We start from the raw sequence: 72,089 nt of genomic DNA on the forward strand, positions 1-72,089 counted from the left end.
AAGCATCATTTACCTTTGGTGGAGGTCGGGCCAGCTTGAAGGCGTGCTCGATGTCATTCAGCCTGACATAATTGGGATCAGCCAGGTTGAATAGCTCCCCAATCTTGGCCTTGATTTCTGTCTTGTCGAGCGCCTCTTTCCTGGTCCTTGTTGGATCTGCGCTCCCCTGGTACTCGAAGCCAGGATGAACCCTCTTCTGGCAGGGCTGGATCCTTCGGCTGATGAAGTTCCCGACCACACTTGGGCCATCTAGCTTTCCCCATGGGATCATCCCGAGCAGTTCGGCGATCTGCTCCAGGTTCTCGGGCTTCTCTGTCCAGCTATTCTTCTTCTCCAGAATCAGCCCCACATCACACAGGGTGATGGTGTTCGGCTCTTCACGGATGTAGAACCATTTCTTATACCACTCGTCCAGTGAGGTGTTCTAGGGGCAGTGCAAGTATTGGGCTTTCATACCATCACGTAGATTTAGGTAGACGCCTCTGGCTATCTTCGAGCCGCCGCTCCCTTTCTTCCGAAGACAAAATAGGTGGCGAAAGAGGTCGAAATGGGGCTGGAAGCCACCATAAGCCTCACAGAGATGGATGAAGGTGGAGACAAGAAGAATTGAGTTGGGATGCAGATTGCAAATCCCAATCTCGTAATACAAGCAGAGACCCTGAAGGAAAGGGTGCACTGGAATCCCAAAACCCCGTTTGAAGAAGTCTTCGAAAACCACAATCTCACCTGGTTGTGGATCGGGGAAGCTTTCTCCTTCCGGCGCATGCCATCCCGTGAGTGCCTTGTTGTGGAGCACTCCCATGGCAACGAGGTCTTCGATGGTCTGCTCATTGCTCCACGACTTCCACCACTCCTTCGCCATGACTCCGCCTTTCTTCTAGGCATCTCTCTTTGCCATTAGTCTATCCTTACTAAGGGGGTGGATGCGGTGGCGAGGGGATTGGCGATGATTTTTGGAGGAATAGGGTTCGATGAGAGGAAGAAGAAGGTTGCGGCGGCGAATGACAATGGGGAACGGTGTGAGTAACTTACCATATCTACATTATAAATAACAAAGAGCTCCGTCGTTTCATCCGCCCGAGATTATTAGGAGACGTGCGCACGCACCGCAGACGGTTGTTCACACAACCTCGAGATCTACGCCAATAAATGCGCCACTTCATTACTAGTGTACGCGCCTCTTCGTTGATAGTGAAAGAGGGCCCACACTGACGCACCTCTATACAGGTGCCAAGCGACTGTTTGCCAGAAAGGAGTAAGAAGACAGAATGACGTACTATACCCATCTGCTTTTTTGACCAGGCGTTGTCAGACTGGACTTGGCAGAGAAAGGAGTTAAATAAATACACCAAATAAATACATCAATGGTGTTCGTATTTTTTATGCTTGTTTTGTGCTCAAGGACAGATCAGACTCCTATAATGCTCGGGGACCGCCCAGACCACTGCTGTGCTCGGGGACTGCCCAGACCACTCCCGTGCTCGGAGACTGCCCAGACCACTCCCGTGCTCGGGGACTGCCCAGACCACTGACGTGCTCGGGGACTGCTCCGACCACTACCATGTTCGGGGATTGCTCCGACCATTGACGTGCTCGGGGACTGATCTGACCACCACCGTGCTCGGGGACTATCCCGACCACTACTCGGAGAATGGTTCTCCTCGACTACATGTGATTTGTACTCACATACAGTTGAGAGACATTTATTTAGACCTTGCTACAAGGCTTATATTTCGCCTTTCAGCAAGCTCGGGGACTATGTCGGTACGATGCACCTGCTGGTGCATCTTATATCGCCTGTACAACGATTGGATTTTTGACTTAGGTGGAAATTCTTTTTTAGACCCTGGCACCACGTGCCTGTGTCACCTACTACCAGGCTCGGGGACTAAGTGGGCATACTTCACCTTGCGGTGAATGTGTCTTAATTGACCCCTGTGCTTTGAATGATTGTAAGGATTATCAACGTGCTCGGGGACTGTCCCGACCACTGCTCGGAGAGTGGTTCTCCTTGGCTACATGTGAGTTGTACTCACGTACAGTTGAGAGACATTTATTTAGACCTTGCTACAAGGTTCATACATTGCCTTCCAGCAAGCTCGGGGACTACGTCGGTACGATGCACCTGCAGACGCATCTTGTTTTTGTTTGTACGACAATTGGGTTCTCAACTAAACTAGGAATTCTTTTTAGACCCTGGCACCACGTGCCTACGTCACCTACTACCAGGCTCGGGGACTAAGTGGGCACACTTCACCTTGCGGTGAATGTGTTTGTTTTTTTGACCCCTACGCCTCTGATGTTCAAGGACGCTATGTTTCAAGACCACTTACATTTCTTTTTAGAAATACAAGTGGGCACACTCCTCAGGACAGAAATCTTTTTCTTTTTTCTTAAGAGCACCATACATTCTTTGGACAACCTACTTCTCCGGTGATGATGGTGGTCAGAGACGTCAAGGACTCAAGCTCTACTTGTTGGAGAAGGTTAAAATGGCATGTCGCAGCATAATGCATGATGCTCGGGGACTAGCTGTGGGGGTATTAACCCCTATACCCTTACGGCTAGGCTTGGGCCAGCCCGGATCAATGGGTCCGGTCCACCTGAAAGACGACGTGCGGCCCGGCCAACCTGATCGGAGTCCCGCACAAGGAGTCAAGGCGGATTTGGCGATCAAGTAGGATCCTGGTCGGTTAGAATAGGAATCCTTATCCGGCCATATATGGCAATTATAACGGACTAGGATTGGTTTCCAGATCTATAAGCCTGCCCCCCTGGACTATATAAGGTGGGCAGGGGATCCCTCTAAAAATCATCTCTCATTGACATACAACAATACAAATCAGACGCAGGACGTAGGTATTACGCCTTCTCGGCGGCCAAACCTGGATAAAACCTCGTGTCTGTCTTGCGTCACCGTCTTGTTTGTGGCTTGCGCACCTGTCTGCCGACAATCTACTACCTTGGGCATACCCCTAGGTAGACTGCCAATCATATTTCATCGACAGTTAGTCTTCCTTCTTCCACTTGTCTTTGTCTTGTGGGGGCATTTGTGAAGAATGTAGAGTATTCACTCTTTGGATTACAAGGTCCTTGTTTCTGTTCAAGGATAGCTAACATTAGTTCTCTTGTAGACACATTCTCAGACAGTCAAACTGACTAGCTGCTCTATAGTTGAGTCAATTGCAGTTATTTGTGAACGAATTTTGTGATATCATACGAGGAGTGTCATGACCTTGTGATGATTTATCTCATGCAGGAGCCTATTATTCCTGGTTCGTTCCTCTCCGAGGAAGAGCAATTGGCCTTATGCCCATGATTGACCAGGTATTTTACGTTAGACACTATTTGAGGTAGAGGGAAAAGAACAACCCTGCTTTTACTTATTTTCTAAATATGGGTATCTGTTGGGCGTTGTTAGGGTGAAAAAGATGATAAGATAATAGTAGACTGCTGATGATCCTGAATACCGTCACTACAACTATATCAATGAGCTGTCTCCTCACCGCCTACAAGAGATCAAGCGCTTTTTTGAAGACTGTATCCTGCTTAATTCATCTACTGTCGTCTTACTACACATGCTCAATTATATTTGGGACAATCATATCTACAGGTATAAGCTTCCTTAGCGATATATCCTAGACAACAAAAATGAGAACAAAGAGGTTGTTGTCGATGCATTCTTGCCTACGACCACAGCTCGAGAGGCAATTTAGTACTCCATGTAAGCTCAGCACTTTCCCTACTAATTTTCCATTAGTACTTAGGGAATCCTCACGACTTATTGATTTGTACTAATTAAACTATGGTCTTTTCAATGGTGATGTGATCATTCTTAGGGCCCACATTGATAAGCAGGTTGGATTAGTGGTGTAGATGTCGTCCAAGCTATTTAGTTACCTAGTGATTTATTGAGGTGGATTATGTATTTATATACATATACAGTATAATTGCAATAATAATATGTAGTATTTGCACTATTTGAAATGTGTAATTTTTGCATTCTTGTTTTGTAATATTTGAAGATGATATTCATTGTGCATTTTTTCACCGAGAACATCTCATTATGTGTGAGTAAATATTTTGTGTCAGTAGTAATTTCATCAATATAATGTAGTACACTTAATTTGCATATAAGATTGTGCAAAATCTAGCAGCATCTAAAATAGTAATTGGGTGCTCTGAGTTAATTTTGATTTGTGGCAGAGTTTCTTTCTGCAGTGGCAGAGTTGTTATTTTGTCAATAAGCTTGTAAGTGTGTTTACTAGGCCAATAGTTCAATTCTAGCCCAAATGAGCAAAATTTCAGTTAGTGGGTATCGGTTTGTCTGCCCGTTAAGCTTTGGCGAGCCCGGTAAGGTTTGACGGGTTTGATTCGCGGACCCGTTAACACTGCCTGCGTACAAAAAAAACAACTGAAACAGAATTTGGGCGTTGGATCCAGATCTGATGGTCCACAGAATCTATGTGCTAGCTTTTGGTAAAACACATGTTTTTTATCTGTTACAACTCGTGTGTTCTGTAGCCAGTAAATATCCATGTGCTAGCTTTTGCTAAAACACATGGTTCTTCACCACTACTAGAAAACAGACCTTTCATCCTGCCTCTATTTTTACTTTTAGTCCCAGTATTTTTGTGTTCGGGACTAAAGGGACTATTACTCCCAGTTGTATCCTCAAATAAAGATACAAAGTTCCTGCCCCAAGTGTGTGGCGATGGCAGGCAACAATTAGTCCCGGTTATAGCCCAGAGCCGGGACTAAAGGTTATCCTTTAGTCCCGGCTGGACCCTCCAACCAGGAATAAATCTTTACTCCCAGCTTGAGGCTCTAGCCGGGACTAAAGGATGACCTTTAGTCCCGGCTCTGGGCTATAACTGGGATAAAATCTTTCTTGATAAAATAATATAGTTGCGTTGGACAAAAAAATAGGGCAGCCAGGCATTGAACCCACGACCTCATAGCCAAGGTCCAAACCGCAGCGCACTAGCTAGCCATTTGAACTAAGTCACTTTCTTGACAAGAAAGCACCCAAATATTTATTTAATAAGAGAAAAGACCATTTAATTGATTATATTCTTTTGTTAACAATACTTTAAATTTTCTGGTCCATGTGCTTTCTAGTGCCTGATTGATCTCATAATTTTTATCAGGGTTTCAAATGCCCAGTGTGAAGCCACCACCAAGTTTAAGATTTTTCTGAATTGGTTTGGTAATTTTTTCACTTTAATTGAATTTACACGCGACTTCACCGATTAATTATACGTTGAACTGAGTCCACCCCCGAAAAGATCCAGAATGGTGCCAAACTTTGCAACATGGTCTCTTGTGCCATAGGAGACAAATATTTGTGGAGGTTGATGCAAAATTATATTGTTTTGAATATGTAATTCGCCGTATTTCGTCTCACGCGGCACAAAGAAAAATGTAATAATAAAAATAATTATCAGAAAAATCTAAGATCTTGTGTGGGGCCATATTTTGGGTGTAAATGACTGCCAAAAAAATTTCAAACCATTTCGACATAGGTGGAGTCGACGTGCTTCACAGAGGTATATAGAACCTTTCGTCGAACCCTATCTATACACCTATGTTCTTAGGAACTCTGAAATCCATTTGCTTTCCAGTGCCGGATTGGTCTCAAACTTTTTCTCAAGACTACAAATGCCCTATGTGTAGCCACCACCAAGTTTGAGATTTTTCTGAGGTGGTTTGGTACTTTTTTAACTTTAATTGAATTTCCGCCCGAACTCACTGATTAATTATACAATGATTAATGAAGAACCTAAAGATTTACGTTACAATTACGTGAAAACTATTTTCCTGTCGAAAACCAATAAATTTAATAATTTCAATTAAATCTACATTTTTGCATTAACGAAAATAGTGAGTATTAGTTGCATTATGTTCAACATTTATAATAAAAAACACAATAGTTTAGGTCACATATTTTTTGTGTGCAGTAAATGAAAATAAAGTTTATTACTTTTTCTAAAAAAATTATGCCTAGTATTGAATTTACTGTGCAAATAATAAGACTTAAATATTTAAATACAAAACATATATAAAATAAACTGATCTGCTTAAAAGTTGACGGGGAATGAAAATGTAGCCCACCTTTAGTCCCGGCTCCTGCCACCAGCTAGGACTAAAGGTGGGCTGCATTTGGCGGCCTGCCAAAAAATCCTTTAGTCCCAGCTCCTTTCAACAGCCGGGACTAAAGGTCCCCCCTTTAGTCCCGGCTGGTGACAGGAGCCGGGACTAAAGGTGCTTTAGTCTCGGGCGGTGGATGGAGCCGGGACTAAAGGTCCCTCTCCTATATACCGCCGCCTCCCTTCTCTCTTCCTCCTCATCGATCGTCTTAGTCTTCAGTGCGTCCCTAGAGCTCCGCCGCTGCCGATTCGCCTCCCCGGCCACCCCCGACGCCGCCTTCCCCACCGGAGGGCACCCCGAGGCTCGTCCACCTCGCCGGAGTAGCCCCGACGCCACGCCCCTTAGCGAGGAGCCCCCGGCCGCCCCCGACGCCGCGCGCACCACGCCGCCACCGATTTTGCCTTCCTGGCCACCCCCGACGCCACCTTCCTCACAGGAGGGCACCCCGACGCCCGCCCACCTCGTCAGAGTAGCCCCGACGCCGCGCCCCTCAAGGAGGAGCCCCTGGCTGCCCCCGACGCCACGCGCGCGCCACGCCGCCGCCGATATATATATATATTATATTTATGAATTATATTGACGAAATGTGTATTAATGTATATATGTATGAAATTATATATGTATGAAATGTGTATATATATATCAATTAATGTATATATGTATGAAATTATGTATGTATGAAATGTGTATATATATATTAATTAATGTATATATGTATGAAATTAATGTGTGTGTGTATATATATATATATATATATATATATATATATATATATATATATATATATCAATTAATGTATACATGTATAATTTTTCCTTAGGAAAAAAATCAATTGTGTTATATTCTGATACCATGTGGCCTATACCCTAAATCCTAAACCACCCTAAACCCTAAACCCTAAACCACCCTAAACCCTCCCCGGCCACCGACGCTGGCCGGTCGCCCCGCGCAGGCACCACCGCCCCGAAATGTGTATGAAATGTCTATGAAACCCTAATTGCATAATTATTGTTTTATAATTGTTTAGGCTCTCTATGGCCGACCCGAGAGACGATGACCTGGAGGCGGAAATGATGGATATTATCAATGCCGGCACTGAACATTGTGCTGATGTTGATAATGACCAGCAGGAAGACGACGGGAGTCAATACTTGAATCTCGATCATATTGTTGAGGAAGTTGTTCATGAAGATAATTCCAGCGAGGTATATATTTCTCAATATCTAGCTCTCATTTATTTATTATGCATACATGTAGCCCACTGGATCGACCTTCATTTTATAATACTTTTTGTGTTTCTATGCGTACATAGCCGTCTGGATCGACGACGACGACGGAGAACACAAAGAATGTTCGAGGGGCCAAAAAGCTGTTGGAAGGCCGCTACATTATCTCAGAATTCAACGTGGCTATAGGCGAACCACTAGGACAATATGCATAGAAATTCGTGTACCACTGTGGGTACCTTGTAAGGGACAAGCTCCCGATCAATGCCCATGAATGGAAAAAAATAACAATGCTCCTCATATTAGTTATGTCTCTGATAAGGACAAGGAGCTGATTTGGCAAGATGTTCTTGCACATTTCACACTCCAAACAGATGATTATCATGAAGACATCACCCATGAAAGGTTGATGGAGCGAGTTAGGCACTGGACAATGAAGAAGATGGCCACCCAATTCCAATCTTGGAAGAAGCAGCTGTACAAATCATACGTCAAGAAGAACATGACTCCAAATTGGAATGATAAGGGCCCAATCGTGAAGGTAAGGCCCTACTGGGAGGAATTTGTACAGTACAAGACATTAGAAGAGGGTGCGGAACAGGCGAGAAAGAACCAAGAGAATTCCAGACAAAAGCAATACCACCATAACATGGGATCAGGTGGCTACGCGACTTCCGTTCCCAAGTGGCAAAAAATGGAAGCAGACCTTATTGCCAAGGGGGTCGTACCTGAATCAGCACCGTGGCCTGAACGCACAAAGCATTGGTTTTTAGGTCATGGGGGAGGATTGGACCCAGTCACCGGGAAGCTCATCCATGGCACAAAACTCAAAAGAGCAACAGAAAGGTTGATTCAAATTCTAAAAGCTAGAGATAGTGGACTATTCCGGCCCAACAGAGAGAAAGATGAACTAACATATTCCATCGGGACTGCTGAGCATTGTGGACGAACTAGAGGCAAATGGGCCATTCCGTGGGTGCAAGGTTTCCCTGAATGGATCGATTCGTACAGAAGCCGCTAGAGATGGAAGGATGAGGAGGTAGAGAGGATCCGCATCTTGCAGCAATATGTTATTGAGTCACAGGAAGCGGTGCTTGAATCACAAAGGCGAGAAAAAGAAATGCAAGCAAAAATGCAAGAGGAAGTCGCAAGGCAAGTGCAAATACAATTGAGTGCCCATGGGATTACAACAGCTCCGGGAATCAACATTAGCCCCCCCGATCAGTTGAGAAGTAGTTGTGCTTCTATGGAGCTGCCTGATGCCATAAAAGATGCAGAGCTACGCTTCCCCGTGGATGACATCACTGAACCTTTTACATCATGTGAGCTACACATTCCAAAAGATAATGGCACATTGAAGGTGGCTATTGGTGTTGTAAACCCTATCGATCGTACCAAGACACCAAGAATCCATGGGGCAGTAGTACTAGCTGGATATGCTACCATCTCGGTGGATAAAGCTATTGAAGGTTTTAGCGATGTGCCTCTTGACATTCATGGAGGTGATGGGGAGAAGACCGTGGGAGAAGCAGAGAAGTCATTCATTTCATGGCGCAAGCGCTACATCAATATTCCCAGGAAGCCGTTGCCGCATAATAGGTACGGATGAAAGTGAACGAAACAATTTTTTATTAATTTTATATTGCCTCTTAAATAACAATTGACTCATTGTCTTCTGTACGCACACAGCAGGGCCTCCCCCAACCTAAGTCCAATAGTACAATCACCAGACTAGCATAGTGCTCCGAGCGGCGGTTATGATGGGGTAGAAGACACGGCTGCATCCCCACCATCTCCAGGACGGTCTCCACCGCCGCCGCCACCGCCTCCAAGGCGTTCCCCAACGCCGTCTCGAAGGTCTCCAACGCCTGTTCCCCCACCTCCTCCCATGAACCAGGGAAGACGGCTGCAAATAAATAAGCCATCTGCCCCACTAACGAAGACGACCAAGAAGGCCCCCGTGAAACCAAGGCCAATTCCACGGAAATTGCCTGGTGAAATGAGTAAAGAGGAGTTAGATGATGTGGTTAAAAAAACCATCGAAGCATTCTTCTTAGGCACAGGGAAGAGGAAGGAGCAGGAGCAGAAGCACTTCCACCTACCTCCAGCTAAACTAAGGTGGATGGTGGAAGCTGAGCAGAAAAAGAGGCGGCAAGCTCGTAAGCCCTCGCCACCATCAGACTTTGACCACACTCTTAGCAAGATAATCAAGAAAGCTGCTAAAGCAGGGAAAACTGTTGCACAACTCGAAGAACAAGAATTTCAATCAGTCCCTCCTCTAGTTATTGCTAATGAATATGGTTCAAACATAGATATGCTGGATATGATGGAAATACCTACTGATAAAGAAGTGGATATGGCGGAACTTGCTAACTTTTATGCTATGAGAAGTATCAACCTTGGTGATTTCCTCTTCGAAAGTGCGCCGGTAGCGGATGAATGGCAGAAATATGAGCATGGCAGGAGTCTATGGAATCCTAAGACCATCAATGAACTGGGTACACAATTGTTCAAGCTAAACACCTTGTACATTGACGCGTGTCACCGGAAAGAGTTCTATATTTCTGTCAGAATCAAAGACGACCATTGGTTCCGTGGCGATGACGTTATGTACATTGAGTTTGCTGAATTACACCAACTAGTCCACCAGAACTCTCTCGACAAGACTCTCATCAGCTGCTATTGTCTGTAAGTGATTCTTTCTACTAATTAATAATAAGTCGCTACGTACGTACATGTCTGTGTTTATTATCCTCACTCTATATATATGATGCAGGTTTGAGATGGGAGAGTGTAAAAAGAGAGGGTGTACTGATATTGGTTTCATTGATCCACATATCGTATTCAAAAACCCTAAACCCCAACCAATATGGAAAGCAGAAACGGAGGCCAATATCAAGATGTTCTTAGAGAAGCAACGTGACAAGAAATGTATACTCTTCCCCTACAACTTCAGGCAAGTGTTCATAATGTCAACGATCGTGTATCCATATATATATGTTCACTATACCTGTTAGCTAATTAATGAGTGTTAATGGACATGGCAGTGAACACTGGATATTGATGGAACTCGATCTGGAGAAATGTCTTCTAGGCATCTGGGACTGGATGAGAAAAGAGCAAAAAGAGTTCCAAGAGATGATAGATATTATTCAGAGGTAATTGCAGTCTCACTAGCAAAACTATTCCAGTCTCTCTGCATGCAAATTAATGGTCCAAATATTTTTTATGTTATTTGGTAGTTGTTGGGAAAAGGTCTGTCAGGAACACCATATGAAACGTAAAGTGCCACCGAAAGTAGTGCTATACAAAGTAAGTACTATATACCTACCTTAGTTCAATTTCCCTATGCTCGGATGATGACGAATCTTTTTTTTTCGTAAAGTGGGTTCTGCTGCAGCCCTAGGGGACCAATCTCTGTGGATACTATGTTTGTGAGTTCATGAGAGTGTGCTAAAAAAGAACTAGTCTTGAGCAAAAAAGGGTAAATGTACATATATATATATATATATATATATATATATATATATATATATATTCGTGATAGATACAATTTATTTATCATTATTCTTGATATATATATGTACTAATATACTTTTTCTTTATCTCATATCTTAAATTGAAGACTCATTGGTTGAAGGAAAAAATCCTGGACACACACTATCTCAAAGCAATCCAAGAGACAATAGGTGGATTTCTGAATGATCAGGTCTTAACTCCCGACGGCGAGTTTTACTATGACCCAAATATGTGATGATGAAAGCCAAATTTCATATTGATCCAAAGAACATGTGATGATGAAATGTACAATTAATGCAAACTTTACATGTGACGATGAAATGTAATATTATATTTTAGTTTACTTTTACTTGTGTTGCTTGCGTGCATTGATCGAGCGAAAACTTTACCGTACGCGCGCGTATACGTATATTACTTTGCAGCGAATAATGCGTATTCGAAAACTAAATTAAAACAAAAAAGAATCATCAATTGAAATAAGCAGGAAAAGAAAAAAAACCCTTTAGTCCCGGTTGGTAATACCAACCGGGAATAAAGGGGCCAGCCCAGGCGCTGGCGTGGCTACCTTTTTAGTCCCGGCTGGTATGACCAACCAGGACTAAGGTCTACTTCTATTCCCGGCTACTAACCCTTTATTCTCGAACTCCTGTTCCCAGCTGCGTAACCGGGAATAAAGGGGGTTGGCAGCCGAAAATAGAAACCCTTTTTTTACTACTGGACAGACTCTAGATTTATTTAGATTCATACTCATGACTCGTTTTCTACTCTCGTGTCTTCCGGCGGCGGCCGCGGCCGGCCGGTATGCCAGCCCTGTGCTTGCAAGCTCTCCCGAACCAAGTCGCTGTCGCAGTAGTCGTCACGGAAGCTCTCCGTGGCATCGTGCAGTCTTGCAACGGACGAGCACAGGAGCTCCTTCTTCCAGTCCGGCAGGCGCGGGAAGCCGCAGCGCTTGGCCCCAAACTCGTCGCAGTAGTCCATGTCGAAGAAGATGGAGTGCGAGAGGCGCCTGGGCACGCCGGCCGCCTCCCTGGCGCGGTGGTACTCCTCGGCGGAGCGCAGCATCTCCTCCTCCGGCGGCAGCGGACTCCGGCCCGACAGCACCTGCGCCACCCACCTCGCCTGCGCCTCGTAGAACCGCGGCACCACCACCAGCCTGGGCACGCCCACGAAGGACAGCGACGGCGCCAGCGCCGGCGGGAAGGTGTGCTCGAACAGCGGGCCGACGCGGTTGTCGTCGACGGTGACCAGCCCTCCCGTGTCTAGGAACGGGAACGAGAAGTCGTACCCAGTGCAGTAGATGATGGAGTCGGCGACGACACACGAGCCGTCGGCGAACGTTACCTGCCCATCCTCGCACAAGCACTCGACCTGGAGGTGCAGGTGCAGGTTGTGGTGCCTGGACACAGCTTTCCTCATGCCGGGGACAACGGCGCCGTCGTCCATGGACTTGACGCTGATGTGCACCTCTCTCGCCACCTCGCGGAGCTCCAGCGCGATGTCGGTGCCGCTCGGGTGGCATCCGACCACCACCACCACTTGGTCCTCGAACGCGTCCGGGGCCTGGTACGAGTGCGAATGCAGCTGCCTCCTGCTCCACTTGTCCATGCCTGATCGATGTGTTCAGGGTGACCAAGAACAAGAACACAAATTCAGTTCGACAGGGAGGAGAGAAAAAAATTCTGAGATCAACGACTTAATCGATCGGAACCTACCGTTGATGGTAGGGAGCCTTGGCTGGGAGTTTTGGCCGACCGCTACGACGACGGCGTCGAACACCTCCTCTGCGGTGACCACCTCGCCCTCACATGTCACCATGTCTCGAGGACCATCTCACAGTCCACCGCTTCACTGCCAGCCGTCAGTCAGCGGCGCGCGGCGCCAACGGGCCGACGTGTAGGACCTTGGTGTTGAGCCTGACGGCGTCCATGAGCCCGAACGCGTCGCACAAGTCCCTGATGTACCTCAGGAACTCGGCAGTGCACCGGGTACCGCCGGGCGTCGCCGGTGCCGTCGTTGCTGGGGAAGAAAGGGGAAGTCGGAGAAGGCCGTAGTCTCCCTGGGCAGTGTTGAGCCGGAGAGAGGCGTAGATGCTGCTCTGCGCGCCGGCCACGCCGAGAGGGTCGGTGGCGTCGGTCCTCGGGTCGTACAGCCACTGCCCGCCGACGCCGCCGCTCTGCTCCATGACCGTCACGTCGTGGCCCTCCCGGCGCAGCTCGCGGGCGGACACTAGTCCCGCGACGCCGGCGCCGACCACGCACACCTTCTTGGACGACGACGACATCCTCACCTCGCCGCCGGTGGACGTGCAGGCAGGTTGCAAGTCCTAGTCACGGGTGGTCATCTCTGTTTTCATTTTCCTACTCACTTCAACTGCTCCTACTATTATTGTATGATTCATCTCTGCTCCCAGTCTACAGGCTCGCCAATATACAATAGTGTCGACATGTCGTTAAGACGTGTGCTGATTTGCATTGGTGTCTACTATACCATTGGCGATGTAGTACTTATCTTCTGCCGGGCATGTGCAAACAAAAGCAGACAGATGGACCATAGAGCTCAGGAAGAGTTCACAATGTCAGCGAAGTTTCACCAAAATTTCACGAATTTCGGTAATTTCGGGGGTTGTCGAAAGAAAAATCTGAAATTTTGTACTACACTAATATATGTGCTATATGATTTTGGACTCATATTTTATTTTGTTTATGTTGCATATTCTTCTACTCAATAGATGTGTAGTCATAAATCATGCAATATTTGTTTAGATCTAATTTTTTTAGAAAAAAACGTACTTCGTGTGCAAGTCTCTAAAAAAATTCCAGTGAAATTTCTGTCAAATCTCGCGAATTTCGGTAATTTCGAGGGTGGCCGAATTTTTTTTACTACCGAAATTGAAAATCTTGTCTGGATGACTGTTGCACAAATGCCGGGATATTAAGGGCATGTTTGGATTCACAAAGATTGTAGAAGCTGGCTTCTAGAATATAGGGAGGGATCCAAATAGCCATAACTTATAGCTTAGCTTTTAGAATTCAGTGATCCCTAGATTCCATAGTCTGGTAAGCTGAGGAACCTAGCTTTTTCTAGCTTCTAGTCATCAAAAGATTGTTCTGCCCCTCTCTCTTTCTTCCATAGCTACAACATAAAATAAAATACTGAGGGTATTAATATAATTTTACTCTAAAAAGTGGTCCACCGCAGCTTTTATAATCTATGGGTCCAATCAACCTCACAACTCCGATACTATAATCAAGCTTTCAAAATCCAGCTTCCACAATCTAGATGTATCCAAACAAGGCCTAAACTCCGCTAGCTCTCAATTGAATGCCTACAAACCCTCTCTCGTAGGGATGAAAGCCCAAATGGAATAAATCGGTTGTTGTCGCTCGTTTATGAGATTTTATCGTGTTTTGGGAGCAAACGGAAATAGAAACTGTAAATTTGGAAATGATATCTGTTTCTACCGGACTGTTTTAGTGATTTGTCATTTCTGAGCCAGGAAATCCTGACGATATTATACAGTTTTTACCTATATATATCCCACACTTCAATAGTCTTGTGTGTTGTATGGGTAGTAAATCATGTTTGTTAGTTAAAAATAAGTAAAGCATGTTTGAAGACCTGGCTTATCATTCCTACATATGGTGTTGTATAACATTATTTTTAGTTTACATTATCGATTATTGACCTATATTGACATGTCGCAATACGGGTGTCATATTCATTTTGGGCAATATCGTTATCGATTTCGTTTCTATGAGAAAGATATGAAAATGCAAATTATGTAGGCCTAGTTTGCTCGTTTATGATCATTTTCATCCTAGAGGCACACAAGAAAACCGAAGATCAATAACAAATTGGGAAGTTCATACACCACCACACACAACTATAGTTAGTAGGACTTAACTGAACCAGCGGTTGAACCAGTAGAAGTCCAAACCAAAGACTATACTAGCTCGGTTCACTTGAAAGATCATGCATACAATGGAAGCAGCAAAATCCATACAAAATGGCTGTTTTTTATGGAACAGGTATGTTCTATCACCATAGAGGATGATAGGACCCAGAATCCAAAAAGCAACAAACGGTTTGCCAAACTTGAAACTAGCGACAACTTTCCTTTTGTGAAAAAAATTATTTACATAATTTTCTAGTTTTAGGAAAGCTATAGAGTTTTCACAACATTTATGCATAATATTTTGTGGGACATAATTGATGACAATAGCCTCTAATCATAATTTTTTACAGTTTTGACCAAATTGTATACACAACTTATCTTACAACTTTTAGCATGACCTTATATCTGATTCGACAAGTCTGTTCTGTTTCTCACTCTTTCTGCCCTTTCATTTTTTTCTTTCCTTCCTTTTTTCCTTTTTTAGATTTTATATTAGCCATTTTCTACTATATAATATGAACATATTTTTTAGGTTCGGAAGTTATTTATTCGAACAAATTATGTAAAAAATGTGCTTGATAAGTTGTGTATAAATTTTGAAAGATGTTGAACAACAAAAAAAGTTATGTGGATAAGTTGCGTTATTTGTAAAATCGATTATACTAAAAGTATAGCTAGAAAATTTATGTTAAAAAATTGTCATGATATGTTTGTCCCCTGATAGTTATAAATAGGCCACAAAGATCATGTAGAAACTATATTGAAAAAGTTATGTGAAAAAGTTGTGGCGATAAGTTTTGTGGCCCAAAATGTTATCCACAAAAGTTATAAATATAACTTTATGACTTTTTAGAAATAGAAAGCTACAAAGATACTTTTTTTCTAAGAAAAGAAAAGTCATGGAGATTTATCGGATGGTTGGTGATTTTGAATCAAGCAAATGTCCGTGTATTAGTGAAGTTGAGGAAGCATAGCGGCTGCTGCTTACGGGACAAGGACAGACATGTGGCTTGTGCCAGGATGGGCCCATGGTCAATGAAGATGGGAGGTGCGGTTAGCCTGACCTTGGCCCAACCTAGAGGAAGGAAAGAGGCTGGCTAGTGAGCTGCAAATCAACAAAGCATGCAGGCTTGTGCTCGGTTTTGTCTTGTCGAGGATTATTGGGAAGCAAAAGGGAGAAGGGTAGGGAAAAGAAGTAAAAAAGAAACAAGTCCTCCCAACCCTCCTTAACTATATATCGTCGAATTTTGATTTATCTCCTCCGTCTAAAAATTTGGATGTTTACACCACTTTAACTCTCAAAACCGACTGTTTTCCCCCGAAGCGGTTTCATATTGGTTTCGTTGGATGAGGTGCCACGCATCTGAAAGCCCTAGCTTTGTTTTGGTAATTGAGTGACAACTAGTGAACTAATGCTTTCATGACTGATGATTAGGCTAGGGCCCACAAGGATACAGAGTTGAGCAAGGCTAGAAACATGGTGGAGATTATGCTAACCATGAAGCAAGTGCTCAACATGGATGAAGGAGATGATGGAGAATGAAGCAAAGGTTTGAAGGCAAAGGTATGCATAGGTGTCTTTGCTTTTACTGACCAAGGTGCAATAGTGTGCTGTGTGCACGGTTGGGTTTAAGGTAGATAGCCAAAATCTAAAGCAAATGCGGTTATCTAGTACCACTAGTAAGGATTAGCATTGCAAATGCATTAGACCTAGTGCTATAATGAAATAAAGGTAAAATACTTTGAAAATATTTTTAAAATGCTAACTCTATGCTTAGATTTGTTGTCTCGTGGGACACTTTGGGAGTTATCACATTTGAAAAACGGTTTGAAAAAGGTGCTTAGTGTAGGGTTTCTACACTCAGTGGATTTCTTTGAAGCCCTCTGTGGGGGGGAGCAATGGAGCTTAGGGCTCCATTCAATAAACTAGGGGCTTTCTAGATCTCTGGGGACTTAACTTTGCTAGTTGATGAACTAACCAGATAGTGATAGCCGAGAATAACATTGTAGGGTTGTGCTTTGAACTATCATTATCGGGTCACCAAACCGACAGTGATAGGCCGCCCCATCACTACCGAGTATCCTCTGTCGTCGTGAATTCCCGCAGTGAAGGGGGTTCTGACCCGACAGTGATTATCAGTTCTGGCATAGTCATAGTGGATTGATTGACCATGTCGTCCATTATTTTTCTCCGCAAGAGGTTTCACATAAATTATTGTGTCTACTTGTGATTTAGTATTCCTCTTGATATATGAGTTGATTGGTTGCCATCTTGCTTTCTATATGGGTGTCATCTATAGAAGATTGAATGAGTATGCTCATTTTAGATGGCATATTGTTGTGTTGACATATGAGGTATATGTGTTCTTTGATATGTTGAGTATTTAGTGATGGGGATTGAATGATTGGCTAGATAGTCATTACATTAGAAGCAACTTGTGTTGAGACCACACGAGAAGTTGTGCTCAAAAGGTTGAGAAACATCCCCGGATCTTTGTTTTTCGTGTTCGTGGCTTGTGTTGATTCAAACTTCCAAACCAAACTTCTGAACATTCGGGACTTCTAAAGAAATATCTTAAAGTTCCAGACTTCGCACATAAAATGTGTTCGCATGCTTTCCTTCTAGATAACGTTTGACATTTCCACTGCCCCTATTTGTTCACATTTTGTTTCTTGTTTTCTTCCAACTCTTGTAGTCCAGCCGAGCACCACAAGACACAAACTGTTTTAATGTTGCCAACACGACAAAAGCCAACTATGGCTCCATCCCTAGCTGCCCGACCTGATAGAACCACATATTTGCCGCCTCTACAATCACATCCCCCTACCCATGCTCCCCGTAGTAGCCATGAGTGCTTGAGCCCCTACCGTACGTGGAGGCTCCGTGTCGCTATGTGGCGACCACTGTGCCCTTCCTCCTTTTCCTCTAGGCACTAGCCGCCTCCACAAGCTCCAAGTTCTTCCTCCTCTCTTGCCCTGTTATTCACCTTGTCTCCTTCCTGCCCTATCGACCTCTATCTTCTGGCTCGTTTTGCAGTTGTGTTGCACCTAGGATGAACAATGAACATGTGGTGAAGCATAGCATGGCCTGCAATCACGACCGCGCCTGCCTGGCCCAGCTAAATTAGGACATGCTTTACCGGACCGTGCAAGCACATGGCCCATTTGGCCATTTATATCTGGCCCAATAAGACTTTGTGGGATGGCTTGGTTGGAAAAGTTTGCCAGCCACACTTTATATGTGCCGTATATATAGTTTCTTTATTATGTATTTATTTTCACACGGCCGTGCCTTGCCAAACTTTCATAGCCATGTGCATGTCTCATATGTGGTTGACTCACTTTCTTACATAAGTATGCTAAAAAGTGTGTGACAACCATTTTGTAACCACACCTTTTGTTGCAGCCATATTTTACCAAACATTTTTTTTACAGCAAATTATGCGCCAGCTAAATAGGCCCTTGAATTGACAGAAATTATTCCATGAAAAAAACTAGCTTCATTCATGTTGATATATGATGATTAGGAAGCTAGAAATTATGTGCGTCACTACTGGATTTAGGCGCTTTGCCGAGTGCCTAATGTACTCGACAAAGGCTACTTTGTCCTCGGCAAAACCTTTGCCGAGGACAGTACTCGGCAAAGAGCCTCCGGTAAAAAATCCGTCGGCAAAGAATTCTTTGCCGAGCGCCTTTTATCGGGCACTCGGCAAAGTCTTTTATATGTGATCACATGTAGAGATATCTGGCTTTTAGGCATCCAACGTCACAACTTGCTCCAAACTTTCTCAATTTTTTACCACGGCCTCCACATGTGATAACAAGACACCTCGACAAGTTTCGTGATTTTTGAACTTCGTTTGGATTTTATATAATTTAAATACACTTTTCCCGCAAGTACATCGTCATGTTACGACAACAAGATGCTCGTAATTTCATGCGAGTTCCTGGATACGGCCTCAACATACGCCAAACATCATGAATACCATTTTTTGAATGACCAAATTTCATTATTTCATGTACATGCAGTTCAAATTTGAAATAGTCGAAAAAAATCAACGAAACCAAAATAATTAAGGAAATATAGTAAAAAAACTCTAAATTGTCCCAAATTTTGAAATGGAGTTTTAATTACTGTAGCAAGGCCCTAGAAAAAAAAGTAGGGTGAAAAAAAATAAAAAATAATAATTTACTGAGTGTCAACCTTGGCACTCGGCAAAGAAGCCTTTGCCGAGTGCCAGGTCACAGGGCATTCGGCAAAGAATTTTAAAAAATAAAAAACCCTTTGCCGAGTGCCTAACGGCGGGGCACTCGGCAAAGGCTGACGGCAGGTGGCCGCCGTCACGCCGGCCACCTTTGCCGACGGCCAAATTTTGCCGAGTGTCCAGCACTCGGCAAAGATTTTTTTACCGATGGCTAAAGTTTGTCGAATGTCCGGCTCTCGGCAAAGGCAGATTTGCCGACGGCCTATCTTTGTCGAGTGTCGCTGGGTCCGGCTCTCGACAAAAATTGTCTTTGCCGAGTGCCCGACAGAAAGCACTCGACAAAGCTTTTTGCACTCGGCAAATCAGTCGTGTCCGGTAGTGCGTCAATGCTGGCCGGTGTGGATACATGCATGCATGCATCGCAGCTACAGATTAAAAGTCCAGAAGATCGAGTCCGATCATTGGATCGACCCAACCGTAGCCAATATGGACCGGACTCGATTTTACGCTGCATGTGCTATTTAAACTGCAGATACCACGTAGTATCACTACGGGAGAGACAAAATTCCCCGAGTGTCGCTGGCTTTCCCGAGTGCCAAAAATCGGACACTCGGGAAAGAGAATCTTCCCCGAGTGTTGCACTCGGGAAAGAATTGCACTTGGAAAAGAGAGGCTTTCCTGAGTGCCGCAGAGATCCTGGCACTCGGTAAAGAGCAGCACTCGGCAAAGGCCCTCTTCCCCGAGTGCAACACTCGGAGAAGATCGGCACTCGGCGAAGAAACATGTTACTTGACGGTCCACCCCGCCCACGCCGTTAAAACTTAAAAAAAAAATCTTCCCCGAGTGCCTTCTTTGGCACTCAGGGAAGAGGCCCTTTTCCGAGTGCCAGAACAGGGCACTCGGGGAAGAGGCTGCCTTCCCCGAGTGCTAGAGAAGACACTTGGGGAAGAATTTTTGTTTTTTTTTGTTTTTTTTTTGCCTCATTTTTTTGTGAGGCCTTCCCACATTATTTAAAACTCCCTGTTTAAATTTGGGACAATTTTGACTTTTTTTTGTTATATTTCGTTAGTTTTTTTTCATTTCGTTGAATTTTTTTGCATACTTCGAATTTGAACTGCAGGTGCATGAAATAATGGAATTTGATGATTCAAAAAATTATATTAATGATATTTGGTTTATGTTGAGGCCTTATCCAGGAACTCGCATGAAATGTCGAGCATCTTGTTGACGTAACATGACAAATAACTTGCGGGAAAAGTGTTTTTAAATCATATAAAATCCGAACGAAGTCTGAAAATCATGAAACTTGTCTGGGCGTCGTGTTATCGCATGTAGATGCTATGATAAAAAATCGAGAAGGTTTCGAGCAAGTTGCGACGTCGGATGCCTAAAACCCAGACATCTACCTGGCCTTTTCTTGCTTTTGATAATAACCTGACCGGCCATATCTATATTATTTGGCCCTTTCAGAAACTAAAGCTCAGCTAAAAAAAACTCACTCTGTTTCCCTCTCATTGATCTTGAAAGTGGCGAGAAATGGATCGTGATGATGTGGCTGGCTTTTATTAGTGGAGGTTAATTGCAAACATATATTCCTGACCTTGATCTGAGACTTCTAATTAACCCAGTACAATACGCAGAGGGATCTGTTCTTTTCATCTTTGGTATTAATATGTTTCTTAATTCGAATGGGCAGGGCCTACCTAAACCTTGGATCTGGTGGTATTAATATTAACTCCTTGAACGATTCTTGACATTGGAGCATGTACAGATCAGCGAGTAGTAGAGTATAAAGGTACTTCCATTGGCACACTACTGCCACATGCCATGCATGTTGTGCATGCTCTCTATTAATTTGTCAAGTTAGCACGACATATAGCTTGTATAGACAGCGAATCGATCGATGTTTATTTGCAGGTGTCCGAACTCCTGAGCTGACCCGGCCCGGTTGATGAATGGCAGGTGATTCACCATTTTCCTGTTGGGTTGGGACCAACCGACAGGGTATTTTTTGTTTCCAGTAGTGGCGCCCCCTGGCTCTTTTAAATATGGTTGATGATAGCCATCGCCACAGCATTACATATTCTTTTTCACGACCGCGTGCGTCCTTATGACATGTTTTATTAAGAGAAGCAGAGTACAGGTTAGTTAAAACAAGTTACACAGCAGTAATCCTAGGATTACCGCCTCACTCAAAGGCCAGGAAAACAAAGCAGGTAGGGTCCTCCATTTTCATACTGAGGATCCGTGCCCGATAGACCATGTGTTAGCCTTTGTTGTCGGGGTGGTCTGGATTCAATTCATGCTTTGATTATTTTGGATCAGATTCCCTGCTTTTTCTCGTGGTCTTTCTATACATTACCATTTCACCACTTGACGTTTCGTCTAGACAGAGACACCATAATATAGTGCAAGGGTCACCAATGGTGGCATGCCACTGATCCTCCGCTGATCCTCCGTGGCTCCGTGCGTGCAGCAACCTTGCAGTATCAGGCTATCAGCTCCGACAGGAATATTTGAGTTTGCAGTAGTATACCATGTCAGCAAAACTTCAAGGTGACGCACATCTTCAGGTCTCACCTCATGTTAGATTCCTGTGAAATTGAGCCGTAGGAAAGTAATCCTATGGAATTCTTCCTTCCTTTTTCCTGTGAACCAAAGGACGTACTGTGTAGGAAATAATCCTTAGGAAGTTGAATCCTACAAAAAATCCTATGCCAATCCTCCAATGCAAAGGAGGCCTTAGGGACCAAAATAAAGTTATGTTGTAGAGCTGTTGGCTGACACAGTAACACTTGACATGTTATGGTCACTGCACCACAACACCGCATCAGCGTCAGACATCTGACGCTAAAACTTTTTTTTTATCGATGAATGATCTGACGTTAAAGATAACTTACTGATCATCTGATGGTAATTGTACTTTTTCGATGAATTGTCTGTCGCTATAAGTACTTACAATTACCGTTTGATTCTCTGACGCTAAAAAAAAAACCTATATCGTTGAATGATCTGACGGTAAAAGATGGACCCACCTTGCACGCCCCCATCTCTGCCCCGCTTCCTCGCAAATTTTGGCCCAGCCCATCGACTCATGGTGGCAAACGTACTGTTGTCCCCAAATCCTGCCGCCGCATGACTTCCAAATCGGAAAACCCTAGCTACGGGGAATCGGCTGGCGGACGAGGGCGTCGCAGCCTCCATCAGTGGCGGCAGCTTTGGCCAGGCGGGCGACGCTCCTTGTCCTTCCTATCGAAGGGATCGCGGGCTTCGGAGCCGGGTGGGCGACCATGCCCCATATCCTTCGTCTCGAAGGGGTTGCGGGAGGGCGGGTTGCTCTCCCGTGGACCACGAGCTCGAGCACTTCATCTCGTGCAGCTCCACTGCGCTATTGCGGCCGCCGCCGCTTCGCCGCAGGGGTGCCCATGGCGGAGCTCAAGTTCGTAGGGACCCAGATCCAGATCTCCGAGCTTTGGCGCCGGTACGCATCGCAGGAGCGGGAGCTCGGCCACATGGTGCTCGAGGGGTTGGCTGTGCAACGACCTCTCTAGGATCACCACCATGCATTGGTAGGAACCCAATCCCTAATCTCTGCCTGTTTAGCTAATAATTTCCTTTTCTTGCCGGTTACAGTTTGCGATTCAATAGCAAAAAAAGCAAATTTATCAAAGAGCCATCGATGCAACTGTGAGTCATGCAAATTTGTCAGTTTTTTAAGCATACACATTCCTCATAGAAGATTTGAATAATAGGACACAAAATAGACATTGCATCATATCGGATTCCACATATATATTGCCTAAAATGTGATACGTCCAGATTGAAATTTCTTGTTAGTTCTTTATCCCAGTCGAGTTCACCTGAACTGAACGAAGAGTCAGCAACTTTCAGAATTTCCATGTTGAATCTTTAAACAGGGAGTGCTGCCAGCTCAATGTATCAAATTTTAGCAAATCGTTTTCAGACTTCAGAGTGAACCATCAGAGCAGGCAAGTTGAAACTTGAGATACATTTATATTTTCAAAACTTGAGCATTTGAGTAAGTAGGGGCTAGCTCACAGTTGAAACTTCAGGTTAATTTCTTACTGCTTTAGCTACATTAGAATGCTTGTCACTCAATTAGAATGCACAGTAGGGGCACCACCACTACAGATCAGGTTTGGGTTACATTAATTTACTATTAAACTTCATCAAATTTGTTCTGAAGTTTAGTCCCATAGAACATACATTTTTTCTGATTTTGATGTTTTACCAAATGAGATAGGTGCAGATTTCAGTTTAATCTCAACTCTTGTCCAATGCACCTGATTTGTTGCTTTGTGAACTGCAGGGGCACATTATGTCTACGTCAAGTAATGGCTGCTGTTATTCACATGCTTTTATTTATTTATTTATTTATTATTAATATATCCTGGTTTAAATCATTTTGTAATTACTCTTAGTCCTTGTGACAGCCATGCTGTGACTGAAAAATTTAGACCTTTTTACTATTGTGCAGTTCTATTTTCCCAACCCATTGAATTTGGGTTTCTGACAAGTATCATATCTCTTTTTGATCATTGAGCAGGATGACTATGAAGTTGTCAGGAAAGTCTTTGGGGGCATCACTAAAATCAAGCCTGTGAAGAAAAGAAGGTAGACTATGAATCATATCTCCTTCCCTGTTGCAGCTTTTTTATGTTCTATCTCTTTATATAATTCTATCACTGTGCAGCACATGCTCTTCATTCCAGCCCTATAGCTGCTCGGGATCATGGTTCTTCATGAAAAGGTTGCATAGTTCGATCAGTCAAACATACATTGATAGTTGTACAGTTGTAACTGGTGGCAAGATGGCAAGATGGTTCAGGTCTAATTCTAGCGGGCTTAAATGAAAAGTTCACAGCAGTCTGATGCAGGCTTAGTGTACAGTTGTAACTGGTTTCATTTAGCAGTCTGATGCAACCTTAAATACATTGATAGTTGTTAAATTTTCTATTTGTATATATTTATATTTTATAACTTAGCTTACTCTGAATGAAATACACAATGCCTTCAATCTGCCTCCTCTAATGAAATACACAATGCCTTCAATCTGTGAGCTTAGAATTTGACAGGTACTTTTTCTCTACCGTCTGCAGTGCTAAAAGTTGCTAGATATTTTATGTGGTGATGCTTTTCAAGATGTTTAAAGTGTGCTACTTCATTCCTTTTCTTTTACTGATCTTTTCTTTCTGAAAATATCTTTTAGACAGGTCAACTTGGGCAGCAACAACTTGGGCAGCGGGAGATCCCAGCACAGCTGCTTGCACCACCACCACCACCACCACCACCACATCGTCGAGAGTCTACTCCGGTGAGTATGAGTACGGATGTTTTACTTTCTTTGCTCATGCTTAGTGTCAAACCTAGTGATGGCCTTCGTGCCGGATTTGTTGATGTGTCGGCATTCGTGCCGGATTTGTTGATGTGTTGGCCTTCGTGCCGGAAATGTGGTTGTCGGCCTTCGTGCCGACGTTTTTCTTGCAGGTTTTGGAAACCTCCCCGTGCAAGGGAGGTGCTACCGAAATTTTTAACTTTTCTTTACACCTTACATTTTTATCTTGTCACTCACGTGCAATCTCCTCTCTTTTTTGCAGCATCAATCGGGGGCGGCGTCGAACCATGTCGAAGGGTCGCCGGCATCGCACGTCGGGCCATCCCCACCTGGACTGTTGCCGGGATCGCACGCTGGGGCGTCCCACCCCTCATAGTTGCCGTGAGCCGCCTTCGGAGTCGTTTTTATGTATTGAACTTGTGAACTTGGAATAGTGTGTACTTTTGAACGTGTGGTTTGTAATATATTGTGGATTTCGGACAAATTTGGTCGTTTGTGATATATAAATGTGGTTTGTGACATATTGGTGTTGATTTGTGGTTTGTGATATATATATATATATATATATATATATATATATATATATATATATATATATATAGAGGGAGAGGCTATTCAGTAGCCGGCTACAAAATAAGTTATTCTGTAGCCACCTCTATTTACTATAATTTTATATACTAATTTACCATAATGTCAATACATATTTACGATAGTTGGGTCACTATAACACATGGGGATATTTACCATAATGTTATATTAAACCACTTAGTAAGGAGTTACTATAATCTCGTAAATTAACATAGTAATTATCATAACTTAAAGTGGCTACAGAATAAGTTATTCTGTAGCCAGCTACAGGATAGTAGTTTTATATATATATATATATATATATATATATATATATATATATATATATATATATATATATATATATATATATATGCTTTGTTGTTTACATGGAAAAGCAAAAAACACAAAAAAAAGAATTTTAGAGGTGGCTTTCCCGAGTGCCTGTGCTGTGGCACTCGGGAAAGAGGGATTTAAAAAAAACAAAAACAAATTTCTTTGCCGAGTGTCTGAGCTGTGGCACTCGGCAAAGAGTAAGAAAATAAAAAAAATTGGCGCCGGCCGTCGGCAAACGGCGTCAAGTCTTCCCCGAGTGCACGATTTTCAACACTCGGGGAAGGCGCCTTTCCCGTGGGAGGATTAGCTGGAGGCTCTTCCGGCTTCCCCGAGTGTAACTGGGCCTTCCCCGAGTGCAACTGGCACTCGGGGAAGCCAGCAGTTCCTGTAGTGTATCACGCTGCCATCAAATCTTTGTGTTCTCGTCACACATGCTTCGCAAAGATGTCGCCCTCGTCGTTAGGGCTTTCATATGGCTTCTCGCGCTTGTTACAGCGCTCGGCAAGGCAGGCGCGCTACTGGACCACGACTGGCCTCCCGATAAGGCGACGTACCCGCCGGGGCGAGTGGTCGCCATCGACCTGGGCAACACTAACTCCTGCGTCGCCGGCTACGAGAATGGCGAGACGGCCCAGGCCATGTTCCACCACTGCATCTCCTCCTGGGTCGCCTTCGCCGACGACGGCGCCGTCCTTGTCGGCGAGGACGCCATGAACCACGCCGCCGTCAACCCCGGGGCCGCTATCTCCGGCTTCAAGCGCCTCCTCGGCAAAAGGTTCACTCGCGTTTTCGAGCGGGAGTTCGCTCAGAGCGTCAAAGACAATCTGCCATACAAGGTCGTCGAGAAGAACGCACAGCTTCACGTCGAGGTGAAGACCAAGGACGGTGCAATCAGGAACGTCGGCGTCGACCAGCTCACGGCCACGGTGCTGGCCAAGCTCAAGGAGACGGCGGAGGCGCACCTTGGCCACCGGGTGGAGGCAGCCATCCTCACGCTCCTGCTGGAGTTCTTCGACTACGCGTCCAGGTCCGCGGCAGTGTTCGCCGGCAGGCTTGCCGGCCTCAAGGCCGTGAGAGCGGTGCTCAGCGAGCCTGTCGCGGCCGCCATAGCCTATGGCCTCAGCAGGAACCTGCGCGACGAGGGCAATGTCGTCGTACTGCACGTCGGCGGCGGCATTGCCGAGGCGAGCGTCATGACGTTCGTGGACGGCGTGTATGAAGCCTTGAGCACGCAGTATGACCCTTTCTTTGGAGGACAGGACTTCGACCGGAGGATCGTGGACCACTTCGTCCAACTGGTTAGGGGCAAGCATGGCAAGGACATTGCCGCAGACGGCGCTGCTCTCGACAAGCTGAGGACGGCGTGTGAGCATGCCAAGAAGACGTTGAGCCACCAGGAACATGCGCAAGTGAGCATCGAATCACTCATCGACGGCGTGGATTTGTCGGAGCTGCTGACACGTGCCGAGTTTGAGGAACTGAACCATGATCTGTTCCTCAAAGTTGTAGAGATGGTGAATAGGGTGGTGACAGAAGCTGAAGTGGACACCGTTGATGAGGTGCTTCTTGTTGGTGGAAGCACCGTGATCCCAAAGGTTAGGGAACTCATGAGCACCTGCAGTGTATCGAACCGGCCCTATTCCTAAAGTATGATGTGACTCCATCTAGTAAATAAGCTACAATGTATCGTACCCACACCCTGGATCTATAGGAGTAGCAATGGCAAGAGAGAGACAAGAGAGAGTGCATGATTTCTTTATTCCAAGGAGCCGGGTTCGATAGATGGGAGCAGGTTCTCCATCGACTCGAGCTCACAGTGTATAGAAGCCGGTACTATCGTTGCATTTATTGTATAGAACCGGCTACGATCCGCCCACTGCTTCGGTGGGACCAAGGCGGTGCTCCATACAAGGCTGAAACCAGATGAAGTGGTCACCATTGGAGCCGCAGAGTACAGCAAACGACGAGTGTAGCCTTGTGTAGCAGCTGATGAGTTGACTAACGCTGTCAAAATGTAGATGTGTGCCTTTTATTTTGGCCTATGTTCATCCGACTTTATAGCCTATATGTTTAGCACAATCCACAATTGTGTGTTTAGATTTATCCTTTTTTTCTCTTTCTCTATTTGTTCCATGATATTTTTATTGATTTGTTCCATTCTTACAAGGTAATGTTTTGCTAATATTATTTACTTGTGTATTTTTTAAAATGTTCTATGAATTCCATTATTTTTATTGTGCAAATGTTTTGTTTCTCCTGTACAAATTTTTGTTCCACATGGATATTTATTCGAGTTAAATGATTGCTGTTAAGCACTCTAGGGGTACACACTTTTCCACAGTTGTTTGTATGATTTATTATTTCAAATGTTCACAAACTTTTATTTCACATGAATAAAATTTGTTCAAGTTAATTAATTATTGTCAAACAAGCCAAATACCAAATACAAATATGATTTAACCATTATCCGTCACATATTCAATATTCAACAATATAATTTAACCATATATATATTCGAAGTGCTAGCTGAGGATCTCAGTGTCATTATATTGGTAGTAGCAGTAGATAAAGTTAAAAATATAAATTAATCATAGGTTATATTAATGTATGGATTCATTCATACCGCTGCACTGTTCTTTTTGGGTGCATAGAATGGTTTGAATTGGTCTCAAGTAAAATTGTTTGTTTTTGTGTTACATGAAAATCCTGCCAGAAAGAAGAAAAAAAGGGTTTGTTCTGCAACAAAGTCCTTTCAGCCCAAGCTTCTCTTCAAACGGACTAATTAAGCCCAGCTCGTGGGTCCTTCCCCTTCTTAGTCCTGTAACCATGTCATTGTGTGGGCCGGCCCATCAAGAAAATTCAGCCACAGACGCATCGCCTTCTGACGAGGACACACTCCCTTCGTCCAAAAAAAAAAAAAAAAAAAAAACACAACCCTAGCTTTGAACCTTTTGGGACGGAGGAAGTACCTCGTGATACTCTAGTCAACGTTGAACAACATCGTGGTCCTCGTGAACAAGACAACGCAATTTACAAGGGGTCAATGACTTGGACAAAAGTACAGCGACTATACATGAGGTGAATCTACTCCTTGATGATTGTGAGCATGCCTTTATTAAGAATCAAGTACTATCTAACGTGGGTGCATTACTTGTCCTTAGGCTTGAAGCACAAGTCATGGACAGGTAGGCTGCTCGGAAGGAGCAAGTTGGAGACAACGTGTTGATGTGTGCAGATTCTGACTTCTAAGTTCATGATTAATTTTGTACCACTTTTGATGGTTCTAGCACAAGTGTTATATATAGATGGAAAGTTTTTGAAGTCTACATTCACATGCAATCGATGGCACGTCCATCGGAGCTTTGTGCAAAGAGTTATGGATATTTAGGTGAAGTTAGCTCTAGGGCCACGAGTTTTGGGCTTTGCCAAGTTGAAGGGACACCAAGCCCAACTACGAGGGATGTACCTAGTATAAATAACACTTGCACACCTGTTGGAAACCCTAACCATAAATATCAGAAAAATAGAGAAGTCAAGTGCTTTTGTCTATAGGGTTGTGCCATATATAGCTATGCCTAAGTTCTGTCATCTCATATCTGCATACATGAAAATAGTGAATATATATTGTGAATATATAATAAAGAAATTATGAATATAGTAGAAAATAATCACACTTATAGACAATAGCAGCTAACGAGACTTTTGTCGAGAAAGTCCAGGTGGCATAGTTGGTGTAATTCTGGAAGCTCGACATAGATAATGTCATTACCACGGAAGTAATGGTGGTTTCTAATTCTGACAGAAATATAGATTTGTTCCGCAGCAGACGCCGACATGTACCACTCGTTTAGCAGGTACATTTGTGTACCTAGTTCATCTAATTTCTCTGGGTTGTATAGACTCCGGCCTGCTACAAACTTCTTGTAAGGATCCACTTCTGGAGCAGATGGTCCTTCAGCGAGCACTTGGGCAAGGTTCAAACCAGTGTCGTGATAAAACTGAAGCAACGACTCATAGCCGCCTACCTCCTCCATTAAGTTTAAGTTTGAACCATATTCGTTAGGAACGACAAGGGGGGGGATTGATTGTTGCGATTGTTGTCCGAGTTGTGCAACACCTTTCCTACTGTCTTCTTTTTTTGCGCCGCCTCATATGACTTGGTGAGAGAGCGGTCATAGTCCGATATCGGTTGTTTCGCGGCGCTCTTAAGAGAATCCCGTTTTTTTTGTTCCACCTTCTTTCTTAGCTGATTCGGAGGTAGGTAGAAGTATGATTTCTCCGGGTTGTCCCTCGCTCGTTGTGCCTGTTTTACACCTTCAAAGAAATCATGCACATCTTTTTGTACTGCATCCTTTAATTCCTGATCACTTTTCTCATAAGATAGTTTTTGGGGAACTGGATGAGTACTTGCTTTCTGCTTCTTTGCCGACGGGTGGGGCAACGGCTTCGTTTGCGGGGCGGACCTCTTAGGGGCTGGCTTCCTTGGAGGCGGGGGAGGCGTTGGAGACCGCCTTGGAGGCAGTGCAGACTTTGGAGGCGGCGGAGGCATTGGAGACCTCGGCGGAGGAGTTGTGGACTTCCTTGGAGGCGGCGGAGGAGTTGGAGATGGTGGGGATGCAGCAGTGCCTTTGAAGGCGTCATCATTGCCCTGAGCACTATGATGGTCGGGAGAAGCAACAACTGGACTTAGGTTGGCGGAGGCCCTGCTTTGTGAGTACAAAAAATAATGAGATATAAGTAAATGCTTATTATTAGTCATGCCCATAGAAAAATATCAAAAAAATGTTTTGTTAACTTTTGTCCGCACCTAATGTCTGCTGGCGGTGGAGCAGATGCCCCAGGGATAATGATGTAGCGCTTACGCCATAGTATATATATGCCTTCTCTGCTTCTCCTAGAGTCTTCTCTCCATCACCTCCAGGAATGTCAAGAACTAGATCCTCATAACCTTTGCTCACTTGGTCCGCTGCAACCCTAGCATATCCAGGTTGTATTGGTGCCCCATGGATTCTTGGTGTCTTGGTAGGGTCTGGAGGAGTAAAAACACCGACAACGACCTTGATTGTGTCATTCCCCCTTGGAACATGTAGCTCAATTGATGTCATTGGAATAGTGACATCATCCACAGGGAAGCGCAGCGCTGCGTCATCTTGCTTTGGCATCTCAGTGGAAGCGCAGCTGCTTTTCAACTGACCAGGAGGGCTAATATTAACATTCATTCCTAGCTCTGATGCCTGCCTCTGAGCACTCATTGCTATCTGCACTTGCTTTCTGATTTCTTCCTGCATTCTTGCTTCCATTGCTTTTTCTCGCTCCTTTGCTTCAAGCACCATTTCCTCCAACACTGCCACCCGTGCTGCTTGCTCCTCCTTGCTTCTCTGGCGGCTTCGGTAGGTTTCCCTGTCATCAGGAAAACCATGAACCCATGGAGTGTTGCGTCCTAAGCCTCTGGTTCGGCCAGTGTGTTCAGCAGTCCCGATGGCATACGTCAGCTCATCCTTCTCTCTATTGGGCTTGAACGCACCAATCTCTTTGGCTTCTATAGCAAAAGCCAATCGGCGTGCTGCTGTTTTGAGTTTTGGCCCATACACTGCTCGACCGGTCTGTGGGTCGAGTCTTCCCCCATTACCGAAAAACCAATTCTTCGAGCGTAGGGGCCACTTGGCTGATTCTGGTTCGATCCCCTTGGCAATAATGTCCGCTTCCATTTTTTGCCACTTCGAAATGGCAGTATCGTAGCCACCTGATCCCATGTCATGGTGGTATACCTTTTTTCGGGCATTCTCTTGGTTCCTTCTCACCCGTGCCTCACCCTCTTCTGATGTCTTGTACTGTACGAAAGCATTCCAATAGGCCCTCTGTTTCGAGATCGGGCCCTTAGCAGTAACCCAATTCGGTGTTTCGTTCTTCTTGATGTATGTGTTGTATAGGTATTTCTTCCAAGTCTGGAATTGTGTGGCCATCTTCTTCATAGCCCACGATCGAACTAGCTCCTTCAATTCATCATCGTTGATATCATCATAATCATCCGCTTGCAATGTGAAATGGGCAAGGATATCATTCCAGAGCAAATTCTTGTCAACATCAGGGACAAAACTAACATCAGGCTCGTTGATCTTTTTCTTCCATTCACGGATACTAGTCGGAATTCTGTCCCTTACAAGGTACCCACAGTGTTCCACGAATTTCCTTTTATGTGGACCAAGTGGTTCGCCAGTCTCGATCTTGAATTCCGATATTATGTACCGGCCCTCCAGTGGTTTCTTCGGTCCACGAACATTTTTGCTCTTCGCCGTTGTGGTCACCGATCCAGAGGGCTACATATAAAAAAATAATAAATAAATATCTTTTGTACACAGAAATATATACAATATTCCACATATAATATATATTTAGTATATATACCTCGCCTGTATTTTCTTGCAAAACATTTTCTTGCTTATTTTCAAGAGCTAGATATTGACTTCCGTCATCAACATCCTGTGCATCACCTCCAGCAATAATATTCATCATTTCTTCATCCATGTTGTCTCCCGGGGCAGCCATATCTAACAAATTTAACAAAATCTAAGTCACATATATAAACAAGTCATATATATAAACAATTCATATATGTAAACAAGTCATATATGTACAATTCGCCCTAGCGAGAACGACAATTCGCCCTAGCGGGAACGACGATTCGCCATAGCTAGAATGACAATTCGCCCTAGCGAGAAGGAAAAATCGCCCTAGCGAGAACGACGAATTCGCCCTAGCGAGAACGACGATTCGCCCTAGCGAGAAGGGCAAATCGTCGTTCTCGCTGGGCGAATTCATTGTTCTCGCTAGGGTGAATTCGCCCTTCTCGCTAGGGCGAATCGTCGTTCTCGCTAGGGCGAATCATCGTTCTCGCTAGGACAAATCATGGCGTACGTTGCTACGCATATACAACACAACGGGGCGGCGTTGCTCCGCATATACAACAACAGGGCGGCGTTGCTCCGCATATACAACAACGGGGCGGTGTTGCTCCGCATATACAACAACGGGGCGGCGTTGCTCCACAGTTACAACATACACTGCATACACACAAGTCATATACCATACACACAATGCAAGTCATATACCGTGTGCTCGGCGGTGAGCTTCGATGGGCGTCGGGGCGGTGATGGCCGGCGTCGAGGGTCGGCATAGGGTCGGTGTAGGGCCGTCGATCCAGGGCGGCGTGTCAGTGTGGCGTAGGGTCGGGGCACCGGTGGGCCGAACCGGTGGGGGTCGGGGGCCGGCGCGAGGTGGAGGTGGGGCACCGGTGGGCGTGAGGTCGAGGAGGGGCACCGGGGCACCGATGGCCAAGCGGTGGGGGTCGGGGGCCGGCATCGGGGTGCCGGTGGGCCGAGCCGGTGGGGGTCGGGGGCCGGCGTGAGGTGGAGGAGGGGCGCCGATGGGCGCGAGGTCGAGGAGGGGCGCCGATGGCCGAGCGGTGGGGGTCGGGGGCCGGCGTCGGGGCGCCGGTGGGCCGAGCCGGAGGGTGTCGGGGGCCGGTGCGAGGTCGAGGAGGGGCGCCGGTGTCGTCGAGGTGGGCCGCGTTGGCGAGGTGGCGTGCGGGCGAGGTGCGGTGTCGGCGTCGGCGGCGGTAGACTTAGGGCAGTGGGGGAGGAGGGAAAAGAGGGGCCGGGCGGGCGCTTATATTGTGGAGAACCTTTAGTCCCGGGCTCAACCACCAGCCGGGACTAAAGGTCCTTTAGTCCTGGGCGTTCACAGGGCGTGGGACTAAAGGTGGAGAACCTTTAGTCCCGGGCTCAACCACCAGCCGGGACTAAAGGTCCTTTTGTCCCGGGCGTTAATAGGGCCCGGGACTAAAGGTGTTTTGGCGGGCAACAAACATGCAGTTTCACTGCCCGCCAATTCATTAGGATTTTATTTTGCTTTATTAAATACAATTGATAAAATGTTTGTTAAATGCACAGAAAATTAAATACAAGGCATAAAAATGTTTTAAAAAAAATATAGATTCTATTTTGCTTTATTGTACACAGCAAAATTCTGTGACCTAAAGTTTTAATTTTTTTTAACAAGTTTTAAAACATAATATTGTGTTTAAATTACTATTTCGATAATGCAAAAATATAATGTTTAATTAAATTCAGAAAAACTCTTGTGTTTTGACTGGAAATTTGTTTTCACATCATTTGAACGTGACATTATCCCACCATCAAACATAAATTTGTTTTCACATCATTTCAACGCGACATAATCCCAACATCAAACATAAATTTATTTTCACATCGTTTCAACGTGACATAACCCCACATTCAAACATAAATTCACAATTATTACATAATATCTCAAATACACACTATTGAACATCAATATATATATATCAAGTGGGCACAGTAGTGAACTTCTTTTTGACGTATGTCCCTTGGTTATGATCGCGCCGTAACCATAGAGTGTCCTCATCGTTTAGCTGGATGCTAGGGTCTTTGTTCACTGTGAAGGGTGAAATTCGGTCATCCTTTTCATAATCTTCTGACATGTCTGACTTGTCTTCGATTCCGACGATGTTTCTTTTTCCTGAAAGAACTATGTGGCGCTTTGGCTCATCATTGATTGGGTGGTTGTCGTTTTTCCCTCTCTTCGGTTTTGTAGACATATCCTTGACATAGAACACCTGAGTCACATCCTTCGCAAGGACAAACGGTTCGCCTTTGTACCCAATATTGTTGAGGTCCACTGTTGTCATTCCATACTGGTTGTCGACTACTACGCCGCCTCCAGTCGTCTTTACCCACTGGCACTTGAACAAATGTACCTTAAAATGAGATGCATAGTCCAGTTCCCATATCTCCTCTATGCGGCCATAATATATTTGCTTGTTCCCACTAGGGTCGGTGGCATCTATGTGGACACCACTGTTCTGGTTGGTGCTCCTTTTATCTTGTGCTACTGTGTAAAATGTATTCCCATTTATCTCATACCCTTTGTATGTGAGGATATGCCACGATGGCTGTCTAGCCAACAAATACAACTCCTCATCAATACTCTCATCACCCTGACATTCTTTTCGCAACCAGTCGCTGAAAGTTTCCATGTGCTGATGCGTAATCCATGCTTTAGACTTCCCTGAGAACTCAGATCGGAGGAGGTTCTTGTGTGTCTCGATATACGGATCTACCAAGGCAGAGTTCTATAGAACTGTGTAGTGTGCTTTATTGAAATAATCATCACCCTTACCAATATATGTTTTCTTCCCTAGTGTCCCCTTTTCACTTAGTCTCCCCTCATGTCGCGATTCAGGAACACCAATCGGGTTAATATCGGGAGTGAAGTCAACACAGAACTCAATGACCTCCTCTGTTCCGTAGCCCTTGACGATGCTTCCTTCTGGCCGAGCATGGTTATGAACATATTTTTTCAGGACTCCCATAAACCTCTCAAAGGGGAACATGTTGTGTAGGAACACAGGACCGAGAATAGTAATCTCCTTGACCAGATGAACTAGGAGGTGTGTCATGATATCAAAGAAGGAAGGAGGGAACACCAACTCAAAGCTGACAAGACATTGAACCACATCATTCTGTAGTTTCGCTAGATTCGTTGGATTGATTGCCTTCTAAGAAATTGCATTGAGGAATGCACATAGCTTCACGGTGGCTAGACGTACATTTGGCGGTAGAATTCCTCTTAATGCAACTGAAAGCAATTGAGTCATGAGCACGTGGCAGTCATGGGACTTTAAGTGTCCAAATTTCTTCTCTGGCACATTTATTATACCCTTTATATTCGAGGAGAATCCAGATGGTACCTTAATGCTATCTAGGCATTCAAACAAGCTGTCCTTCTCTTCTTTGCTAAGAGTGTAGCTGGCAGGACTTAAGTACTGGCGTCCATCATCTGTCTTCTCTGGATGTAGGTTGTCTTGTTCTTTCAAACACCGCAGGTCCTGTCGTGCTTCAATTGTGTCCTTAGGCTTCCCATACACGCCCATGAAGCCTAGCAGGTTCACACAAAGATTCTTCGTCAGGTGCATCACGTCGATCGCGCTACGGACCTCTAGGACTTGCCAATAGGGTAGCTCTCAAAATATGGACTTCTTCTTCCACATGGGTGCGTGACCGTTGGCGTCCTTCGAAACAGGTTGGCTGCCAGGTCCCTTTCCAAATATTACTTTCACATCATTGACCATATCGAGGACGTCCTCACCAGTTCGGTTGCGAGGCTTGGTCTGGTGGTCTGCCTTACCTTTAAAATGCTTGCCTTTCTTTCTTACGGGGTGATTTGCAGGAAGAAATCATCGATGCCCAAGGTACACGACCTTGCGACACTTTTTTAAGAATATACCTTTCATGTCACCAAAACAGTGCATGCATGCATTATATCCCTTGTTTGATTGTCCTGAAAGATTACTTAGAGCTGGCCAATCATTGATTGTTACGAACAACAATGCTCGCAGGTCAAAGTGCTCCTGCTTGTGCTCATCCCACACGCGTACACCTAGCTTGTTCCACAAAAGTAGAAGTTCTTCAACTAGTGGCCTCAGGTACACATCGATGTCGTTGCCAGGTTGCTTTGGGCCTTGGATGAGCACCGGCATCATAATAAACTTACGCTTCATGCATAACCAGGGAGGAAGGTTGTAGATACATAGAGTAACAGGCCAAGTGCTGTGACTACTGCTCTGCTCCCCGAAAGGATTCATACCATCCGTACTTAAAGCAAACCTTAAGTTTCTTGTGTCACTTGCAAACTCGGGGAATTCTCTATCGATTGCTCTCCACTAGGACCCATCAGCAGGGTGTCTCAACATATTGTCTACCTTACGGTCTTCTTTGTGCCATCGCAACAACTTTGCATGGTCTCTGTTTCTAAAAAGATGTTTCAAGCGTGGTATTATAGGAGCATACCACATAACCTTGGCAGGGATTTTCTTCTTGGGACGTTCGCCCTCAACATCACCAGGGTCATCTCGCCTGATCTTATACCGCGACGCGTGACATACAGGGCATGCATCCAACTTCTCATACTCTGTGCCACGGTAGAGGATGCAGTGATTAGGGCATGCATGTATCTTCTGGATTTCTAATCCTAAAGGGCAGACTACCTGTTTTGCTTCGTACATAGTGATGGGCAATTCGTTATCCTTCGGAAGCATCTTCTTTTGGATTTTTAGCAACTCCGCGAATCTCTTGTCAGATACACCATTCTTTGCCTTCCATTGTAGCAATTCCAATGTGGTACCTAACTTTTTCAGCCCCGCATCACAAGTTGGGTGTAGCAATTTCTTGTGATCCTCTAGCATGCGGTCGAACTTGATCTTCTCCTTTTCACTTTCGCATTCTCTTTGTGCGTCACGAATGGCCTGACCAAGATCATCAGCGGGCTCCTCCTCTGCCCCCGCCTCTTCTTCAGCGGGTTTCTCCTTTGCCCCCACCTCTTCTTCAGCTTCCCCCATTGCAGTATCATTGAAGGCACCATATTTTGCAAAAATGTCATCATCGCCCCATTGTTCTTCTTCACCTTCTTCCATTAAAACTCCGGTTTCTCCGTGCTTCGTCCAACAAATATAGTTTGCCATGAAACCCGACTTGAACAAGTGTGAATGAAGAGTCTTTGAGTTAGCATATTCCATCGTATTCTTACATACGGCACATGGGCAGCACATGAAACCATTGCGTTTGTTTGCCTCGGCCGCACGTAACAAAGAATGCACGTCGTCCATGAACTCTTGTGAGCGACGATCAGCATTGTACATCCAATGCCGACTCATCTGCATTACATGACATAAATACCGTATTAAAACCTAGAACATAATTAGTTAACTATACAACATGCATACCACCACAAAAGCTATAAATTTAAGAAAGCCTCGCTACAATGTAGACAATCCCAACTACCACTATAAACACTAAAGCTAAAATGCACTTCAGCAGAACAAGGATTTTGCGACCAATCTCAACTAAAACAAACAGATCTCCCATTTGTTCAACATCTTTGGGCTTCTTTGGCTGGATCACTGCATCATTAGCCACCATATCTGCCTATTGTGCAAGATATTTTTGCACAAGTTCAACATATTCTTCCTCCCAGTAGAAGCCTGAACATCCAGTGCCATCCCACTGAAATTAAAACATAAATTAGAACTTTAATCACAACCATCATGAAAATAGGTATAAACTAACCATAGTCATTAAATACGATAAAATAACTCACATTGCGATCCGAACACTTGTAGAAAATGCGACCCTTGTTCGGACCCTCCTTCTTCACTCGGTACTCCATCACAATCTTCGTCTCATCACAACACTTGCCGCATGCAATGAGTGGGAGGCCCGGCCTAAGTCGCTTTGGGAACCCATGAGAGGCCGAGGACCCGAAAGCAGTTGCCATCTACTCTCTATACTTATTTTTTAATACACTATAAATTTCTCATTTTATAATCAAATAAAATTAAAAAAAACTCTAAAATTCTCTATATCTCTAAACAATGAAGTGTGCTATGCATGCTACAAATGAACGGTGAATACTAGTTTTTAATAGCTACTTTAACCTTCCTTAATGTAAATATGCAAACTTTAAGTGATTTTGAGCTCAAATTGCTTACAAATGAAAAAAACCACAATAAAGAACCATATATATATAATTATATATAGTGAACAAAATGAGATAAAACAATGATGAAACATGAGAGTTTGAAGTTGGTAACCTTTAGAATCGAAGAATCGACGGAGGAATCGAAGAAATCGATGGAGAATCGAAGAAGAATGGATGGAAGAGCGAGAACACTGAGCTCTCGGGCGGGCTCGGGGAGGAAGAAGCCGGCCGGTATATATAGGGTGGACTTTTAGTCCCGGTTGGTGGACCCGACTGGGACTAAAGGTATGTTTTCAGCCACGGGCCACGCCACCAGCCAAGACAAGAGATTTACTCCCGGTTGGATCCACCAACCGGGAGTAAAGGTCGACCTTTAGTCCCGGTTGGTGTATCCAACCGGGACTAAAGGTCCCCTGCCACAACGACCTGGCACAGGAGCCGTTGGGCAGGGACCTTTAGTCCCGGTTGGATCCACCAACCGGGACTAAAGGTCTCTCTAGTCCCGGGCGCAAAAAATGCCGAGACTAGAGCCTGATTTGGCCCTTGGATCAAAGGTCTATTCTCTACTAGTGAAGGTTCCAGAGCGGCGAATATACGACCGGACGCGTTCGATGGCATGTGACCAAACGTTGGCAGCGTTCGATCAGTTGATCGCGGCTCTAACGGTTGGGACGACCAGACGCGTCCGGTCAGGATGTGATCAGCGTCCGGTCAGTAGCAGAAAAGTGGGATTTCATCCCCAACGGCTACTTTCTCAGTGTGGCTTACAAATACAACCCCAACCAGCCAAATGAGTAGAGTGGAGCTGAGGAAACATATCAAGGGTGTTGATATACCATTTTAGTGATCTCCACTTGTATAGTGCTTAGTGTTTCATTAGGTGATTAGCGTAGGTGCTTTGTGAAGTGCTTAGGTTGATTAGACCACCGCTTATGCGCTTGCTCTAGGTTTAGGCCTAGTGTTTAGTGAGGTTTGCATACCTCTTACCACTCGATGCTTGCGCGCACCATTATTGTACATTAGAGGGGCTTGTAGTCTTGTGAGATCACACCAGCCGCGTTTGTGGTGTGGCCGCCACCGTGTACCGGAGGGAACAAGGCCCGCGGCGTTTCGACCAGAAGCTTGTGAAGACGGTGGGGAGCATCCAGGAGAGGCTTGCCGGAAGGCACGTCGGAGACCCACTTGCGCATGGGGAAGACCCGAGGCTATCCACGGAGTTACCTGACCGAGAGCTTGGCCCTTGCGAGGGGCTCCAACGAGGACTAGGGGGAAGCTTGCGTGCTTCTCGATATCTCGGTAAAAATACCGGAGTCATCGATGGGAGTTTGCATATCTCTACCTTGCTCTTTAGCTTCCATATTTACAATTATTGTATTACTCCTTTTGCGGTAGAGATAGCAACACACTAGCAAAACCGTAGTTGCACATTTAGATAGTTTATCTATTGCATAGGTTTTGCTAGGGTTAGAAAAAGAGGCCATAGTTTAAAATTAAATTTTTAAGTTGCCTAATTCACCCCCCTCTTAGGCGTCACGGTCCCCTTCAATTGGTATCAGAGCCAGTTGGCTCAATTTGGACCTTTGGCTTAACCGCCGTTGAGCATACACTATTTAGAGTGGTTGGGATAGATACCTCTAGGCCTTCGCACTTTGACGGCACTAACTTCCCCTATTATAAAACTAGAATGGCTTGCTATATTGAGGCAGTTGATTTAGGAGTTTGGAGAGTCACTCATGACGGGATGAAACCCATTAAGAATCCAGATAAACCCACAAAGAGTGAAGAAAAGGAAATTCATTTTAATGATAGAGCTAAGAATTGCTTGTTTGAATCATTTAGCATGGATGTGTTTAACCAAGTGTTCACTTTAAATATGGCTCATGAAATTTAGTTAAAACTTTAAGAGCTCCATGATGGCACAAGTATTGTCCGTGAGCAAAAACATTGTCTAGCTAAACAAAATTATGATTCATTTACAATGAATGATGATGAGCTCGTTCGTGATATATATTCTCGTTTGAATCTAATTATCAATGAGCTCCATTCAATAGGATTAACAAAGCTAGATGATGCGAACATCATGAGGAAGATCATCTCCGTGCTACCACAAAAGAAATATACAAGCATCATCACCATTCTTCACAACATGGAGAACTTGAGCACCATGACCCCAGGCATAGTTATTGGCAAGATAGTGACATTTTAAATGTCACGTAAGATGGGTCCAGGCGAAGGCTTTTCATCGAGCAAAGGCAAAGCTCTCGCATGTAGCAAGAAAAAGAAGATGAAGGGCAAGCAAGTTGAGACAAGCTCAAGGTCCTCAAGTGAAGATGAAGAAGAAGATGAGGATGAGGATGAGGATGATGATGATGATGATGAAGATTCAAGTGAAGATGATGAATCTTCCTCCTCCATGTCCGACCTTAATGAAGAATCAATCAAACTAATCAACAAGGTAGAGAAGATGATCCAAAGGCTCAATGTTAAAGGTGTGCCCATCCAAATCCAAGATCTCATTTTCACCAATAAAAAAAATGAGCAAAAAAAGAGATGATGCTATGGATGCGGCGAGTTGGGGTACTTTGTGGAAGTTTGTCCAAACAAGTCCACACCCAAAACAAAAAAGAAGGCATGTAAGAACCAAGCCCTCACATCAATGAGGTCATGGGATGACTCTTCAAGTGAAGAAGAACACCATCACAAGAGGTGAGGGCGCAAGCACTCATCATCAAGCTCTTCTCGTATATGCCTTATGGCATGAGGTAATGAAAGCTCATCCTCTAGTGAGAGTGATAGTGATGATGAAATGCCTTCTTATGAGGAAATTGTGCAACAAAATCTTAATTATGCTAAAGTTTGCACTAGTCAACAAAAGAAGTTCGAAAAATTAAAAGGGAAGCTAGATAGTTCACAAGAAGCATATAAAACTTTGCTTGAACAATTTGAGAACTTTGCTAATCTCAATGTTGAACTATCTACTAAAATTGAGAAACTTGAGGCTAGTGCAACAACAAATGCATGCACAATCAATGATGAGCAACTTGTAAAGAAAAATGAAAAATTAAAAGAAAAGTTAGCTAGCTCACAAGATACTTATAAAAGTTTGCTTGCTAAAATGGAAACCATGTGCAAACATTGTGATGAGCTAACTAATAAAGTTGCTAATCTTAAAGCCGTTAGTACAACTCCCACCAAGGCATCTAAAAAGAAAAGTTCTATCTTTAACATGTCAAAAAGGGATGCCTCTACTTCTTGTAATGATTTATGTTTAGACTCGTCTTGGTGCAACCAAGTTTGTGTTGAGAAAGTTGTTGTAGATACATGCACACAAAAGGTTGCAAAGGAGAATGAGCAACTCAAGCAAGAAGTAGCTCGCCTCACCAAGGACTTGACTCAAGTGAAAGGCAAGGCAAACCAAGCCCAACTTCATCAAGATAACACCATCAAAGGAGTGAAGAAGCTTGATGAAGGATAAACCGTGGTTTGCTACGTGTGCCACAAGAAAGGTCACAAGTCCTATGAGTGCAAGGTGAAGAATGGGGGAGGAGCAAAGAAGAAAGAGAAGAAAACAAGCAAGCTCTCCAACACCTACACCAACAAGGTGGACAAGAAGGCCTCCACATCATACTTGTTGAAAGGTCCTAATGGCTAGAGGGGGGTGAATAGCCTAATAAAAATTTCTACAACACTACTTAACAACACAGTTAGACAATTAAGAAGCGAATCAAGTGTTGCGCTAGCCTACTCAAAATGCAAGCCACCTACCACAATTCTAGTTTAGATAGTATCTATTCACACAATAGCTATAACACTACCCTATGTTAGTGTGCTCTCAAAAGCTAACTAAAGAGCCACACCAATCAAGCAAACAAGCTCTCACAACAAGGCTACACTAAAGAGCTTGACAACTAGTTTGCGGTAATGAAAAGAGAGTGATCAAGAAGGTTATATCGCCGTGTCGAGGAATGAGCCAATCAATCACAAAGATGAATAACAATGAAGACCAATCACCTCGGAATCAAATGATGAACACAATGATTTTTTATCGAGGTTCACTTGCTTGCCGGCAAGCTACTCCTTGTTGTGGCGATTCACTCACTTAGAGGTTCACGCGCTAATTGGCTTCGCACGCCAAACCCTCAATAGGGTGCCGCACAACCAACACAAGATGAGGATCACACAAGCCACGAGCAATCCACTAGAGTACCTTTTGGCACTTCGCCAGGGAAAGGTCAAGAACCCCTCACAATCATCACGATCGGAGTCGGAGACAATCACCACCCTTCGCTCGACGATCCTCGCTGCTCCAAGCCATCTAGGTGGCGGCAACCACCAAGAGTAACAAGCGAATCCTGCAGCGAAACACAAACACCAAGTGCCTCTAGATGCAAACACTCAAGCAATGCACTTGGATTCTCTCCCAATCTCATAAAGATGATGAATCAATGATGGAGATGAGTGGGAGGGCTTTGGCTAAACTCACAAGGTTGCTATGTCAATGAAAATAGTCACGAGAGTGAGCTTGAGCCGGCCATGGGGCTTAAATAGAAGCCCCCATGAAATAGAGCCATTGTACCCCTTCACTGGGCACAGCGCGGGGTGACCGGACGCTCCGATCATATTGACCGGACGCTGGACCTTAGCGTCCGGTCACGTGATGCACGCCACATGTCCCTCTCTTCAAATGCTATGGGCCCGATCTCAACGGTCAGAAGACGACCGGACGCAACAGCTAATAGTGACCGGACGTTGAACCCCCAGCGTCCGGTCGTTTCCAGTAAGGTTCCAGAAATGATTTTTCTCGACCGGACGCGTCCGGTCATGCTTGACCAGACACAACCAGTGTCCAATCACACGGTGTCTTCCTCTATGCTGCCACGTCAACATGACCGGACGTAGCCTTCCAGCGTCCGGTCGCTGAGCTACCCAGCGTCCGGTCATTTGACCGACGCCAGCGTCTTTGCTGTTACAACTGACTAGACGCGCTGGTCCCTCTGAGACTAGCATCCAGTTACTTTGTGACCAGCGAGACCAACTTCTTTTCGCCTCTATCTTCTTCACCCTTGCTCAAATGTGCCAACCACCAAGTGTATCACCTTGTGCACATGTGTTAGCATATTTTCACAAACATTTTTAAGGGTGTTAGTATTCCACTAGATCCTAAATGCATATACAATGAGTTAGAGCATCTAGTGGCACTTTGATAACCATATTTCGATACGAGTTTCACTCCTATTAATAGTACGGCTATCAAACCTAAATGTGATCATACTCTCTAAGTGTCTTGATCACCAAAACAAAAATGGCTCCTACACTTGATACCTTTGCCTTAAGCCTTTTTGTTTTTCTCTTTCTTCTTTTCATGTTCAAGCACTTGATCATCACCATGGCATTGCCATCATCATGTTATGATCTTCATTTGCTTCACCACTTGGAATGTGCTACCTATCTCATGATCACTTGATAAACTAGGTTAGCACTTAGGGTTTCATCAATTCACCAAAACCAAACTAGAGCTTTCACTTGTTAAAGAAGAAGAAAAATGATAAGGTGGTGGCCATCAAGGTGAACAAGCAAGCCAACAATGGGGTCAAATGCTTTTGGGTGCCAAAGAAAATCATTTCCAACATGAAGAGCACTAAGAAGGTTTGGATCCCGAAAGAGAAGTGAGAAGTCCAATGGACTGTGGGGAATTTGGAGACTTGGCAAAGTATGGGTGTATTTCATGGGGTGCATCATGATGGACAAAATCATTGCCAAGTGGGTTAGTGAATACTATGGACCCTAATTCCCCTTCCCATGTTAGGTAACTAGATTCAATTTCCTTCAAGTAGTATCAATTTGCATTTCCTACAAGTGGTTTTTCTTACAAATTGGTATCTTTAAGCATCTGGTTACTTTTCATGCCTATGTTTGCATTTCCATGCTTATATCTTTTGTCATGCATACCCTAGGTATATTTTATGGTAGGCTTGCTCGGTTCCATTCTTAACCCTTGCAGCAAACCTACATGGTTTAAAATTGTTTAGAAGCACGACACATAGCTTGTCTTTTGATTGTTCATCTAATATGTGCCAAAGTCCAAATTGTAGATAATTTCTCCCGAATATCATCTTCGAAAATAATTCTCACATTCATGAGATGTCATCTTTCAAGTGATATTATTGATTCTAAAATCAATGTGCATGACTCCTACAAGTATCCCACACTTGTGTGCACAAATTTAGGCGAAGGTTACTCTATAAGTTGGATGCTTTGAGACTAACATCTTTTCAAGCTTATCATGTGTGTAGTAGTCTCATTGCAAGGAAAATAGAGTCCTCGGAGTTAAGCATCATACTTCAAATATCCACCACCTATTGCAAGTGGTAGAAATCAAATTGGTTTCCACATGTGATATTTCTAAACCAATATCATCATGTTGATTTTATTTTGATATTTATGTGCTTTCTCCATGCATTATATAAATTAAATTCCCTTGAGCAATAATTTGCCAAATATGCATATGCCTTGCTTTCTACCATATGTATGCATATATTAAGGGGGAGCCTAGTCTATATAATGTGAGAGTCAAATTTTATGACCTATTCCACTCTACATACAAAGGATCACAAAGTTTGATCCTCCCTTGTGCTACTAATGTCTTCCTTTTTTTGGTGTTTGATTGCAAAGGGGGAGAATTTAGAGGACCAAAAGCAAGAATTATTTTGTAGAACCAAAAGCTAGATCATAATAATTTACAAGTGGTAATGGTCTACAAGTGGCAATGGTCCGAGAAAGGGAGGATAGTGGATTATGGATTAGTCTATGTAATAGGAAAATTTGTAGGAAGCAAGGCTTAAATCCATAATGCCACATGGGGACATTTGCAAGGGCAAGATAAGTTTTTATGTAATATCTTTTAGTCTTACAAGTAGTATCTTTTAGCATCATATAATCTTGCCCCTTGCATTGCATCCTAGCAAGTAGGTAGTTTTCAAATTTCAAAATTTTTATTATTTGCTTGCTTTGGTTGTATTGTCATCAATCACCAAAAAGGGGGAGATTGTAAGGAAAATGGACCCTTGGCCCATTTACTTTGGATTTTGGTGTTTGATGATCAACACAACCAAATTGGACTAATGAATTTGCAAGTGATTGTTTTGTAGTTCAATAGGATACAAGACGTGACTCGAACGAAGGCAACGTGATGATCCGATGATCAACACCATAAGAAAGACCTTAGAAGCACAAGACTCAAGATATCAAGCAAAGTCCAAATATGAAGATAGGAACCATGCCGTACGCAAGATCATAAAGAAACGAGCTCACAGAAGTGATCGGACGCTGGTAGCACAGTGACCGGACGCCCCAATCAAGAGGCTCGGCAGCAGCAGTGATCGGCCGCTAGACCGGACGCTGACGGCAGATCGACCGGACGCAGGACAACAGAGTCCGGTCGAGTACAGAAAGGTTCCAGGGCGGTGAAAATACGACCGGACACGTCCGGTGGCATGTGACCGGACGCTGGCAGCGTCCGATCAGTTGATCGTGGCTCTAACGGTCAGGACAACTGGACGCGTCCCGTCAGGACATGATCAGCGTCTGGTCAATAGTAGAAAAGCGGGATTTCATCCCCAACGGCTACTTTCTCAGTGGGGCTTATAAATACAACCCCCAACAGGCCAAATGATTAGAGTGGAGCTGAGGAAACATATCAAGGGTGTTGATACACCATTTTAGTGATCTCCACTTGCATAGTGCTTAGAGTTTCATTAGGTAATTAGCGTAGGTGCTTTGTGAAGTGTTTAGGTTGATTAGACCATCGCTTAAGCGCTTGCTCTAGGTTTAAGCCTAGTGTTTAGTGAGGTTTGCATACCTCTTACCACTCGGTGCTTGCGCGCACCATTGTTGTACATTAGAGGGGCTTGTAGTCTTACGAGATCACACCAACCGCGTTTGTGGTGTGGCCACCACCATGTACCGGAGGAAACAAGGCCCGCGGCGTTTCGGCCAGAAGCTTGATAGTGAAGACGGCGGGGAGCATTTGGGAGAGGCTTGCCGGAAGGCACGTCGGAGACCCACTTGCGCATGGGGAAGGCCCGAGGCTATCCACGGAGTTACCCGACTGGGAGCTTGGCCCTTGCGAGGGATTCCTTGCGAGGGGCTCCAACGAGGACTAGGGGGAAGCCTGCGTGCTTCTTGATACCTCGATAAAAATACCGGAGTCGTCGACGGGAGTTTGCATATCTCTACCTTGCTCTTTAGCTTTCATATTTATAATTATTGTATTACTCCTTTTGCGGTAGAGATAGCAATACACTAGCAAAATCGTAGTTGCACATTTAGATAGTTTATCTATTGCATAGGTTTTGCTAGGGTTAGAAAAAGAGGCCATAGTTTAGAATTAGATTTTTAAGTTGCCTAATTCACCCCCTCTTAGGTGTCACGGTCCCCTTCAGCCTCTGCAGGCTCTGCCCTAACAAGTAAAAGTGCGCGCGAGACGGGAAACCTCTGCTCGTCGTGTTGACAAAAATCAAGATGCGCGAGACGGAAAAACCCCGCTCGTCGTAGCGCACGAGACGGGAAACCCCCGCTTGTTGCGATGATAAAAAGGCAAGATGCGCGAGACGGGAAAACCCCACTCGTCACCATGAAGACCGCGCGAGACGGGGAAACCCCGCTCGTCGCAGCGCACGAGACGCGAAACCCCCGCTTGTTGCAATGACAAAACTCAAGATGCACAAGACTGGAAATCTCCGCTCGTCGCAATGAAGACCGCGTGAGACGGGAAAACCCCGCTCGTCGCAGCGCATGAGACAAAAACCCCGCTCATCGCAGCACGCGAGATGGAAAACCCTGCTCGTCGTGATGACGAAAACAAAATCAAGACACGTGAGACGGGAACGCGAGACAAAAGAATGCGCGAGACGGGAACGCACCGCTCGTGACAACAAATGCGCGAGACGGGAACGCCCCGCTCGTTGCGATGACGATGATCACGCTGTATGAGTTAAAAGAAGTCTCACGGTTATATACGTGTGCGCCTAGTTCTCAACTCCATGCATGGCCGTGACATCCAGCCGGCATACTCAATACTTTATTAATGGCGAGCTTCAGAACTTCAGATACTGGAGAATACCCGTGCGTTGCCGTCGGAATTCCAGATAATTTAAAAAAATTAGATTATTTATATTTATAGTTATATGAATGAAGGAGAATACCCCGCGCGTTGCTGCAGGGATTTCAGATAATTTAAAAAGAAATTAGACTATTTATATTTATAGTTATATGAATGAAACTATCTTAAATTAATTTTGGTAAATGGTTTGACATATCGATGTGGATAGCTAAATGCATGTTAGTAGATGAAGAGAAAGCTATCATAATTACATGTACTAGTTGTCTATAATTGTAAGTTCTAGTGGATTGTTGATATGGATAGTTGCATGTTGAGAGAAAACTCTAGTGGGATTTAGCTTTATAAGAGTATAGGATTCTGGTGTTCGTTTTCACTATTGTGCAATGCTGGAAGGCTATTATTTAGCTAGCAAGCATCGTCTAAATGCTATGTCATGCTGCAAGTCACGGCATATAATTTATCATTTGTCTAGTACTGACGAGGCTAGACGAAACTATGGCCAAGTGCCGACGAGGGGAGGTCACTATTCCATCTACACGTCTCAATTAACGGGATCGGACACTTCGTTGCCGGGCACCGACGAGGCAAAGGCAACTCACACAAGTCCGTGTTAATGAAGGCTGGCGTACATGACTGGGCACCGACGAGGCGAAAGTCATCCCCTTCATCAACAACATATTCCATTTACTCCGATGTGGCGATGGCGATGTCACGACCGAGCTTCGGCGACATAAAGCCACCCATATTACATTACGCCATATATCGCATATGGCTGACAATGAGCAATCGAATATTTGACGACCATAAAGCGCGGCTTAATCGGAGGTTTTCTGCAAGCTCATCTTGCGGATGTAATTAACCGGACACGCCCAACAGGTCCCGGGAATTAGCAAACTACGCAATTTTCTACAAGTCAGACATCTCCTTAAGCATGACGCTGAAGACGGAAGAAGACATTTTTGCCGTTGATCATGTATTTTGTATATTCAAGAAAGAATTAATGAAATATGTGATTCTCGAACGTGTGCCTGTATCTCCCTTGCATATATTATTTTTATTATATGTCTTGGTTCGGTTTTTGACCAAACAGAAGGTAGAGACGACCTTCATCAAGTTCTCACCATCCCGAAGTCCCAATCATTACTAGGGATTGAACTAGGAGAGCTCATTATCCCTTGCATTTGTTGGATCGGAGATGAGAAGCAAGAAGTTCTAAAATGACCTCAACCTTGGTCACTATCACTCCTCTTAACTAGGATTTGGTGAGTTCTTCTAGAATCAACATGGAACCCTAGAGGCCAACTTAAACGGCTTACCGTTGTCCCTATTTATGTCTGTGTTGTATCTAAAGTCAATCTATCTCCTCCATGCATAAGCAATGAACTTCTTATGCATCCTGATTCCTTATACACCATTGCATTCATATACAAATCAAAGCAACTGACGAGGGACCGTTGAGCACGACCCTGAGTTTTATTGCCGATCCTGACTCCTGAGTTCATTGAACCTCAAGTCGAGCACCAAGGTAGGCCCCTATGCATTCTCTCCTTTTGCTAATGCATAATTGAATATATACTACTTATGCATGGCATGCATACTAAAGTTTATGACTAGGTCCCATAATGCACCTAGGTCAGCCTAAGTCCTTACTCACTCTCATACCTTAGAGTACGTCATGATTGTATATAGACGGTAACATATGCTTATTCACTTAGAATGTATAGAAGTCGAGTAGGTGATGGGTTTCTCACTGCTCGTACGAGATAGAAATTACTTGACTAGCTAATGAACATTAGGAAGAAGCAAGATCTAAAGCACGACAAAGGTAATGAATATGTGCGGGGTTTGGCGATGGGTAGGGCAATGTAGAGATGGTGTCTCTCGGTTTTTTTTACCGGTTTGACGGTACCGGCCTGTGATCTTTTAAGTAAATGAAGCAGGTATAATCTCTAATTCGGTTTTTCAATGGTTAAATCACCTGTTCAGTTACGTTCAATTCCTATACTAACTATAGTTGAGTGTGGTGGTGTATGAACTTCCACATTTGTTATTTTCAGTTTTGTTGTCTCTAGGATGAAAACCGATCGGAAACAAGCCAAAGAGGTCTAAGTTATTTTTATGTAATATTTTTTTTTTCATGGAAACGAAATCGACAATGATATTGCTGGAAACATATACTTTGAACCAGTATTAGGATATTGCGATATAGACCGATAATCGAAAATGTATAGTAAAAATATGTAATACGACATCATATATATATAGGAATGATAAGTCAAGTAGTCTTCAAACATGCTTTACTGTTTTTTAACTAACACAAGCATACTTTACTGCTCATGCAAGTTCACACACACATGTAAACTGATGAGGTTCAAATAACACAAAATTGCTGAAGTGTGGGATATAGGAAAAAACGGTATAATATATATCGTCGGGGATTTTTGGCTAAAAAAAGCGACAAGTCACTAAAACGGTCAGGTAGAAACTACTATCATTTCTATATTTGCAGTTTCCATCTCCATTTGCCCTACAAAAAACGATAAACCCTCGGAAACAAGCCACATCAATCGATTTGTTCCATTTCGGTTTTCAATTGAGCTAGAGGTATTATGATCCCTGCAATTTGTGCAACAGTGATCCAGAGCTCTTTGTATCATCATCTGCCAACTTTTGTTTGCACATGCCCAGCATATATCGACAATGTTATAGTACATTTTGCGATATTTTATATTGACGAGCTCATATATTGACGACATTATATATTGACAAATTAAACTATTGACGACATTATATATTGACGAGCTTGCAGAGTGGGAGCAGTTGAAGTGAGCAGGAAAACGAAAACAGAGACGGCAGTCCGTGACTGAAGACTTGCAATTGCAGCCAACCAATATCAGACGAGCAGCCTGCGTGTCTGCAGGTCTATCGGCTCGACGGCGAGGCAGAGGCGAGATGGCGTCGTCGTCCAAGAAGGTCTGCGTGGTGGGCGCCGGCGTCTCAGGGCTGGTATCCGCCCGCGAGCTCCTCCGCGAGGGTCACGACGTGACAGTCATGGAGCAGAGCAGCGGCGTGGCCGGCGTGCACAGCAGCGTATACGCCTCTCTCCGGCTCAACACGCCCAGGGAGAGTATGGGCTTCTCCGACTTTCCCTTCGTCTACCCCAGCACCGACGACGACGGCACCTGCGGCGACGCCCGGCGGTACCCGGGGCACGCCGAGTTCCTGAGGTACATCAGGGGCTTCTGCGACGCGTTCGGGCTCGTGGACGCCGTCAGGTTCAACACCAAGGTCCTCCACGTCGGCCTGTTGGCGCCGCGCGGCCACGATGACGACGGCGGCACGCGGTGGACGGTGAGGTGCTCGTCGAGACACGGTGACTGTGAGGGCGAGGTGGTCACCACGGAGGAGACATTCGACGCTGTTGTTGACGCTGTCGGCCAATTCACCCAGCCAAGGATCCCTACAATCAAAGGTAGGTTCTGAACAATCATTACATGTCAAGAAGTACACTAATTGAGATCTGAATTTGTGTTCTTGGTCAACTGAGGTGCTACTGCTGGTCTGCTGCTAGTATAGGCATGGAGAAGTGGAGCATAAGGCTGTTGGAACCGGTGGTGACCACCGAGCTCACGATCTTGGAGCTGGCTTACAGCCGGCCTGGCTCGTTACCACGAGCCTACGCTCTCATAGGTCTCAGGTCCACTGGAGCTACAACATATAAGGTCTTTGGGCCTTACTCAACCCAAAAGACTAGCCTGATAGGTGAGGGTTCTCCCGCCTTATATGTTGTGCTCCCCCACTATCGCTACACGATGTGGGACTAAACCCCAACAATCTCCCCCTTAGTCATACATCGGGGTGCCCCCGCCATATGTGTGACGCTCGAGATTTTTTTTATTGGGTTTAGCTTTTTTGACCATGGGCTCCGATACCAATTGTTGGAGCCGACAGTGGTCGTCGAGCTCTTGATCGGCGCCGGCGAGCCCTAGAACACACACGAGAAAGTAGAACGCACGCGAGAGGTGGAGAGCAGTGATCGGGAACACGAATGGACACAGACTCATTTACTGCGTACGGGCGCAGCCCCCTTCTGTTGCCGTTTTCATTTATATATGCATGTTCTATACATGAGCCTGAGGCTCTCCACACCCACCACGACGCAGTCACTGCACGGTGCGCCCTTATCTTCGGAACGCCCGTGCGACATGCACGGTCGACAACGTCGTGGCGAGAACAAGTCAAGCAGGGAGCGGTCATGGTGCGATCCACGCATATCTCCAGATCGCCCACGATATCTACCCTCTGAACACAAACGTGCAACTAACTAATGCAGCTAGTAAAAGCAAATAAAACATCGACTGGATTACAAGATAACAAATCACCCCCTTAATCCCGTCGAACGTTGATGACACCAATCCTCCCACGCAACTCGATGAACCTGACTCTGAGCAGTGCTTTCGTCAGGATATCAGCCAATTGATGTTCAGTGCTCACGTGCTCTACATCCACATCTTCCTTGCCGACACACTCACGGATGAAATGATAGCGAGTGTCAATGTGTTTGCTCCTTTCATGATAAACAGGATTTTTGCTCAACTCGATTGCTGACTTGTTATCAATCAGCATCTTGAACTTCTGAACTTCACCTGTCAAATCTGCCACTAGACGGCTGAGCCAAACACCCTGACAAGCACCAGCTGCTGCAGCCATGTATTCAGCTTCACAGGATGATAGAGCCACTGACTTTTGTTTCTGGGAGTTCCATGTCACCAAATTTGGTCCAAGGAAGAACATCATGCCTGTGGTGCTTCTTCGATGGACAAAGTCACCCCCATGATCACTATCTGTATAGCCCAAAAGCTTCAGACCTGCATTCTTCCCTGACACATACTTGCAGCCGTAGTCAAGGGTACCTAAGATGTACCTCACTATCCTCTTAACTGCTGCCCAATGCTCACTGGTGGGTGCCTCCATGAATCTGCTTGCCAAACCCATTGCATATGCTATATCTGGCCAAGTATTCACCAAGTACCTCAAACTGCCAATTATGCTCCTGTACATGGTCACATTCATTTCAGTTCCTTTGAGGCCACTCACCAGCTTTACACGCTGTTCCATTGGAGTATCAGTTGGATTGCAACCCTTCATCCCACACTGTTCCACTATCTTGGAAGCATAAGCACTCTGGCACAATGTTATCTCACCAGGCTTCTACTGCACTTCCATTCCCAAGTAGTAACTCAACAGTCCCAGATCACTCATACTGAACAAGTTCATCATTTGTTGCTTGAATTTTTTGATTTCCTAACTGTTTGGTCCATAGATGATAAGGTCATCCACATAAACCCCAACTAGCAGAAAATAATTTCCTTCTGCTCTTCTGTATACAGCATTCTCAACATCACTTCTCTGAAAACCAAGTCCCCTTAACTCAGCATCAAGTTTGGTGTTCTAGGCCCTTGGTGCCTATTTAAGGCCATACAATGCCTTTTTCAATTTTAGGGCTCTGCCAGCAAATCTTGGATCACTAAACCTAGGTGGTTGTTGCACATAGACATCTTCTTGTAGCTCTCCATTTAGAAATGCTGACTTCACATCCATGTGGTGTACTTCCCACTGACCATCAGCAGCTAGAGCTAAAAGAAGCCTCATTGTCTCCAATCTTGCTACTGGAGCAAAAACCTCATCAAAGTCCACCCCATTGAGTTTGTGCATATCCCTTGACCACTAGTCTAGCTTTGTGCTTGACTATGTTACCTGCAGGATCCCTTTTCACTTTGAATACCCATTTGAGGCCAATAGCCTTTTGCCCCTTAGGCAGATCAGACATTTCCCATGTCTGGTTTTCATGTATTGCCTGCAGTTCTGCCTGCATAGCATTTCTCCAGCACTCCTCCTCTAGTGCTTCATCAATACTTGTGGGCTCATCTGCAGCCAGTAGGCACACTCCACTGTACTCAAAATTTTGAATAATATTAGTACTGTCAAGAAGATCCACCATTGATCTGAATCTCTGTGGTGGTGTTTCTGAACCTCCACTGGAACTAGATCCTGCACCTCCTGACACTGCACTGCCTTGATTTGGTGTGCCATAGTGACCAGAGATCGACACACTATTCCCATGTGTGTGTGGTAATGATTGAGCCACTGAGCTGCCAGTTCCCCCACTATAATCAGTAGTCTGTTGCTCTGTCTGTGCTGCTGTCGGACCAGCTATAGTAGGCTGAAAGTAGTTAACTGTGAAAGTTTCAGCTTCGCCTGCAATGTCCACTTGATCACTCCATCTCCAGGCTCAATTCTCCTGAAATATAACATCTCTGCTGACTACCAATTTCTTCTGTTCTGGATCATATAGCCGATAACCCTTGGTTCCAGGCTCATACCCCAAGAACACCATTTGCTTTGATCTGTCAGAGAGCTTGTTGGTTCCAGGACCAATCAGCTTTACATGTGCAGTGCAGCCAAAGGTTCTCAAGTGATCAACTCTCGGTTTCTTGCCATGCCAGGCCTCAAAAGGAGTTTTGTTACTTAAACTTTTTGTCGGAGCTCGGTTTAGCACATAAACAGCAGTAACCACTGCTTCTCCCCAAAATTCAGGTGGTACTCTCATGCACTTCATCATGCATCTAGCCATCTCAACCACAGTTTGATTTTGACGCTTAACAACCCCATTCTGCTGAGGGGTGTAAGGGGTTGTTGTATAATGCTTGATGCCAGCATCATTGTAAAACACTGAGAACAGATGGGAGTTAAACTCTCCCCCCTATCTATTCTTAGTGCTTTCAATCTTCCATCTTGATCTACTTCAGCTCTCTCTTTCACCTTCTTTAGATAGGCTAGTGCTTGATCTGTGGTCTTCAAAATTTCAACCCACATGTATCTACTATAATCATCCACCACTAGCAGAAAATAGGAGCAACCCCCACAGTGGGTGGAATGATTTGCCCACAGAGATTTGCATGAAACAGGTCAAGTGCCTTCTCAGCCCTGAAAGTCGATGACCGTGGGAAGGGTGCCCTATGTTGCTTGCCAAGAGTGCAGCTATCACAGACTTGTTCAACATGATCCACCGTGGGCATGCCACTCACCATCTTCTTTCTGCCCAAATCACGTAGGGCTCTGAAATTCAAATGACCAAATCGAGCATGCCACTGCCATGCCTCCTCTGACACACTGGACAAGAAACAAACAGGTGGCACTACTGCAAACTTTATAGTGTATAGACGATTAGCAGTATGAGAAGCACTGATCAGCAACTTGCACTCCCTATCAAACACCTTCAAAAACCCATCCTTCAATCGAACATCACATCCCCCTTCCTCGAGCTATCCCAGACTCACTATATTGCTCTTCAACTTGGGAATGTAATATACATCAGAGAGTACCTTATGCTCATGTTGTCGTCCCTCGATCACCATGGCCCCGATGCCGCGGATCTCCACACATGAGCCATCACCAAAGCGTACCGAGCCGCGCACTCCGTCGTAGAGGTAGGAGAGCGCCGACCGGGTGCTCGTCATGTGGTTGCTGGCGCCCGTGTCCAGCACCCACGTGTCATCATCGCAGATCATCGGCACGACGTTCTTCTCGGCGAGATGCACGAACGCCCTTGGTTCGCGCACTGCACTGCCTGACACCGTCGCCATGAACAACATCGGTTGTTCTGTATCCGCCACAGCAACGTTTGTCACCTCCTTCTCCTCTTTTCTCTCCCTCTTCGGCCGTTTATAGTCTTGTGCCCAGTGGCCATAGATGCCATAGTTTCGACACCGACCTTTGCGCCGGGGAGTGCCTTCTGAGGTGAGTTTGACGCCGGCGCTTCCACTGGATCCGCCTGCATCAGATCGTGGCTTCCCTTTGGATTGACCACCACCGCCGCCGCCATCCTTGGACGAACCAGATTGGAAGAGATGTTTGTGCTTCGCTATCCAGTCCTCCTCGGCTAGTAGAAGCCGCCTGGCCTTGTCGTTGATCTGATCTACCTTGGCTGCTGAATCCTCCATACGATCTTCAGCAGCGCGAAGGCGCCCCACCACTTCCTCAATGGTGAGGGTCTTCATATCACAAAACATCTCAATTGAAACCACAACTTGACTGAGTCGTGATGGCACGACGCGCAGGAACTTCTTCACCACACGGGCATCATCCACCGTCTCCCCGAGGGTCTTGAGATTGGCCACGAGACCATTGATCCTCATGCCGAATTCGTCGATCGTCTCCCCTTCTTTGAAGCTGATTTCTCAAATTCTTTTAGCAGCTTCTGGGCATTGACATCTTTCACTCGATCAGCACCGAGCCTCATAGTCTTCACCAACTCCCACGCCTCCTTGACGGTGTTCTTGCTCCCCAACGTCGCCCACATCTCCTTCGGCACCGAACGCAACAGCGCACTCATTGCCTGACGATCTTGTGCGCGCTTCACGTTTGTGCCTGGCTCAATCACTTCCCAGATCTCCAAGGCCTCATAGTTTACCTACATCAACATTGCCCACTCGGTATAGTTTGTGCGGGTCAAAATAGGCCACATCAAGGAACTCTCTCGGACGCCGCCTTGAACACTTGGTCTGTCACCCATCTTCTTCTCCGCCGATCGCCTGTCCCACGCCTTGTGCTTCTTCAACGCCGGCGACTGTGGCGGACTCACCGACCCACTATAGAATGGATCGTGCTTTGATACCAATTGTTGGAACCGGTGGTGACCACCGAGTTCACGATCTTGACGCTTGAGATTTTTTTATCGGGTTTAGCTTTTTTTACCATGGGCTCTGATACCAATTGTTGGAACCGGTGGTGACCATCGAGTTCACGATCTTAGAGTTGGCTTATAGCCGGCCCGACTCGTTACCACGAGCCTGCGCTTCCACAAGTCCCAGGTCCACCGGAGCTACAATATATAAGGTCTTTGGTCCTTACTCAACCCAAAAGACTAGCCTGATAGGTAAGGGTTCTCCCGCCTTATATGTTGTGCCCCCCCACCATCGCTACACGATGTGGAACTAAACCCCAACAAAGACAGCTGCACTCCCACTCATACCGGCCCCGGACTCGTTCAAGCACCAAGTGGTGGTGGTCGTCGGATGCATGCCAATCGAGCGGCATGGACATCGCGCTGGACCTCTACACGGTGGCGAGAGAGGGGCACATCAGCGTCAAGTCCGTGGACGACGGCGGCGCCATCTTCCCCGGCATGAGGAAAGCTGTGTCCAGGCACGACAACCTGCACCTGCACCTCCAGATCGAGTGCTTGTGCGAGGATGGGCAGGTAACATTCGCCGGCGGCTCCTGTGTCTTCGCCGACTCCATCATCTACTGCACTGGGTACGACTACTCGTTCCCGTTCCTAGACACGGGAGGTCTGGTCACCGTCGACGACAACCGCGTCGGCCAGCTGTACGAGCACACGGTCGCTGTCCTTCGTGGGCATACCCAAGAGGGTGGTGGTGCCGCGGTTCTACGAGACGCAGGCGAGGTGGGTGGCGCAGGTGCTGTCTGGCCGGAGGACGCTGCCGTCGTCGGAGGAGATGATGCGCTCGGCCGAGGAGTACCACCGCGCCAGGGAGATGGCCGGCATGCCCAAGCGCCTGACGCATGAATTCTTCGACGACTATGACTGCTGCGACGAGTTCGGGGAGAAGCACTGCAGGTTCCCGCCGCTGGTGAGCTGGAAGAAGGAGCTCCGGTGGTCGTCCATCGCAAGACAAAGGGGTGATGGCTCGGAGACCTTCCGCGACGTCTACCACGACAGTGACTTGGTTCGGGAGGGCTTGCAGGCACAGGGCTGGCCGGCTGGCTCACAGCAACACAAGTAGCAGAAAATGTAATGCGAATACGATAGGGTTTGTTTTAGAAGTAATCTTTAATCTACGTGGTGAGAAAATAGCTTTTTTCGGAAAGAAAGGACTCGAAGCCATTTTTTTTTCTAGTGAATAGTAGAGGACCTGAAGTTATTCTCCTCAAATGCTCCGGCTCCTTTGGAGGAGCACTCGAAGAGAAGGCCAGCCAAAAAGTATGGAGTGGTTTTGAAGACGATTTTGTATTTTTTTCTATTTAATAAAAAAGATGGTAAATACCTTTTCTAAACTCTCAGATGTTTTATACATTATTTTTACTACATATATAGAGAAGCCAAAACTTCTTATAATTTTAAATAGAGGGAGTACTTGATAACATATTTATACCATATAATTTATCTGTAAGCTCCAAAAAAATCAAAGAAAAATCTTAGAGATAGATTGAGAAATGAAGAGTTCAAATAAAATAATTAGAACTCATGAGTATATCTGTACAAGCTAAAAAGTAGATTTAGCTCCAGGAAAATAAGAAAATATGCAACAAAAATCGAGAAAATCTCCGGAACGTTATAAACTAATGTATAAACGTGTTTTTTTTTACCAAACAGTTTTTTTTTCAAAATAGTTCGGCAAAAATACATTAATGCAACACATTAATGTTGAATGCAATCATACTAGTTGGCTCTTATGTGTTTTCATGGTGTAAACTTTACAAACTTGCTTAGGACCTGTTTGGCAAGCTTCATGAGCTGTTTTTTTTTTGTCAAACACCCTTTTTCAAAACATTTCAATGGCGAAGCTCTTTTTTATGCTCTTACAAAGGAATAGAGAGAGGTGAAGGTGAAAAAGTAGGTTTTCGTTGCTCTCTCCCTTATTTCCCTCTCTTAGCCATGCATGAAGCTGTTAAAGAAGCTATTTTGCAAAATAGTTTTTGCAAACCAAGAAATCTGATCATGAAGCTGTTTTTCCAAAAAAAATTGCTTAACCGGTGGAGCTAAGCTGTGCCAAACAGGGCCTTATACATCAATGAGAATGTTTTAGAAAATTTCTAGATTTTTTGAATATCTTGCCATTTTTCTAGAGGTAAATCTATTTTTTAAAGTTTCTAGAGATATGTTCGCAATCTCTGAACATTTTATTTGGATTTATCTTATCCCAATATCTATCTATAGGTTTTTAGAAGCTTATAAAGATGTATTCCGTGGTTTAAAAACAAAGTATTTATCGGTCTTTTAAGTAAAAAAAAAACAAAATCACTTCAAAGAGACGAGGAGGTAATTTCAACATTTTTAAAAGTTTAAGAGGTAAGATGTCTAATTTTAGAATTTAAAGGAGAAAACCGGACTTCGACCATTTTTGAGGGTGCCCAAATAGACTTCTCCCATACATGCGTGACCCTGCATGATCTATATTGGGCTGAATCCCATTGAAATCCTTAGCCGAAATCCTCTACTGCCTTTATCCAATTCAGTCCAGCTCCTTTCACGATCGGCCAAGCCCATATATTTTAATTATCCTTTTATATTTTTTTGGAGCTCCTAGCGCGTGGACATCTGATAGAATATCAATTCGTTGGACAGCACCGTGGCCGCAAGTCCAGCGAACAGCCCATCCACGCAGCTCCCGCGCCCCATCCCCCCGATCCGCCTCACCCATTGTCGTTCGCCCCCAGCTACACCCGCAAGGTCCCATATCCCCGTCACGCCCGCGTCACCCATGACATCCCGTCCCCGCCGCTCTCGCATCCGTGGCCTCCATCTTCGCCATCGGCCCATACACCAGGGAGCCGCAGTAGCCGGCCTTCTCCGTGTCCGCGGGCCTCACCGAGGCATCTAGGGTGCCTCTCACACATACACTGAAACAACCCCAATTTCCGCGAAGGAAAATCCACAGAGTTGAAGTGTAATAAGACCGTGGTAGATCATATTACCCAAATTTCAGTCGAATATCACATCCATACAACGATAATATCAGAGTACAAATAGCGCGGAATTATATAAATTATTACATCGCCGCATTGGCGGAATCAAAAGTAGCATTCATTCAGAACAGCTTGATGATCAGATCGCCAAACTCGAGCGTTGGCACGAACCCCTCAACCGTCAAACTCCTCGGAGCTATACTCCTCAGCATAACCTGTATGCCAAAATTTATCAGTACGATTTGTACTGGCCACTCCCAACCCTATGAGCATTGCTTTGTGGAGATCGGATGCAAGTTTGATATAGTCAAAAGGAACCTATAAGGCTGGGGTTTCCCATGTATTTTAGCATATCAAGTATATAACAGTATAGTCAAGTTTTAACACCATTCCCACACCTATTCCACCCATTCCCATTCCAGAGCCAGGTTTCGATCCTGGGATCGATATTCCACCATCTCCACACCATCACCATACCATAACCATACCATCGCTCAGTCGACAGGCCAACTCCCTCTTGGCACTATCTCAAGGCCCGTAGCCCCTGGCTACGACCGAATACTCACTCACAGGAGGAGAAAAGAAGGACTCATCTCACTATCTAGTTTAAGCGAAACCCAGGAAAGGTCCATAGCCGACAAATTGGCACATGTATCGATCGATCAACCATACACTCTGCAGAGGTTTTACATAACCACAAGATCCGCCTTCCTCGCTGACCATCGTCAACTGGGCTGATTCCGGCCGCTTGCTAGCCTAGGATAATGCCACTCTACCATTCAGCCCTGGTACACCCCAAGTCTAATCTGGGGTGGCTAAAACTGTGAGTCATGAGCCGGGTCCACAAGGTCTCCATGAAGTCTCGGAAGGGTGTGGGGGAAATCCTCCACGCCCCGTACCTCCTTACACTGTCCGCTATCAACCTAGCAGTAGTGGCAATATCCTACCAAGTAGTCCGGCCGTCCCGCACCATATAGGGCGAGTGGTACGTAAGGCTTCCCGGTGAATCTGAGTACTAGTAAGTCCTTAGGGGTGACCAAGCCAGAATGTCTTCATCAGGGTTTCCATTTATCGTGCCACCATAGCACCTCCATCCCAGGCTCCTCCCATCATAGGTTCACACCCAGGACCACCTCATATACCATTTATCCACCACAGGTATCCATTCCAAGGGTGCCCAAGTAGCACCACACGGCATGACTTGCCCTAGGCTCGTCGTATACTCCAACTTGGTCGACACAACCCTCACCCTCCACACACCCAAGTCACACATGCAGCACTCTCCCCGTAGTCTAGAATACACCACGCATTAATATAGTATAAGCATAGTAGAAGTACAAGCAAATAAAATATAGTAGTAAGCGTGTGTCTAACCTAATAGCAGGGTATGTAGGGGTAAGGTTGCGTCAAGGTAAAGGCCATCAAGAAAGCATACTACCATGTAAGTCCTATCAAAGTATGATTATAACAGTAAAGTAAAGCAATAGCAGTTCTACATTAGCCATGCGTAATAGGTGCTACGAGATTGGGTGGGATGTGGCACCTTCAGTGTAGTCGTCTCCGTACTCCTCACAGTACTCATGATCCTTGTCCGTCAGGTTCTCCTCCGAGTCTGCAAACGATCGTATTATAGTCGCGTTAGCGACGTCTATAGAATAGCACATAGAAGTAATGAAAATTCAAAAGAGCCAAATGCACTCAAACATGGGTTCATTGCGTAGAGCTTGATTTTAGATGAATTTTGGTCCTAATTTCGTATTTTTCTGAGGTCATATGAATTAGTTATGAATTTCCGAAGTTTAAATCATTTCTGAAAATGGAAAAGGCTGAATTAATCCTGGGCTGACACGCGTCACGCTGTGGTTGGTCCACGTGGCTTGCTGATGTCCGCATGACATCAGCATGACATTGGCATCATGGTTCCGAGCTGACAGGTGGGGCCCAGCTGATGTCAGCATGACGTCATCAACGTCATCCACACCGACAGGTGGGGCCAGAGACCATTGGGTCACTGACAGGTGGGCCCGGTCAAAGTCAACGGCGAGTCAATGGTCAATGGTCTTCGGTCAATGGTCAGGGTCACTGACGTGTGGGTCCAGGGCTACTGACGTCAGCAGCTGATGTCATCGTGACATCAGCATGACGTCACCTCGACTGTGTTACTACTGACATGTGGGTCCCGCGCGACGTCATTACGACGCTAGCATGACGTCATCGTCTGACGTGGGGGTCCAGCAACACTGTTTCGCTGACCTATGGGGCCAGATCAACGGTCAACGTTGACCAGTCAACGGTCAATATGGGCCGGGTCCAAACTGGGCCGATTGGGCTTCGGGTTGGGTCGGTCTAGGCCGGGCCGGGCCGGACACGTGGCACGCTGTGACGCTGCCACATCACGGTCGTGGGCTCTTATTGGGCTTCGTCCACAGCGCGGCTCACACCGTGTGGCTCACGGTGGACCAGCGCTCATGGTCCATGGACTTACGGTAGGGCGCATGGTGGACCAAGTCCACCGTCTCATCTCCTTGGCTCGGCTCACGTGCACCGAGCTCACGCATGGGTGGCCGGCGAGGGGGTGTTCCCCTATTTTCTTCCGCGGCAGTGCTCCCATCGGCGGCAAGTGCCCGGTGAGCCTCCGTGGCAGTGCTGGTGTTTGATTAGGGAGGGGGAAAGCTTCCCCGGGCCATGGCGATCATGATCCTGAGGTCTAAGTGGTGGTCAAGGTCCTCCAGTGCGTTGGCCATGGTGGCCGGCGCCTCGACAGTGCTCGCCGGTGGCGAGGCCATGCACGTAGGCCATCCAGTGGCTAGTGCTAGGCAGATGAGGCTTCTACGGCTTCATGTGGACGCGGCGAGGGCGTCCCGAGCTCGAGGCGGGGTTTCGGTTTCCTGGTGGCCGGTGGGGGCTCCAGCGGCCATGGCGACATGGTGACGATGGCGATGCACACGGTTGATCAAGGGGGCTCCCGTGGGGTGGTCACGGCATGGTCACGGGGTGTGCGTGGGTGCGTGTGTTCCTAGTGGCCGGAGACAAGGCGCTGGCCTATGCGCTCTAGGTGTGGAGCGCCATGGCCGACGGTGAGGTTCGGCGGCAGAGAGAGACCGGAAGGGGGGGGCTCACCGTGGGTGGCGTGGAAGAATGGATGGTGGTGCCATGTTGATTCGAGGCCATGTAGCTCCGGTAGCCGTGCAGTGCCGTGCCAAACTGCGTTGGTGATGTAGACGACGGCGTCGCTCTCGGCTCCGGCGGTCTCCTCCCCCACAACGGCTTCGGCGTTTCCCCCTCTTCTTCCTCTTCTCCCTCTTGGCTTGGGTGGACTGTGGACGTCCACCAAGGTGGCGGCAAGGCGACGGGACAAGCGCTAGGGCTCCGGGGCTAGGGCTTTTATAGCCAAGCTCGGCCATGGAGCCCAGCGTTCGGCGGCTGGAGATTGAGGGGAATCGGAGGCGTGCATCCCATCCGACGGTCATGCATGGTTGCGTGGGCGCGGCGCAAGGGGGGGCAAGGCCATGCCCCGGGCGTGACCCCCTAGCCCGCCCTACCATTGCTGTCGGGGTTCTATCGGAGGGGAGAATCAGCGTGGGCATGGAGAAGAAGCATAGTAGGGCTGACATGCGGGGTCCAGCAGCAGCGGCTACGAGCGAAGGCGGGGAGCACGCGGGCGTTGCTGGGCCGTGCGCACTGGGGGGGCGGCCGCGATGGTGCTGGCTGCGAGGCCCACTTCTTCTTTTCTTTTTTCTATTTTCAGTTCTCTTCCATTTGTTTGAATTCAAATTTGGTTTTGGTTTTTGAATTCAAAAATTGGTGCACCAAATTCATTAGAGTTTTAGATATGTGACCCACAACATTCTTATATATATATTAGGAATTTATTTAGCCATTTTGTATAACAAAAGTAAGTGTAACAAATCCTTATTCTTTGATTTGATTTGATGGTTTATTACTTTTAAAGGAGTTGTTAGGCATTACATAAAACAAATGAAGATCCAACTCACAATTTGAGTTAACAATGTATGCAACCCTTTATTTGTTAGAAATTAAATAACATAATCAGCAAATGTCATGCTATGCTTATGTGATGACTTGGGTTGGGGTTATGCCTAATGCAGTCCTCAGGTTGGCTTTCTATACATGACACTCATCACTACATGGGAGTTCCAAGAAAAAAAATTTATAGTTGGTATTTTTGGTGTATGGATTTTTGGGTCGTTACAGTCCTACCCCCTTAACAGAATCTCATCCTCGAGATTAAAGTGTAACGTACTCTTCAAAGAGGTAAGGATATCATAGCCGGAGGTCCGACTCTTTCTCCCATGTTGCTTCTCTCTCAGTATGATTACTCCATTGGATCTTGCACATAGGAATAGTCTTGCTTCGGGTCTCTTTGGTATCTCTATCCAGAATTCTGATAGGATGTTCTCTATACTCAAGTGTATCTTGAATGTCAAGTGTATCAGTTGGGACTACTTCATCGGGCACCCTCAAACACTTGCGTAGCTGTGAGACATGAAATACGGGATGTACACCCACCAATTCCTCAGGTAGCTCGAGTTTGTAGGCGAGCTTTCCAACCTTTTTGCAAATCTTGTATGGGCCAACAAATCTAGGGGCAAGCTTTCCTTTCACATGGAATCTGATAGTCCCACGTAGCGGGGATACCTTGAGATAGACGAAGTCCCCCACATTAAACTCAAGTTCTCTTCTCCTTTTGTCAGCATAGCTCTTGTATCGACTTTGAGCAATTCTCAAATTCTCTCTTACTTGAGCAACTCCTTCTTCGGCATCTTGAATCTTAGCGGAGTCAAAGAACGATCTTTCTCCTAGTTGGGACCACATCAAAGGTGTCTTACAAGGTCTGCCATACAGAGCTTCAAACGGCGACATCTTGATACTGGCTTGGTAGCTGTTGTTGTAAGAGAATTCTGCATAGGGTAAGCATCTCTCCCAATCAGAGCCATAATTCCGTACACTAACGCGAAGCATGTCTTCTAAGATCTGATTTACTTGTTTAGTCTGTCCATCTGTCTGTGGATGATAAGCGGTACTGAAGTCAAGTTTGGTTCCAATGGACTTGTGTAGGGCTTCCCAAAATTGAGATACAAACTGAGGGCCACGATCAGATACAATACTAGAGGGAGCTCCATGCAGTCTGAGAATATGTTCAATGTATAGATCTGCTAGTTTTTCGGCATTGGTCTTGGTCTTAACTGGTACAAAGTGAGCAACTTTGGTCAAGCGATCAACAATCACCTAGATGGAATCATTGCCTTTCTGTGAATGGGGCAATCCAACTATGAAATCCATGGATATGCTCTCCCATTTCCACTCGGGAATGTCAAGAGGCTTTAGCAAACCTGTAGGCCTTTGATGTTCAGCCTTGACCCTATTATAGGTGTCACATCATGCCACATGTCCTGCAATGTCTATCTTCATGCCTTTCCACCAAAAGTGTTTCTTCAAATCTTGATACATTTTTGAACCTCTAGGGTGGATACAGTACTTAGAATCGTGAGCTTCTGACAGAATTTCCTCTCATACCACTCGGTCAGATGGAACACAGATTCTGTTCTTGAACCAGATGGTTCCTTGTTCATCTTCATGGTGGTTGGTCTTATAGCCTAGTTTCATCAGACCACAGAGATATTCGATTTCTTCACAATCTTTCTGAGCTTGACAGATGCGTTCTGTGAGATCATACTGTATGCGGAGCTTATTCAAGAAGCCGTGCGGTAGTATCTCAAGTTGGAAATTATCAATCTCTTCCTTGAGCTCAGGTGGTACGGATTCAGTGATCAAAGTGTGATAGTAGCTCTTGTGACTGAGAGCATCTGTGACTACATTAGCTTTTCCTGGATGATAGTGAATTTCTAGGTCATAGTCCTTGATCAACTCTAGCCAATGGCGTTGCCTCATGTTCAAATCTTCTTGAGTGAAAAAGTACTTCAAGCTCTTGTGATCCGTATAGATATCACACTTGTTGCCTATCAAGTAGTGTCTCCAGATCTTCAGGGCATGCACAACTACTGCTAACTCAAGATCATGAGTAGGGTAATGGTTCTTGTGTTCTTTCAACTATCGAGATGCGTATGCTATCACTCTTCCATCTTGCATCAATACACAACCAAGTCCTTGACGGGATGCATCACAATAGACTACGAAATTTTTGCCGATATCAGGCAATGCTAGCACAAGAGTTGTGGTAAGCTTCTGTTTCAATTCCTAGAAGCTTTGTTCGCACTCGGGCGTCCATTCAAACTCCTTGGTCTTCTTCAGAAGATTGGTCATTGGACAGGCTATCTTGGAGAAGTTTTCGATGAATCGGCGATAATATCTAGCCAATCCCAAGAAACTTCTGACTTCTATCACATTACGGGGTTGATCCCACTCTTTCACAGCTTCAATCTTGGCTGGGTCAACTGCGACACCTTTAGCTGATAGTACATGGCCTAGGAAGGCAACTTCCTGTAGCCAAAACTCACATTTGCTGAACTTTGCGTAGAGCTAGTGTTGGGCTAATTTCTCGAGCACAGTTCTCATATGATGTTCATGTTCTTCAGCGGTGGGTGAATAGACAAGGATGTCATCAATGAATACCACCACAAACTTATCCAGTTCATCCATGAAAACCTTATTCATCATGTTCATAAAGTATGCGGGCGCATTCATGAGTCCGAAGGATACCACAGTGAACTCAAACTGTCCATACCTCGTCACGAAAGCTGTCTTCGGGATGTCACTCTCTCGAATCTTCATCTGATGATAGCCAGATCTGAGATCAATCTTGGAGAAATACTTGGCACTTCAAAGCTGATCAAGCAGATCATCAATTCTTGGCAGGGGGTACTTGTTCTTGATGGTGACTGCGTTCAAGTTCCGGTAATCAATGCACATTCTCATTAAGCTGTCCTTCTTCTTGACAAACAGAACAGGGGATCCCCAGGGTGAAGCACTGGGTCTAATATATCCCTTTGAGATGAGCTCATCAAGCTATTTCTTGAGCTCAGCCAGTTCATCAACTGACATGCGATAGGGTCTCTTGGCAATGGGTCCCATTCCCGGCAACAGATCAATGATGAACTCTACATCACGGTCTGGTGGCATACCCGGTAATTCTTCAGGGAATACATCGGGATAGTCTCTGACTACTGGCACATCATGAAATGTCTTCTCCTCTTTTTGTGATTCTGAACTTGCTTTAAGGGCACATAGGATAGAGGTGGACTTTCCAGACTGGGGTTCACATCTCATGACTTGGCCTGATGGGTGGGTCACTTGGACGTATCTAGGTGAACATGATATGATACCTTGGTGAATGGTTAACCAATCCATACCTAGGATGACATCTAAGCTAGTGGAAGGTAAAAGGGTTAGGTCAGCTTTAAAGACAAGACCTTCAATGGTAAGACTCACTCCCTTATAGATGTGGGTGCATTTTAGGTCTCCTAACGGTGAACTGGTGATGATAGGCTTTTCACGTGGGGTTACAGGCAGGTCATGCTCTCGTGCAAACTTGGATGATATGTATGAACAAGTTGCTCCAGAGTCGAATAGAACTGATGTAGTGTTGCCATTAACTAAAAACATACCGTACACCACGTCAGGGGCAGCTTGTGCTTCCTCGGCGTCCAGATGGTTGAGACGTCCACGAGTAGCAGATCCCTTGAGCTGAGACTTCTGAGCAGCTGAGTTCTGAGGGCACTCAGCAGCTTTGTGACCTGGTTGGCCACAAGCAAAGCAGGTGAAAGGCGTACCGCCTATAGGGGTTGGCGCGGGTGCCTTCCAGTTTCTAGTGCTTGGTGCGAAGTGATTCTATGTTGGGCGTTCATTCGCTGAGCGGGGACGGTTGAAACGGTCCTGAGTGTTGCGGTCCTGCGCATAATGGTCTTGGGTGTAATGATCCTGAGTAGGGCGGGAGTATTTGGCGTTGTAGCCTCCACTATCCCTACTCGATCCAGGGTTGTCATCCCTGTTGTGGCGAGAGTGCTCCCTGGAGGGTGCATCTCTATGAATCCTCTTGTGATCACGTCCATGGAAGGACTCCTCAGGCTTACGCTTCCTCTCCCTGTACTCTTCTCCAGCTTCAGCACGGTCCTTCTCAATCTAGATGCAGCGATCCACCAGAGCACGCAATGTGTTACTCTCAATACCACCAAACTTTAGCTTGATGTGCGGGTTAAGTCCCTTGCGGTAATAGTACAGCTTCTCTTTCTCCGAGTTCACAACATAGGGAGGCGCATAGCGCAGAAGGTTAGTGAAATGGGTAGTGTACTTAGTCACCCTATCCTTTCCCATCTTGATGTTGCGAAACTCCTCGGCTTTGGCCTCCATGATACCCTTGGGAATGTGGTACTCAGTGAATGCTTCAGCGAACTCATCCCACGAGATGTGGGCAGGGTCCTCATGGGAATCACTGAAATTGTCCCACCAGGCGCGTGCTGCACCTGTGAGCTGGTGTGTGGCTGCTCCAACACACTCATCATCAGTGAAAGTAGTGAGATCATGCTTCTTCTCCATCTCCTTGAGCCAGTCATCGGCTACAAGCGGGTCAGGGTTGGTGCCATCATAGGTAGGTGGCCTTAGCTTCAGAAATCCTTCTAGCTTCCTTTGGAAGTCATTCTACTGACCTCCCTGGCGATGGTTCGCTCCTTCAACAAGAGCTGCAAGAAGCTGGGTCTGTTGTGCCATTACTTCTACCAGGCTCGATGGTGGTGGTGGTGGAATGTTCCCCTCAGGTGGTGGAGTATTCTCCAGGTGGAAGGGTATCCCTCCACGTCCACAGCCACAGTTCATTAGGCGATTAGATCGGCGGTTCGGCATCTGCAACACGGATCATAGAGATTTTAGTGCTTGTGCCAAAAGTGCTTATAATTTAATATGATTACAAGATTTTTAACGATTTAAAGAAAAACATTTACACTATCCAACACTCATTACAAAGAAGCAATAAGATCCATAAGATGCAATAAGATCCAAAACATTCATTACATGGGTTTTATTACATAGCATCATCTCCAGTAGCTACACTTAAAGACATGCGAGAATCGTACTACGCATAATGTCTCATAATACATCTCATAAGAGGTACATCATGGGGTACAACTTACGGAAGCTACTGACATGACTCATGACCACGCAGGGTCATTCTACTCTAACTCGTATACCGCAGCTGGGATACGACTGTTCTCGATCTCAATCTCCTCATCAGACTTGTGAAGTCAGGACACGTACTTCAAGGCCTCAGTGAGCTCCTCAGTAGGCTTGGCTCCAGGTAGGGTAGGATAGGCATCTAGGTTGAGGCGAGTCAGGGCTAACTCAAACTCCTCTACCCTAGGCTTCGTCTTGCTACGAATCTCCTTGGGTAGCTGATCCCACGTACCCTTCATCTCCCTGAGGCGCTTCCTATCGGACTTCTGCCAGGCCTGTCGAGTCCTCTCACACTTGTCCTGTAGGTACTCGTTCTGCCTGAGTGCCTCGATCAGGTGACCCTGGTTGCGAATGGCCTTCTTTCTGAACTCTTCTAGATCTTGAGTCATGGTCTTGTTTTGAGACTAGATCTTTAGCATGTCAATCCCCTTAGATCTCTCTCTATCTCCTCTGCGGTTGAACTCGGCCTTCTTGTCGTCCAACTCTCTCTGCAAATCCAAGACCTTACTATCGAGGTAGTAGTTCCTGTTGCCTAGGTCGGCAGCTTTATCTTGTAAGTCATCGACCTCGGCTCTATGGATTTCTTCACGGCAGTTGAGGTCGTCCTGTAGCTTGGCAACTATCTCAAGTAGACTAGCTCGCTCCTATGCTCTCTGCGAGTCTTGCTCCTGGTACTCCCACCGGAGGGCCTAGTCCTAACGTCTCCTCTGCTCCAGCTGGGTCACGTACCTGTCCTACTCCAGCAGGTGGATAGCTGAGACGCGAAGGCATCTGTCCTCCTCGGCAAGGATAACTCTGCCAGCTGTGAAACTCTGCTCACTAGGGGTAAGGCTAAGGTCAAGGGCCTAGGGAAGTAGATGGAACTCTATCATCTTTAGGTGCTCGTAGTGGTCCCTCATCACTCTACGAAGTGCCTTGTGTGAGATAGCTCGCAGTCCCTCCTCAATGGTGTCCTCTATAGTCAACTCGGTGGAAGCTAGGACAGAAGGTAAGGTAGTGCTAGCTGGGAACTCGATTGAGGTGACAATCGGTCCTTCGATTCCTCCTTCCTAAGCTGGCTTCCCGGTGTAGGTGACCTTAACAAGCTTGTCGGGGACACCTAACGTGACGAGAACTTGGCAGAGGGTCTATGCAAAACCCCCAAGCTCACGTAGGTCAAAGGTAAGCTTGGCGTGGTCCAGAGGTAGCGGTCCTAGAGGTGGCCAGTCGACGTTCGTTGCCATCTGTATGTTTCAAGGGGACAGGTGTTAGCAGGTCAATAAATAGATAAGCCTTGCATAAAAGTAAATGCAGGGTCGGTATATAACCGAAAGAAGGGTTGTCCACGTCCTATTCTATTGTCCATTTCTGAGGGTTTCGTCCTATGGTCAAGTATGGCTCTGATACCAACTGAAACAACCCCAATTTCCACGAAGGGAAATCCACAGAGTTGAAGTATAATAAGACCGTGGTAGATCATATTACCCAAATTCCAGTCGAATATCACATCCATACAACGATAATATCAGAGTACAAATAGCGTGGAATTATATAAATTATTACATCGCCGCATTGGTGGAATCAAAAGTAGCATTCATTGAGAACAGCTTGATGATAAGATCGCCAAACTCGAGCGTAGGCACGAACCCCTCAACTATCAAACTCCTTGGAGCTATACTCCTCAGCAGAACCTGTATGCCAAAATTTATCAGTACGATTTGTACTGGCCACTCCCAACCCTATGAGCATTGCTTTGTGGAGATTGGATGCAAGTTTGATATAGTCAAAAGGAACCTATAAGGCTGGGGTTTCCCATGTATTTTAGCATATCAAGTATATAACAGTATAGTCAAGTTTTAACACCATTCCCACACCTATTCCACCCATTCCCATTCTAGAGCTAGGTTTCGATCCTGGGATCGATATTCCACCATCTCCACACCATCACCATACCATAACCATACCATCGCTCAGTCGACAAGCCAACTCCCTCTCGGCACTGTCTCAAGGCCCATAGCCCCTGGCTACGACCAAATACTCACTCACAGGGGGAGAAAAGGACTCATCTCACTATCTAGTTTAAGCGAAAACCAGGAAAGGTCCATAGCCGATAAGTTGGCACATGTATCGATCGATCAACCATACACTCTACAGAGGTTTTACATAACCACAAGATCCGCCTTCCTCGCTGACCGTCGTCAACTAGGCTAATTCTGGCCGCTTGCTAGCCTAGGATAATGCCACTCTACCATTCAGTCCTGGTACACCCCAAGTCTAATCTGGGGTGGCTGAAACTGTGAGTCATGAGCTGGGTCCACAAGGTCTCCATGAAGTCTCGGAAGGGTGTGGGGGAAATCCTTCACGCCTCATACCTCCTTACACTGTCCGCTATCAACCTAGCAGTAGTGGCAATATCCTACCAAGTAGTCCGGCCGTCCCACACCATATAGGGCGAGCAATACGTAAGGCTTCCCGGTGAATCTGAGTACTAGTAAGTTCTTAGGGGTGACCAAGCCAAAATGTCTTCATCAGGGTTTCTATTTATCGTGCCACCACAGCACCTCCATCCCGGGCTCCTCCCATCATAGGTTCACACCCAGGACCACCTCATATACCATTTACCCACCACAGGTATCCATTCCAAGGGTGCCTAGGTAGCACCACACGGCATGACTTGCCCTAGGCTCGTCGTATACTCCAACTTGGTCGACACAACCCTCACCCTCCACACACCCAAGTCACACACGCAGCACTCTCCCCGTAGTCCAGAATACACCACGCATTAATGTAGTATAAGCATAGTAGAAGTACAAGCAAATAAAATATAGCAGTAAGCGTGTGTCTAACCTAATAGCAGGGTATGTAGGGGTAAGGTTGCGTCAAGGTAAAGGCCATCAAGAAAGCATACTACCATGCAAGTCCTATCATAGTATGATTATAACAGTAAAGTAAAGCAATAGCAGTTCTACATTAGCCATGCGTAATAGGTGCTACGAGATTGGGTGGGATGTGGCACCTTTAGTGTAGTCGTCTCTGTACTCCTCATAGTACTCATGATCCTTATCCGTCAGGTTCTCCTTCGAGTCTGCAAACGATCGTATTATAGTCGCGTTAACGACGTCTATAGAATAGCACATAGAAGCAATGAAAATTCAAAAGAGCCAAATGCACTCAAACATGGGTTCATTGCGTAGAGCTTGATTTTAGATGAATTTTGGTCCTGGTTTCGTATTTTTCTGAGGTCATATGAATTAGTTATGAATTTCCGAAGTTTAAATCATTTCTAAAAATGGTAAAGGCTAAATTAATCCTGGGCTAACACGTGTCATGCTGTGGTTGGTCCACATGGCTTGCTGACATCCGCATGACATCAGCATGACGTTGGCATCACGGTTCTGAGCTGACAGGAGGGGCCCAGCTGACGTCAGCATGACGTCATCAACGTCATCCACACCAACAGGTGGGGCCAGTGACCATTGGGTCACTGACAGGTGGGCCCGGTCAAAGTCAACGGCGAGTCAATGGTCAACGGTCTTCGGTCAACGGTCAGGGTCACTGACGTGTGGGTCCAGGTGAAAGGTCCTTGTTTGGTTTTGGTAATTGAGTGACAACCTAGGTGGACTAATTGTGTTTATGTGAGATACACAGGTGATTAGTCCACAGGTACATGTGTGTGAGCAACATATGCCATGAAGGTGAAAATGGCTTGGAGATGTTGCAAAACTCACACATGTGATGATGAAGGAGCTTAAATGCACATGAGACATGACATTGAGTCATGTGATCAAGGTGGAGAAGATCAAGACAAGACTTGGCTTGATGGACCGGTTGCAAGCATGAAGGGCAAGTCGAAGGCTTTGGAGTGATGGACCGCGTGGCGGTGAAGCTTGAGCAAGACTTGGCGCCGATGGACGATGGCAACGGTGAAGAGCAAGTAGAGTCAAGATCGATGAACCAATATGATCATGTGATGATATGAAGTGGATCATATCATTGTTGATCGTGTTGGTGCATATGTTGCATCGACATTGAAGGAGATGGAATGGAATGCGCAAGGCAAAGGTATAACCTAGGGCATTTCATTTCACCGGTCATAGGTGTGTAGAGAAGTTTATGACCGGGTTTAGGATAGATGGCCGTACTATCAAGAGGGGCAAACTTGTTTGCATATCGGTCATCTAGTGCCACTCGAGTGATCTAACTTTGCATTGTCGCTAGGATCGAGTGGCGTGGCATGTTGAGTGGCTAACATCCTTTGGGAAATGATTGTGAAAATGCTAACACACTTACACATGGTGGTGTGCAC

At 45.6% G+C, this 72,089-nt stretch overlaps 1 protein-coding gene, 1 long non-coding RNA gene and 2 pseudogenes across 3 annotated transcripts; 3 read left to right on the top strand and 1 right to left on the bottom strand.

Moving 5' to 3' along the window:
- Nucleotides 1-11,505: 11,505 nt before the first annotated feature.
- LOC136541328 (flavin-containing monooxygenase FMO GS-OX-like 8) lies at nucleotides 11,506-13,176 on the bottom strand (annotated as a pseudogene).
- An 8,903-nt stretch (nucleotides 13,177-22,079) lies between these two features.
- Nucleotides 22,080-24,872, top strand: LOC136544903 (uncharacterized). Of its 2 annotated transcripts, XR_010780871.1 has the most exons (5): nucleotides 22,080-22,564; nucleotides 22,833-23,630; nucleotides 23,710-24,091; nucleotides 24,132-24,330; nucleotides 24,614-24,872. It is a non-coding gene; the product is annotated as an uncharacterized lncRNA (long non-coding RNA). The 2 variants fall into 2 exon arrangements; XR_010780870.1 differs by having other exon boundaries at nucleotides 22,081-22,564; nucleotides 23,710-24,330.
- An 813-nt stretch (nucleotides 24,873-25,685) lies between these two features.
- LOC136543092 (heat shock 70 kDa protein BIP2-like) lies at nucleotides 25,686-26,900 on the top strand. The gene has a single exon (XM_066535647.1). It carries the CDS (start codon nucleotides 25,686-25,688, stop codon nucleotides 26,898-26,900), a length of 1,215 nt encoding a protein of 404 aa, XP_066391744.1.
- A 23,000-nt stretch (nucleotides 26,901-49,900) lies between these two features.
- Nucleotides 49,901-56,757, top strand: LOC136543093 (flavin-containing monooxygenase FMO GS-OX-like 8; annotated as a pseudogene).
- The last annotated feature ends 15,332 nt before the right edge of the window (nucleotides 56,758-72,089 follow it).

This window comes from Miscanthus floridulus, chromosome 3 (assembly GCF_019320115.1).
Source record: "Miscanthus floridulus cultivar M001 chromosome 3, ASM1932011v1, whole genome shotgun sequence".
NCBI classification, from domain to species: domain Eukaryota; kingdom Viridiplantae; phylum Streptophyta; class Magnoliopsida; order Poales; family Poaceae; genus Miscanthus; species Miscanthus floridulus.

What these genes read in the sequence shown, in the direction of transcription:
- LOC136543092 (XM_066535647.1), top strand. Translation starts at nt 25,686, where the DNA reads ATGCTTCGCAAAGATGTCGCCCTCGTCGTTAGGGCTTTCATATGGCTT.